Below are 72,089 nucleotides of genomic sequence, written 5' to 3'. Positions count from 1 at the left end.
ATGTACTTAAATGTAAATATTATGAACTGTTCCTTAAGGAATTATGAAGTCAAAGATAAACACACTGTGCCAAGAGAATCTTTGCTTTATGTTCACAGTGAGACTATGGTGCCTTTAACAAAATCTTCTATCACACCCTAGTCTATCCAAAGCAATCTTTAAAGATCCTACTATCAAAAAGAAAGGAGAAAGAAAATCTTCTTCATATTCATATCTAAATCATGTATTCAATTTTAAAAGGGTCAAAATTTTGATGATAGTTTAATTTTTCAATGTTGCTTTCATGGCTCCCCATCATTTTCTGTTCTTGTGCTCCATCTCTTGATAAGCTTCGTGCTTGCCTTTTCTTTTCCTTTACCCCAAAAGACATGCGGCTTTACCTTGGCAGTGCCTATTTGAAATGTTCTGATGGTCCTCCATCAGTTAGAGTCCAAATACCATAGAACAGTGTGACAACTGTCTCCTTCAAAATCTTTGTTCCTAGAAAACCAGCTGTAATCATATTTAAGAACTTCGATAATGCCTTTTCTGCTTAAGAAGTAAGCTTTTGGGTTTTTGGCCATTACTTAAATATTATCAGGGATTTGAAAGCAAGCACAGATCATTGTTTTGCCTGCAAAACCAACTCAGCTCTCCTACCAATTTATTTACATCCTTTTCCCTCCATCAAAACCTTGTGCTTCTTACAATTTCATGTTTATTTTATTTATGTTAATTACAAAAAGAGCTAACACTGGATGCAGCATAAAATATTTTTAAAAAAATCTTTAATGCATACATGAATATAATTCTTTTTCTTTTGGTAGATTTTGTGGATGAGAGTTAGGAATTAATTTGTCACTGAAGGTTTGTCAACAATATGTAGACCTTGAAAAGACTTGCCTTTAAATACAGTACATATTGGGTATATAATGCTTTGAAACACTAGGCATTTTTTAAATTATGAAATATGTCCATACCTTATCAGAGTATGTAAACCCTATATATATTTTTTCTTTATTTATAACAATAAAGACAACATCAAAGTAGCCAAAATCCTTATTAGGAAATAAGCATTACCAATAAGTTAGAAGCTTCTGATCTCTTTCATTGCATATCCTTCCCTTTCTATCCCTAGTAACTACCATCCTCCCTGACGTGAGAATGGTAGCTTTTTATGATTTTAGTATCTATGTATGTGCCCCCAACAATATATTGTATGGTTGTGCTTACTTTTGAACTTGAGTGGAATTGAGTCACATATTGCTTACTCACTATTATGTTTGGGAGATTAATCACTGGTGATACTAGTAGCTGTCATTCATTCATTTTTATTGTTGTTTTATGCCACCGAATGATTATATCCCACTTTGTGTATGTGATCTACTCTATTTAGATCTATGCTGCTGTGAATTTTCTTATACATGTCTTCTGGTCCACATGAATAAAAGTTTATCTGATTTGATTTATTAAACATAATGATAGAATTAATGGGTCATGGGGCATGTGTGTTTCATATTCAGGTAAAATCAAACTTTTTTTGAAAGAAGTTCTGTATGGAATCTAAAAAAGCCAATCTCATAGAAACAGAGTAGAATAGTGGTTACCAGAGGCTACTAGTGGGGAGAGTTGGGGAAAGGGAAGATGTCAGTCAAAGGCTACTAGTGGGGAGGGTTGGGGAAAGAGGAGATGTCAGTCAGTTAGATAGGAGAAGTAAGTGTTACGGATCTATTGCATAGCATGCAGCATGGCGACCACAGTTAATAATATGTATTGTATATTTAAAAATTGCTAAAAGAAAGATTTTAAATGTTCTCACTACAAAAAAATAAGGAGATGATATTGCCTAGGTTTACTTCTAGGGTTTTTATTGTTTTAGGTCTTACGTTTAAGTCTTGAATCTATCTTGAGTTAATTTTCGTATAAGGTGTAAGGAAGGGATCCAGTTTCAGCTTTCTGCATATGGCAAGACAGTTTTCTCAACACCAGTTATTAAATGGGGAATCCTTTCCCCATTGCTTGTTTCTGTCAGATTTGTCAAAGATCAGATGGTTGTAGATGTGTGGCGTTATTTCTGAGGCCTCTGTTCTATTCCATTGCTCTATATATCTGTTTTGGTACCAGTACCATGCTGTTTTTGTTACTGTAGTCTTACCATTCAGAACATAGGCATAGGCAATGACTTCATGACTAAAACACAAAAAGCAATGGCAGCAAAAGCCAAAATTGACAAATAGAATCTAATTAAACTAAAGAGCTTCTGCACAGCAAAAGAAACTATCATCAGAGTGAACAGACAGCCTACAGAATGGGAGAAAACTTTTGCAATCTACCCATCTGACAAAGGGCTAATATCCAGAATCTATAAAGGACTTAAACAAATTTACAAGAAAAAAACAACCCCATCAAAAAGTGGGCAAAGGATATGAACAGACACTTCTCAAAAGAAGACGTTTATGTGGCCAACAAACATGAAAAAAAGCTCATCATCACTAGTCATTAGAGAAATGCAAATCAAAACCACAGTGAGATACCATCTCATGCCAGTTAGAAAGGCAATCATTAGAAAGTCAGGAAACAACAGGTGCTGGAGAGGATATGGAGAAATAGGAACACTTTTACACTGTTGGTGGGAGTGTAAACTAGTTGTGGAAGACAGTGTGGCAATTCCTCAAGGATCTAGAACCAGAAATACCATTTCACCCAGCAATCCCAGTACTGGCTATATACCCAAAGGATTATAAATCATTCTAGTATAAAGACAAATGCACACGTATGTTTATTGCAGCACTGTTCACAATAGCAAAGACTTGGAACCAACCCAAGTGACCATCAGTGATAGACTGGATAAAGAAAATGTGGCACATATACACCTTGGAATACTATGGAGCCATAAAAAAGGATGAGTTCACATCCTTTGCAAGGACATGCATGAAGCTGGAAACCATCATTCTCAGCAAATAATCCAAGAACAAAAAACCAAATACCGCATGTTCTCACTCATAAGTGAGAGTTGAACAATGAGAACACATGGACACGGGGAGGGGAAGCTCACACACAGGGGCCTGTCGGGGGTTGGTGGGGGCTAGGGGAGGGATAGCATTAGGAGAAATACCTAATGTAGATGATGGCTTAATGGGTGCAACAAACCACCATGGCATGTGTATACTTATGTAACAAACCTGCACGTTCTGCACATGTACCCCAGAATTTAAAGTATAATTAAAAAAAAAGAATGTCAAAAAAAAGGAGATGAGGTGATGGAAATGTTAATTAGCTTGATTTAATCTTTCTACAAGTACACATATATCAAAATATCAGATTGTATGCCATAAATATATCCAATCGTTATTTGTCAAGTAAATAAAGAAAGATGTCTTTCAATTCGTGGTCCATCTACTAATATATAAAAATTTCTATTGATCCATATCGCCTCCAATATTTAGTAATACACAGACTTAAATTTTTGCTCGTCTGGTGGGTGTGATATGGTAACCCCTTTTACTTTTTATTTACATTTCCTGATTATTACTGATCTAGTTCATTTTCCAGTGTTTTTTGTTAATTTAAGTTTCCTCTTCTTTGAAGTACCTATTGCCCAGTTTTCTATTGAACTGTTTGAAATTTTCTTTCAAGTTTTAGTCCTTTCTACACTTTATGCAATATAACTGTATTCTTAGAGTTTGTAGCTCGACTTTTCACTTCCTTTAGGGTGTCTTGATGGGCAGAAAAATCATATTTGTAATACAAACAAACATCACTCTACATGTCGTTTTTCACAATTCGTTTTTTAAACTACTCAAAGTTAATGTTTTGGTTTGGTAAGAGTTTGAAATATAATTTTTCTTGTTTGTTCAGTGCATTAGCATCATTTATTGTAATGACCAGTGGACCTCCCCCACTTAATTTCCAATAGCAAATCTGTCAAGCAACAAGTGTACTTATATGCATGAGTTTGCTTCTGGGATAATTCAGTTTCATTGATCTGTTTGCCTAATATGATAATTTAACTGGAGAAGGGAGAAGTAGAACAGGAAAAGAAGGGGAAAAACATAACTAATTTTATGGTTGTGATATAAGTATTTGGACTCTTCATTTTTTAACACCAAATGCATCAGTACATAAACCAGTTGGGCGGAACCAGATAAACAGATAAACAGAACCAGATATGTAATTTGGAGGATCCAGTGTAAAATGAAAATTCAAGGTCCCTTGTTAAAAAATTATGAAGGCTGGAAACGGTGGCTCATGCCTGTAATCCCAGCACTTTGGGAGGCTGAGGCGGGCAGATCACCTGAGGTCAGGAGTTCAAAACCAACCTGGCCAACATGGTGAAACCCCATCTCTACTAAAAATACAAAAAATTAGCTGGGTGTGGTGGTGCATGCTTGTAATCTCAGCTACTAAGGAGGCTGAGGAGGAGAATTGCTTAAATCCGGGAGGCAGACATTGCAGGGAGCCAAGATCATGCAACTGCACTCCGGCCTGAGCGACAGACAGATCAAGACTCTATCTCAAAAAAAAGAAAAGAAAAGAAAAGAAAAATTATGAAGAAGTTCAAGATGGCAGCAGCAGAGCATTAAACCAAACCTGGGACCCTTCTGAGTATGGGGTCTCAAGCACCTCATGTATCACACATGCAGGAAGTCAATTCCACAGACAAAATATGATGAGATTGTTCCCTTTTTATGAGAGCTAAAAAATGATGCAAGAATAAGCCTCAGCTTCTTACAGGAAGATATTTTTAATCAGGAAAAAGAGATGATGTAAAAGAAATTAAGCACCTAGCATGGAATTTGGTAGAATTTGTAATACAAAATTACATTTAATACTAGTAAATATACGTGTAATGGCAAGGGCTCCTAGAGAAATTCATCTTTAATTGGTCTGCTTTTATTCCTCATTCTCTAATTACAAGGTTGACTTTCTCACCTTTACGGATGCTCATGCTTTTTGCTTGACTGCAGGGCCGTGTTACATGTAACAATCTTTCAAGATTCAGTGCTGTAATACGCTAAACTGAACATTCTCTTTACACAGTTTCCTGCTGCGTTTACTTTATGATGTTTTAAATAAATGTTGAAGGGAATTTACAGCTACTTAATACTAGTTCATGTGCCAGAAGTACTTAACTGAAAGACTATTTGAATAGGTGCCTGTGGATATATCCACTTATAACCTCATATTGGATGTTTCTTATATTTGCCAAAAGAAATGAACTATTTTGTCTTATTAAAGTGTGGCTCAATACTGCATAGAATATATTAAATAATGCCTCTATTATTCATCATTATCAGTGACTCTAGGATTTCATGTAATTGAATTTTAAAGGATAACAAAAATTATAATATTCAAAAGTTCAAGTTTTTACCATTCTTTTTTTCTATAATTATTTTAGCCAAAGCTTTCTCATCTTTTTGAGTCACTACTTTGCCTCACTAAACAACGTATTTTAAACATTATTGGCTTTTTCTCTGATTATTTATAACTGCTATTTTGGACATTAATTGTTGAGCTACATTCTAACCAAGACTGCTGTATTATCAACAGCTTACCCTATTGTGTATGTAGTTGTACCTTTCATTGATTTTTCTATCCCCTGACTCTTGGTTATATTGTCAGCTGCTGCTTGAGTGTATCCATGTGTTTTCCTCTACTTTTAGTTTGCTTTCTTAGTTTGCTTTCTGAATAGGCTTTACTCTACTCTTAGTTTGTTTTCTTAATCTGATGTGGGCTGGGAAACCACTAACTCGTATATAATTTATAGAATTCTGTGTCAAATAAGAGTTGGAAGCTTCAAGCAAGAAACCAATCCAGAGACACGTGTATGAGTTTTCCTGATTGCATTTTTGAATGCTCTTTGACACTAATGGACCTATACTTAAGTTTAGATTCACTGCCTTGGCTCAGACTGAGCCTAAGAAAGAGCTGTGTTGCTACATGGGGCACTGCAATGAGTAGTCAACACTCAGTATTTGACTTATTGTCAGTTTGCAGACTCCTTATTCTGCTATTGTTTTTTATATTTCCCACCTGCTGCTTGAATTCCTAGAGTTCCAATGCCCAAATGGATGCCAAATAATTCAAGTTAATTTGTTCATGTGTATATATAATTTCAAGGAAAATAAGTCATTGTATATGTATTATGTACCCAATAATAAATTAATTTTTAATACAATGAACATGTAAAAATAAAAAACTACCTTATAAATAATAAAACTGCGGCTCAGAGAAGCTATAGAAATCATGCATGCTTATTCATCAACAAAAACTCACAAAGCACATACTGTTTGTAAGTAAGAGAGGTTCAGCAAACATTTCTTAAATAAATGAATTTTGCTGATATTTTGCTGATACAGTCTGGCTTCAAAACACCAGTTATTTTCACAACATAAAGATAGTGAGCAGAGATGGCGAATTTAAGGTGAGCTTTGAGATTATCCTTGGTTTTCACTTAAAAATTATAATTTTTGTTTTACAGAGACAGTATCAAGAATTGATCTAGGAAATAATAAAATCTTAAAAGAGATCCAAAATTAGTGTCAGAGTATAACCCACAACATTCCACAGCAATCAAACAAAAAGATAGTCTAAGATTTGCACTTATGATGCTGACTGATATATACAAATAAATAATCCGCAGTTATAGGTGGGTTTCATAACAGCAGAGCCTGTTAAATTCAGAAATGTCCATTTTCCCATGCTGCAGACTGCTAAGTAAGATTGAATGGTGGTTCCTGTTAAGATCAACAGATACTTAGAAAGCTTAATTTATATAGAAATGTTTTGAAAGAAATAAATCACAATCCTTTGCTTGTTTATTGATGGTGGCTGTTATGAAGAGCTTGTTATACACTGTTCTTGTCTGTTCTAGGGGCAGAACCTCAGGAATACACTTCTGAAGAAAGTCCACTGTCATAGAAATGAAAAAGTGGCTCCTCCAGATCACCTTTCAGGTAAGCCCAGTGAATGGCACTCTCTAACTTCCATCTCATTCAGGGATGATTTATTAGCAAGGAATAGGAACACACCATCTTTCCTATAACAAAATGGTCCTCGGCCCCTGGTACCGCAGACTGGTACCGGCCCGTGGCCTGTTAGGAACCGGGCCACACAGCAGGAGGTAAGCGGCAAGGAGCATGACCTCCTGAGCTCCGCCTCCTGTCAGATCAGTGGAGGCATTAGATTCTCATAGGAGCACAAACCCTACTGTGAACTGCAGATGGAAGGAATCTAGGGTGCTCACTCCTTATGATAATCCAACTAATACCTGATAATTTGAGATGGAAGGGTTTCATCCTGAAACCAACCCCCCACCCCCAGTCCGTGGAAAAAAAGGTCTTCCACAAAACCCGTCCCTGGTGCCAAAATGGTTGGGGACCACTGCTATAAGTGATAGAAAAAGAAAAAAGAAGGGAAGGGGAGGGGAGGAGAGGGGAGGAGAGGGGAGGAAGGGGGAGGGGAGGGGCACCAAAACTAAGAGAAAATGCTCACAGAATCCATTTAAGAGAAACTTAACTAAAAGAATCATGTATCTGGGTCTGTGTGGGTATGCAGCTCTGGGTTTGTTTGACAATGGCTCTTTTCATGTATTGGCTTCTGGTTTATTATTCCGTAAACTGTCTTCTTATTTGTCTGTATATACATGTCCCATGATGGTTGCATGTTAAACCTTAAGTCTACAGAATATTTCTTTTAGATCAGTACCTTTAAATAACTTCTTCAATGTAGGCCAGTTCTAAATTTCTAGGAAGAGGATCAGATTGACTCAGCAAGAGTCAGGTGTTCATTTCAATGAATCCTCTGTGAGCTGGAAGATGTATTTCTGTGATACATAGAATTGTATGTCTAGGCTATGGGTGCTATTCGTATTGAGATCATTGGGCTGGTGGATAACTTTAGCAGGTTATTACTACTGCCTGCCAGTTTTGATAGCATTCCCCTTAAGATGTTTAGACAAACAAAAATATCATTAGCAGCATCTCTCCCATCGTCTGATTCTAATTCTTCAACTATGTTTCCTGAGCCACTAAGTGAAGGAACCAAAGCATCTTCTCACAAATTCTAAAAATAAACAAATGAAAACCAACTCCATGGTTCTACATCAAGCAAAATAATGTTTATATAGCTGAAGATTGCATATCTAGGAAGGAAATGTTGTATTGATTATCTATTACTGCATAACAAATTACTCTAAAATTTAGCAGATTGAAACAACAAACACTGATTATTTCAGTGTCTGCGGGTCAGGAATCCAGGAGGAGTTTATCTAGATATCTCACAATCAGGGTGTTTCATAAGGCTACGATCAAGATACCGGACAGGGCTGTACCACCTGAAGGCTGAAGTGGGGAAGGATCTGCTTCTAAACTCACTTGAGTGGCTGTTGGCAGGTTTCCAGTCTTTATTAGCTGCTGATTAGAGACATCATTTCTTTGCCACATGAGCCACTCCAGTATCGCTTTATCACAAAATTTAAATAAATAATCAACTATTAGGACAACAAATATTTTTTAAAGCTGAATCAACCAATATACTATGATAATTTATTTTTCTATTCTTCCCTTTTCTCTTTAGTTTTCTATAAACTTTTCACTATTTTTTTCTAGATACTCAACAAAACTCTCCAACAATTGTGAATATTATTCCATGTGAGCAAATTATAAAATAAACTATTAGTTCCTCTTTCTCTGCTTTTGGAAACATTCTTCCAGCTATGTCCTGTCATCTGATTCAGATATGTATTGTTGATCACTAACCCTGGCACTTCCCTTCACATTTCTGCAGAGTTTGATGGTCTTTTGTTTCCTGGATCTCCAGTGTTCTTTCTTGAATTGGTCCTTGTTATTTTGAAATACATTCTCCAATACTTTTCTAAGAAAAAGCAGATGATCTTCTCCAGTGTTCAGACCTTCACAGTAGATTCATATTTTTGCTGGATATAGAATTTGAGGTTGAAAATATTTTCATACAGAAAGGCCTTTTAAAGGCAATACTCCACCGACTTCTAATTTTCAGTGTTGCTGTTGAAAAGTCTGAAGCCAGTCATTCAAATTCTTGCACATGACTTATTAAATTCTTGCCTGATTCTTTTAGAATCACCTTTTTATTCCTGGTATTCTGAAATGTATGCTTTAGGGTAGGCATATGTTTATTGACGCAGGGCATTCATTGAATCTTTCCAATGAGGAAAATATAGTCTTCATTTCTTAAAACTATGAGCCATTTCTTAGATAATATCTGTACTTCTTTGTTTTTTCTGGATTTCTAGGGCTATAACACCTATTATTTAAGTAGTGGACCTTCTTGATTAATCTTTAATTTTTAATATATTTTGCCAAATTCTCTGTTAAACATTTGTTTCATCCTGAGATTTTGATATCATTAGCTAAATCTTATACTGAGTTCTGTTTTATATCTGATTTTCCAATTTCTTTTTCTTGGGAATTCTTTAATTCTTAAAGAATTAAATTCTTGGGAATTCTTTAACCTGGCTATTCATTCTTACTTAAAAATGAGTCACTAAAATCCTGATTGGTGTGAAATGACAAGGATGAGGAATGAAGGACCAGCCGATGTTTATGTTATGGAAATGTACTGATTTCTTAAGCTGGGGCAATCAATTTCTCCATGCTCTTGAATTTGACAGGGTGGGGAGAGAACAAGCAAGATAGTGATAGTTTCTTTTTTGCTGGTAACATTTTAGGTTTTAAATGGAGGAATGGTGAGGAAGGTCCCAGAGTAGACTATCTTGATTTTTACTTACTCTGCCCTTTTCTCAACCTGGATCTCAGTGCAGTTTCGCTAAGTTTGAAGACATTTCTCCAAAAGCTTCACTCTCAGTATCCCCTGGTTGGAGTGAAAGTTTGGATGTTGGAGAGTAAGGGAGAGGAGGGCTAGTCTTGACAGTGTGAGATGTGTCAGGTGAGATGTGAGATGTGTCAGGAGCCTACCCTGTATAGATCTTCCACCAGTTCTATTGTGTTCAACTGCATTCTCGTGCTTCCAAATTCTCAAGATTAGATGCTGAAGAATCAGAATTCTCAGGAATTTTTAGACACTTTCCAAATCATAAGTTAATCTGTATTTTTCATAAAGCTTTATTTACATGTTTTTAAGTAATAGTAAGTGACCTTAATAATAAGCAGTAAACCACTTTTCTGTGATAGGACCAAACTGAACTTGCAGGAATTTTTGACAAAATTTAAAAAAGAGTATTAAATGCATGATTTATGATTATTATGAATCAATATTATTATGACAAGATATTTATTTTAATAAGCTATAAAAATCATCTCTATCCAACATAATCATTTGATAATAGAAAACACCAAAAGAAACAAAATAAAATAAATACTAAATAAAAATCATTCAAAGCATTGAAAGATAATACCAAAAATATGTAAAATATTTAAAAGTACTTTTCTTAATGTAAAATTTTAAAGCACACAAAGTTTTAATAGCCCTACCTAATAGTCTTGATTTTTATAACAAACATCCCATTTTTTTTGAAAAATTGCTTTCATTTTGCACTGATGGCTTGATAAAGTCCAAAGATCTTCAAGTTGTATATCAGAGTATATGTTACTTCATAAAAGTTTATCTCATTTTTTAATGATGAAAGTATTTCATCTGCCTTCTCTGAGTTTGGTTTTGCCATTGAATTTATATTGCTTTTGCTGATTCAAATTTTACATTGGTTACTAATTCTATGTCAGAATATTCCACAACAATTTCATATATTTTTCTCCTTGCATTTCTTCTGTTAAGTTATTTACAAACAATTGTAGCCTATGAAGTATTTTAAACACTGGAAAACACCAGCTAACATTATTGGGTCATATCACAACAATATAACATTCTGATATTTCAACAGAGTTAACAATACTATGCAGAGTCACGTGTCAAAATTGTCAACTTAAGAACTTATTTTGCTTCCAGACTTATTTCTTAGAACAACATTCAAAGGATTTGTATAAAGTATACTATGTATATAAATGTATTAATATTCATTTTGTTTGCAAGAATGATTCATCCTTAGCAGCAGACAGGGCCACAGACACCTAAAACATGGCAACAACCACTGATGAGACGGTGATTGCTGCTCATCTACCTGCTCCTGTTCTGGTCCTGGAAATGTCCACCTTACGCTTCCATTCTGCATACCAGTGATTCCTGCTCTTGCTTTCAACTTGACATCAGTCTATTCTTTCAAACTAGGAACATTGCTATGGTGATTATTAAGCTTTAATTCTAGCGGAGGAATTGTAATTTGTTTTCCTGTTTTCTCAACTGATTTCTCTCTGAATTCAGAAAAACACATAAATTTCCCAAAAATGCCAGAAAAGAATCCCCACATGGAAACACTATTCTATGGTTAACCTTCATTCTCTGTGTCTGGGATGCCTCCAATCATTAAAGCTCTCAAAATTCCATGGAGTAATAGATAACATCCCCGCTATGACCACCCCCATAGACAATTAGGTTGAAACTCTTCTACCTTCCTAAATTGTATGTTTTCTTTCTGCTTCTCATCTCCTTGAATTTTAATAAATCTCTCATCTGCTATTTTCTCTTCTTTCTAGGTTATTTTATTCTTGTGAATTAATATCTTTGCACTAATATCAGTGAGATTTGGGGGGTTTGAAAAAAGATAAACAAGAGACATGAACCTAATATTTTTACTCATGCCTCTTCTTGCCCTTGGTAGTTAACTTGCCTACCTACAGTTGATAAGAGAAAATATTTAAAAAGAATAAATAATATAATAAAGGGGCTGGGAGGAAACTTTTGGAAGTGATGAAGATAGTCATGGTCTTGATAGAGGTGACCATGTATACTTATCCCCAAACTCATTGGATTATATACATTAAATATATATAGTTTTTCACATGCCAATCATACTTCAATAAAATGGTCTAAATAAAGAAAGAGAATAAAACACTTTATGTATCTCACAACTCAACTCCACCTCACATCAGTCACAGGTTAGAGGACAAATAATGAACTCTATATTTAGGCCATGTCTGTCAGTTTATCTCACCCAAATATTTAAAATTGCGTTGAAGCCTGAGAATGGTAGCTCATGCCTGTATTCCCAGCACTTTGGGAGACCAAGGCAGGAGGACCACTTGAGGCCAGAAGTTGAAGACCAGCCCAGGCGACATAGTGAGACACCATCTCTATCTACACACACACACACACAAAAGAAAGAAAGCCAGGTATGGGGGCTTGCACCTGTAGTCTCAGCTACTCAGGAGGCTAAGGCAGAAGGACCGCTTGAGCCCAGGAGTTTGAGGATGCAGTGAGCTATGATTGCACCACTGCACTCCAGCCTGGGCAACAGAGCAAGACCCTGCCTCTACAAATAAAATAAAATAAAATAAAATAAAATAAAATAAAATAAAATAAAATAAAATAAAATAAAAACCAGGTTAAAAAAATAGAAAATGAAAATCTACAGACTAGGGTTTTATTTACTATCTTCTGTTTAATTTTATTCCCCTTTTTTCATTTATGCATTCAGTAATCAATTAATTGACCGCCTCCTATGTACCTATCTTTGAGCTAAGTACCCTGGTGATAAAATGAACGATTCACAGCCTTGGTCATCCAGGAATCCAAGTCTAGTCTGGAATAGATAGATAAATCAACAAATAGCCCATCATATCTAACAAATATATATCCACCAAATGTTGTAATGAAGAGAGAAAAGTGCTTATCTGCCAGAAAGGATCTGGAAGGTTTCCCAGAGGACCAAAACACTGAGCTGCAATAGGTAAGATGGAGGTAGTCAATCCCAGGACAAAAATATCCAAATAGAGTAAAGAGTATGAGAAATGCCCTGAAGAAAAGAGCAAATGAATCCTAAATATCCTAAATGAAAGAGAAAATGTCATTTCCGAGATGAGCAAGAAGTGTCACGAAACTGGAGAATAAGGTGTTCAGATAGACAGTACACGTGGCGAGGTTAAAAGTGCAGACTGGAAAAGATTGTGAAAGGGAAGTTTGGCATTTATGCTGAAAGTAGAGATGTTTTAGGCATAAGAGTGATGTGATCATATTTGCATTTTTATAAGAGAATAGCATGATGTTGTGGGGTTTTGGTGAGGAGCCGAGAGAGGCAGCAGGTAGAATATTCTAAGGAAGCTCTCATACTAATTCAGAGGGAAAGGACACCAGCCCAAAAGTTACGGGTTTGTTTGTTGTTTCGTGGGGAAGTCAGGAAATTAAGTGGACATGTCATGTCCTCTGAGAACACTTTCCTGACCACCCTACACATCTGGGCTTTGACCCTCTATTTTGTTTCATAGCATGCTCACAACCATCACACACTTGATCAGAATTTCATATTTAGCTATTAGGCACCTTGAAGGCAATGGTGATCTAAGAGTCTTATTTACCATTTTAGGACCTAGCAGTACTGTATGGGCACCCAGTATTTGTTGAATAAATGAAACCCAACTCTCTGACACTCTTCAAGCAGATTCTTACACTCTCCTTGCTTCTAGCAAATGGAAAATTACCTTACTGACATCTGCAGCATACACACCAGAGGAGCCCAGGAGTGGTGGCCAGACCAGCAGCAGCTGTATCAACTGGGAACTGCTTAGGAAAGCTGTCTTGGTACCCACCCCAGACCTATGGAATCACAAACGCTGGGGTTGAAAGCCCAGGAATTGGTGTTTTAACAAGCTTTCCACATCATTCTGATGCAAGCTAAAGTTTGAGGCTTTACATGATATATTCTGTTCCAATAATAACTTGTCTTTGCTAAGAGATCATCCGTCCTAAGTTCTTTTACCTTGCTTTGAATCTAGTTTTGGTGTTCGATAGCCCCAAATCTGTAAGCATGTGTCTCAGTTTGGGCTGCTCTAACAAAGTACCATAGACTAGGTGGCTTACAAGCAACAGAAATTTACTTCTCACAGTTCTTGATGCTGGATGTCCAAGATCAATCAGGGTGGCATCATGGTTGAGTTTGACGAGAGCTCCTCTTCCAAGGTCCAGAGTGTTGACTTCCTGTGGTATCCTCACATGGAAAAAAGAGGGCAAGAGCACTCTCTGGGATCCCTTTTATAAGAGCATTAATCCCATTAATGAGGGATTTATCATCTCCCAAAGGCTCCACTTCGTAATACCATCCTGTTAGGGGTTAGGATTTCAACATATGAATTTGGAGGGGAACACAAACATTTCATTCATTGCAGCAAGGTTATATAGGATGAGAATGGTGTGAAATGAGGACTTCTTTAGTTGTTCTGAGTAAAAAACGCAATAATCAATACTTATCTAGTTATAAAAGATCTCCATGCTTATAACTTTATTTCATGAACAAGTACTTGTTTAATGGAACCAACCCAATGACTCTCCTGAGAAGTACAATAGACCCCTCTTTAAGGGTACGATTCTGACTTACAATGAACAGAGACGCAGCAAGTTGAACCAGATTGCCATATTGTCATTCTATGGGTTTCTTTGGTCTAATTCTCTAATAAATGACAAAGTGTCCGTTGCTTGGTTGGAATCAGTAATATTTCATCAAAATGTGTCCTTGATTGATTTTATTTCTGCCAGAATTCTTGCTCAAGTCCAGCACTGGGCCTTCAGTCGTCCAGGCCAGCAGGGTATCCTAATCTCAACCTGAGTTAAAGTCTCAATGAAAATATTACCAAGATGGACACAATTTTTTTTATTAAGTCAAATAAAAATGATAATGCCAGTAACGACATATTTGTCTCACTTAAACAAAAGTGACAGTAAGTCACGCTAGGAGGGCTTACGCATACACAAACACACTCACACACAAATCCTCTTGTTCAGTTTTTTGCATTCTTAGTATTGTAATCATTTCTTGTTCTACTATGTCGCACCTTCATAGTGAATATACATTATACAGCTCAAGCATACTGATTTTCACTTCATGAATCTATAAACCCTATAATTCTTACCCCAAACCTAGCAGTTTAACCTGTCTTTGGAGGAATGATTTAATAACAGAGACTTGTAATGAGAACTCTTATCACTAAAATGTCACTGTATTTACAAAATATACTACAGGGCACTTACTAAAATACTATAAAGTGCTATCATAAATCATTTAGCATAGGCTACCCTTTTAAAAATACATTAATAAAACAGAAATAGTTCAGTATCCCTGACTTTAAAATCATCTATTCTTTCTACTCTGAAATATTGTGAGTGCTCTCAGTTACTATTACTTTGTGGTGTCTTTCTCATGTTCAACACTCTCTTAATAGTCTTAACCAAACATTCATTTAAAAATAACCTACAGTCCATTTTTACTATATTAATAGATAATAATAGAATATGTGGGGAGTTAAGGAGGTGAAGAAAGGTAGGAAACTACTATTCACTGAATAAATAATAAGTATGTTAATAATGATAATACTTCCATTTACTATTATCTAATGTGTGATAAGAACAATCTTACATGCCTCATGTAGGCAGGATGCTAAGTAGATATTAAGTAGATGCTAAGTAGATATTAAAGAGACTTGTGAGGCAGGTGTTATGATCTCCATTTCATAGGACAGGAAACTAAGGCAAAAGAAAAATCAGAATAGGAGTGGAAATGGAAAAAGAACTGTGTTTTAATCACCTTTTAATTTGTTATTTCCCCCAACCCCAGAATATTCTATATTCTTAGTTGGAATACATAAGGTATAATAAGATAAGTGACCTGCCCAAAGCAACACAACTCATTAGTGACTAAGAGCGGATTTAAACTCTATTCTGTTTGATTCTAAAATTCATGTACATTCCGCTGTGCTGAGCAACCTCTCACTCATGTTTTGGGTACAGAGAGTGAGGAGTTTTCTTTTGCCCTTTGAATGAATGGGAAAATGATTAAATGACCTTAAGTCAGTGGCAAGAAGATACCTTTCCAATGTATTTTCTGCGTATAGTCAGGGAACTCTGAGATACATAATCTCAGAAGAACCAGAAAGAATGTTTTGAAAAAGGAACTCCTAATAAATTTTCCAAAGAGAGGGGGAAAGCATTTGTTCTTCCATGGCATCTTTGAAAGCAGAGAGACAAGCAATCACAAGCACTGGCATCGTGAACCTAGACATTCAACTCTCTACTGCTTACCAGAAACTGCCTTTTAATATCCACATTTTCAGTCTTCAGCCAAGAAGACAGAATAGTCTGGGGTAGAGGAGAACAGCAAATTCAAAGAGCTTTTTAAAACACAGTTCTTTCTCCACTTCCATGCTTATCTTGATTCTTCTCAACCATTGTGCAGACTCAGCTAACCTTAGACCTTTGATTTTCAAAATTATTGCAATCAGGCCCTAATGATATTTTGATCATTAATGTTTCCTTCTTTGAAAAACAAAGACAACCAAATGTTAACTGCTTCCTAATAAAAAGACAAAACTTCTAAAACACTCTTGCCAAAAATCAAATCTGATACTGACCAAATCTTTAGCACTACCCACCAATATTAAGACATGTAAGGGATAGAGGTACATGTTAAATGATAAAAAGGACAAACTCAGCAAAATTCAGAATATGAGACACTCTACAGAACAAAAGTCCCAGTTTCTTCAACAAATATATCACAAGAAATAAAAAAAAGGGATGAAAAAGAGACAGAGTCTCACTCTATCTCCCAGGCTGGAGTGTAGTGGCGCGATCTTGGCTCACGGTAACCTCCACCTCCTGGGTTCAAGCGATGAGGAGCTGGGACTACAGGCGTGTGCCACCACACCCAGCTAATTTTTGTATTTTTAGTAGAGACAGGGTTTCACCATGCTGGCCAGGCTGGTCTCAAACTCCTGACCTCAAGTGATCCACTCGCCTCGGCTTCCCAATGTTCTGGGATTACAGGCGTGAGCCACCACGCCTGGCCAGAAATTTTGTATTAAAAGAGACTTATCAACCAGTTGCAATGTATGGACATTACTTATTTAGACACTAGTTGAAACTTTAGAAAGAAGTTATGAGAATATTGACAGAACATTTGATGACATTATGGGATTTGTGTTAATTATTTTAGATATGACTCTGGAATACTGGAAATGTTTTTTACAAGAGTCCAAATTCTTAAAATTATATACTGCAATATTTATGCATGAAATTATATGCTTTCTGGTACTCTAAAAATAATAATAATTTTGCTGGGCTGCAGTGGCTCATGCCTGTAGTCCCAGCACTTTGGGAGTCCAAGTCAGGCAGATCATTTGAGCCCAGGATTTCAAAACCAGCCTGGGCAACATGGTGAAACCCCGTCTCTACAAAAAATACAAAAATTAGCTGGGTGTGGTGGCACGTGCCTGTAGTCCCAGCTACTCAGGAGGCTGAAGTGGGAGGATTACCTGAGCCCAGGAAGTTGAGGCTGCAGTGAGCCATGATTGTGCCACTGCACTTTACTCTGGGCACCAGAGTGAGACCCTGTCTCCAAAAATAAAAATAAATAAATAAAATTTAATAAATAGAGGTAAAAACAGTAGAGGGAAGTCTAGATGAAATATTCTGTGTGGTGATGATTATTGAAGTCAAATCATGAGTAGTATATGAGAGATCATATTATTCATTATTTCCTCCATTTGTATGTGTCTGAAATATTTAGTAATACAGTTTTTTTAAGTTTATTTTAACCTAATATAAAATCAACCAGTAACTTATTGTGTATTTCACATGAACTGGATAGTGCTCTGAAGGTTAAAAGATGTTAAAATCTCACCAGGGATAGGACATATAAATACATGCAATAATTCACAACTCAGTTTCCTGAGTGAATTCTACTATACTATTTTTACTATCTTAAGAAGACTAAGAAAATTATTCCCCTAAAGCTATACAGACCACCTGCCACTCCAAGTTACTTCTCTACTGACTGAAGTAACATCAACTCAGCGTGACTAACCTGGTTATCTCATTTTCTAAATATATTAGTTAGTATTTGATAGGGAAAACCTTCCGAAATAGATAGTGTTCTGTGTGAGATTTGGAGATTTAAAAATAGGTTCTCTTTAATTGTTATAAAACCTTAATGCTATGAACTCAATTGTGTCCCCTCATAATTCATGTTGACACCCTAACCCCTAATGTGACTATATTTGGAGTAAGGAAGTAATTATTGTTAAATGAGATCATAAGGGTGGATCCCTGATAGGACAAGTGGCTTTCCAATAAGGTATACCAGAGAGCTCCCTAGCTCTGTCTGCATCTGTAAGAACACAGTGAGAAGGAGGCCATCTGCAATATAGGAAAGGAGACCTAACCAGAAATTGAATCCATTGGCCCCTTAATCTAGACTTTCCTCCCTCCAGAAGCGGTAAGAAAATAACTTGCTATTGTTGAACCAACTAGTGTATGGTATTTGCTATGCCAGTATGAGCTGACTATGATGCTTGGTGTGTATAATAATCACCTCTTGAGATCATTAAAAAGAAACGAAGAAGAAACTATAAATTTATAATTGTACATTTAGATACTCAGATTCCACCAGGTCCCACCCAAGCATCTGTAGTTGTAAGAGGCTCATAGGTGATTATGGCACCCATAAGAGATGGTATTTATACTCATACTCTTACCAAGTAGGTGTGGGAAACTCTGCAACAGAGGGAAGAGTCCCGGTCCTTGTGCTGTTCTACCCCTGCTCCCCTGCTCCCCTTCCCCGCTTCACTCTGTATTCCCAGCAAAGCAAGTGGAATGGTATTCTTTTCTCTTTCCAAATCAGATGGCCAATTTAATAATGTTTAAAGAACTTTTCCAGCCAAAGCAGCTATGGAGCCCAAAATGTTCTCACTAAGTGCAAATGTCTGTGAAGGTTTCTGTAGTACTTTATGCACAACGCTTTGTATCTGCCATCCCCGACAGAGCACAACTGCACTCTTAGCTCATGTGCTATTGATTGATAAATGTATGTACAGAAACTTGTAGATTCCTGCACCTGAATAGAACTATCAAGCTTTGTGGGCATAGAAGAAACGGGTCTGTGTTTCATTTTAATCATTTTCACTAGTAATACTCCAGATTACTGTCCCATTGAATCAGTGGTTCATTAAAGAAGCCAGATTTACAAAGTTAGAACTAGAAATTCCCCATAATTTTAAATTACAAAATAATTCAAACATAAAAATGTAAAAGTCAGTAAAGCACTAATGCATCTACTGATAAAAAAACTCATGCTATCATAATTAAAATCTTAAGTGAACTTGTTACTGTATAATTTTTATATAATTACATTAATCAATTTTAAGTATAAATTTAGGTACATTTTGACAAATATACACTGTCATATAAAGACCACCACAATCGTTATATAGACTATTTGTGTCATTCCAAATATTCCCTCCTTTCCATTTGCAGTCAATTCCTTCTCATTTATCCTAGCTCCTGGCAACCACTAATCTGCTTTAAATAAGATGGCAAGTCATAAACTGGAAGAAAAGTTTTACAAAATATTTGTCTGTTTTATACCTAAAAAAAATTCTTATAACTCAATTAGATAACCCATGAAAAAATATTTTCAAATGATTCTAATAAACACTTTTCCAAAGAAGATATATAAACAATAAATGAAAAGATATTTAGCATCATTAGGCATTAGGCAAATACCTATTGAAATCACAAAGAGATATCACAAAATCCATTCTACTAGTGATAGAATGGCTAAATTTTAAAAATCTGACAATACCAAGTTTGCATGAATATGGAGCAACTGTAACAAGGCTGGTGGGAATGTAAAATTGTGCAATCACTTTGAAAATTTTCATTATTTTTATGAAGCAAGACTTATCATCAGACCCAGCAATCCCACTCCTGAGAACTGAAAAACTGCCTATACATAAACTTACGTTTGAAGGTTTATAGCAGTTTGTCAAATCTCTTTATTTAAAACAAAAAGGTAAAAACTACCACATTATAGATGCAAATAAAGGCAATTCCTCTATGTGGTTCTGCTTCCATTCTCTTTTCAGAGATAACCACTATCCTCAAGTTGACGTGTTTTCTTCTTACAAGGGAGTTTATTCTGTTACTACACAAGCATGCTTCTGGGAAAAAGTAGCATTGTTTTAGAAAAAATATATCTAAATCATATAATTTTGGATGTAGCCTTTTACAACTTGCTTTATTCATGTAACAGCATTATTTTTAGATTTATCTATGTTTCAGTGTAACTCTAGTTCACTCATACTTATTACTATACAGTAGTTCGTGGTATAGATACATGATATGTATGCAATTTTCTATTAATGGACATTTAGATTGTTGCAAAATTCTTTGCTATTACAAACCACGTTTCAAGGTGCAAGAATGTTCACACTTTCTTGTCTGTGTGTAAGTCTCTTGAGTGTGTTTGAACCATTTCATCCTAGAAATGGTTATAGGATATTCATATATTCACGGCTATTAAGTATTACCACATTTCTCTTCAAAGTGGTTGTGCTGGATATTTGTCATCTGTCCTTTGTGACAATGTCCATCCTTTTCCACACTGCTCTGCAACCCCGGAGACTAATCTTTATGAACTTGGTTCCCATCACTTTAGGTTTCTGTTGGGTTTGGCCAATGGGAGTAGATATTAGAGGGCAGAAGTTGGAGAGAAGTAAGCTCCCTACCTGGTGGGATATAGTTTATCAGTCTCGGAATTCTTCTATAAGGATCACAGTTTCAGCTGGATAGCTATTTCTAATAAGGACAGCTGTCTGTGTCATCATCCTTCAGGTCTAAAGGTAGTAACAGCTTCCTGCAATTACTAAACCTATGGTGCTTCAGTATCCCTTGTCAACTCTTATCCCTTACTCTCAGCTTTGTAAATAGTCTAGTCATTAAACTCTCTTCAATTACTTCTTTGAAGTGTGACATCTGTTTCCTGCTGGGACCAATATGATGGTTTTCCAATTTACATACCCACTTATGAGAATTCCTGTTTCATCCTTGCCAATACTTGATATTAACATATTTGTTCATTTTTGACAATTGGATGAGAGTGAAATGAAAAATCATGATAATCTTAATTTGAATTTCCTGATTAGTAGAAGTATAGCATTTTTCACATTTACATTGGCCACTTAGATCTCTTCCTCAGGGAATTTTCTGTTCATCTTCATTACTCATATCTTATTGAATTGTTGATCTAATTGATCTGTAGGAATTTTGTATATGTCCTGAAAACTAATACTGTATTAATGATGAATGTTGAAAATATCTCTCCATAGTTTGTGGCTTTTAAAAAATTATTATGGAAGCTTTTGTTGTGCAAAATTTTAAATGAAGTCATTTATCAATATTGATGTATTTTAGCTTGCTTAGGAAATATTTTCATTCTCCATATCATTAAATTCCTCTCCTATTTTTTCTACATTAAATTTTTTTCCTCATGTATTTTATGCATCTGGAGTTTATTTTTGTTTATGGTATGTTGATATAATGTAATTATCTTCCATATGGATAGCCAATTGTCCCCAAAGCTTTCCATGAATGGCCTATACATTTCTCATTAAATTGTATTGCCAAATTTGTCATTTCACAAGTTTCTTATGTGCATTAGTCTGTTTCTTTGCCCCACATTTTATCATATTTTTATTTGTCTGACACTAGACCAATATCAGAAAGCATGAATTATTCTAGCTGTATAGGGTTCTCCTAATAAGAATGCTTCCATTTTATTCTTCCTTAAGTTGTTTTTTATTATTTTTGGCCATTTATTTTTTTCATGTGAATTTTAGAATAAGCTGGCTAAATTTTTCAAACATAAGCATTTTTTGGATTTTTTATCATTAAAAATTTGATTTAAGTACATTAAATCCTTAGATTAAACCTGGAACTGACTTCCCTAATATTGACTCTTCCCATCCATTCATGGATGTAGTGTGTGTGCACAGATATGCATGTGTGTATATATGTATATTTATATGTATACATGCATGTGTGTGTGTATATGTATATGCGTATACCCCTCATTTACCTCTCAAGTTTGAGAACTTTTTCCATAGAGATTTTGGATGTGTTTTGTAAGATTTATTCCTGAATACCCCAGATCAAGCAGATTTATTATTAAATACCTTAGCTCAAGCTTGTCCAACCCATGGCCTGCAGGCCCATGTGGCCCAGGATGGCTTTGAATGTGGCCCAACACAAATTTGTAAAGCTTAAAACAATATGAGCTTTTTTGTGATTTTCTTTTTTAGCTCATCAGCTATCATATTTCATGTGTGGCCCAAGACAATTCTTCTTCTTCCAATGTGGCCCAGGGAAGCCAAAAGACTGGACACCCCTGCCTTAGATGTTGTTGTTACTATTGAGGATGAGACCATTATATTCTCTAATTGGTTGTTGCTGTTACATAGAAATGCTAAGTATCAAAATTTCTGTTTTGAGATTTAATTCTGCAAATTTTCAGAACACTAGTAGTGCTGATTCCAATTTTTTAAAATTAATTTTATTTATAAATAATCATATCACTTGAAACAAAATTTAATTTTATTTCATCCTTTATAATTCTTATACCCCTACCTTTAAAAAAATTTCTTTCTTTTTCTGTCATATTACATTGTCTGAACCCTTTAATAAAATGTTGAATAGTAGGAGTAAAAACAGATATCCTTGTACTAGCCCTGACTTTAGAGAATGCTTCTAACCTCTTGCCACTAAATATGATGTTCCTTTCAACGCATTGGCAGATACCATTTGTAAGGTTAAGGAAGGTTTTTGTTTCAACAGACTGCTAAAAATTAGTATCATGAATTGGGATTGAGTTTTTTTACATATTTTTCTACATTTATTTATCATTTTGGTTTGTATGAACTCAGTTAATATTGTCTCATATGAATATATCGATATATTGAAATTAAACTATTCTTTCACTCATTAAGAACATGGTTTAGTATATTTGATGTGCTAATGTTTTTTTATCTATGATCATAAATGGGATTGGTCTACAATGTTCTTTTCTTATATTGTCTGACAAATGTTTAGTAGTATATAATTTTGGATGGAAGGTGGGTGTATAGGAGTTGTTTATAAGATTTTTTTATCACTTTTTGTTATTTGAAGATTTACTGAGTCTAGATATAGACTTGGTTTAATTTATCTTTCTCAGAATTAAGAGGGCTTTATCAATATGTTGATTCATGTCTTTCACTAATTCTAAGAAATTTCTTGCCATTATGCGAGCTGAGCATACTCTTTTACCACATTTTCTCTCTGTTCTCCTTTTAGAATTCCACTTTTGGTTATTCTTATTCCATCCTGCAGGCTTTCTGACATATCATTTATCACATTTCTTTATGTACTAAATTCTAGTTAATTGTTCAGGTCTATTTTCCAATTCACAAATTTTTCATTCAGCTGTGTCATTTCAATATCATTTTTCATTAATAGAAAATCTCTTTAAAATATTCTATTTATTTTTCATGGTGATCTGTTCATTACACATGTTCTATGTTTTTTCTTCTTAAAAATTTTAAAAATATAGTTAGGTTCATGATTTTCAGATTTTTCTATTTTCTCTAGCACTCTTAGTTTGTTTTATGTGTTTTCTGACTTGATGCCATGGTCTATTCTTATTTCACATAGTTGCATTTTCCAAGAAAGTCCCACAGAAAAATATTTGCCATAGCATCCCTACAGATTTATGTTTTCTTTTATACTCCATTAGGGGAATTATCAACCAAAGATCTTTTTTGTGTGTTAATTTCACAAATCTGGAGTTCCACCTTGTATTAGTCCATTTGCACGCTGCTGATAAAGACATATCTGAGACTGGGAGGAAAAAGAGGTTTAATTGTACTTATAGTTCCACATGGCTGGGGAGGCCGCAGAATCATGGTGGGAGGCAAAAGGCACTTCTTAACATGGTGGCAGCAAGACAAAATGAGGAAAATGAAAAAGCAAAAACCCCTGATAAAACCATCAGATCTCATGAGACGTATTCACTACCACTAGAACAGTATGGGGAAAACCACCCCCATGATTCAAATTATCTCCCATCAGGTCCCTCCCACAACATGTAGAAATTATGGGAGTATAATTCAAGATGAGATTTGGATGGGAACACAGAGCCAAACCATATTACACCCCACAGGTTGTGAGTAATGTACAGGCTGGCTTTGGACACTTGTAATGAGCAGTGTTGTTTCAACATCTCACACACTCCACATGTCTTCCTTGGTCCAGAGGGAAGGATTTCTCTAATCCTCCTTTCATGGAGTAGGCAACCCTTCCTAAGTCCTGGCCTTATGCAAGAACATCATTTCTACCCCCTTTCCTTGCACAAGTTCCTTGTCATGCCTTTGACCCTGCATGGGCCATGAAATTTCAGGCCTTGGCATTGGGCTTGTGACTGAAACTTACATCACCCCAAAGCTGCCCCAGTGTAGGCTCATATGCCGACTTCTCAAGCTTTGAGTTTCCTCTTTGCATCTGAAGATTCCCATTATTCCTTTCATAGATAGATAGATAGATAGATAGATAGATAGATAGATAGATAGATAGAATATTATACAACATATCTACATGTTAGAGATTACAGAAGGTAGGGCAGTCCACTTTATCCCCTCCTGCCATAGTGCTGGAAACAGATGTCTGGTGTACTTCTGTCCTTCACTGTTGTCTGTAGCTCTTTTCACTCCTAACCTCTGCCAGGTAAACTGGGCATTTTTATCATTACATAGCCAGTATGGTGAAGGTCCTGGCTAATGATAGGAACTATTAAAAAAAAAAATCTTGCATTTTATTTCCCAAGCTTAGAACTGGACTAAATTTTAACAAGGACCAACACAACTTTGCTACTCTTATTGAATCCTTTGACACATCACAGCCTTCTCTGCCATAGTTAGACACAGACCAGCACTTTGCAAGTCAAGTAGCTTTGGCCCTCTCCTAATCCAACCAGAAGCAGGAAATCCCAGTGTGTTCCTAAGATGGTCTGTAAAATTGTCAGTGGTGTTTCAAATACTCACAAGATTAAGATTGTTTGGTTGAATTACAAAAAGTATTTCAGATTTAAAAATATGTTTTTATAAGAAAATAAACACAGTTCAGTTGTATTTAAAATCATAATGTATTTTTATCAAGTACATGCTGTTCATCCTAAGCATGCTCTGTTTTCACTGATTTGTAGTAGGAACCCAGCACAGCATAAACTGGCTTTGCTTCAGATGTCTTTGTTCATCAGTGGGAAAATAGTCATCAGGATATTCAAAAGGCATCAAAATTTTCAGAAGCACCAAAAGGGACCTTTGTAGTGATTCTAAATTTTCCATGGATTTCCTCTCAGTGGTTGTAAATATCCTTGAAAGGCCATATGAATTGTATCACAGTAGTTCAGGGGGAATGTTTGCTTATTTCTCAGCTGAGATATTTCTGTAAACAATAGGTCCCCATGAGAAAGCCAGATCCCTAATGTGGCTGATAATAGTTTGCTATATTTGCCAAATTGGAGAGTTTGGCAACATTATTTTCATTCTCTGACAGGAACTATTTCTTCCTTTGAGAGAACGAAATTATTTCAGAGTTGTATGTGAAACCAACAACAAGATGTTCACTTTGGGCCCCACAGTTTAAGAGACCTTTGGGTCATATGTTTTTATTATGCTTCCATGTCCTGTATTTAATACCTACTGAACTGAAGGTCTATGGCTAAAGTCAGAAGATGTATGGGTTCTATTTTGAACATTTTGCCTATACACTACAAAATTGATTTTCTTGGCTTCAATGAAATAGTCCTAGTTTTATGTTTCCTCTTGAGCGAGTATAAGCATATTCATTTTGAAAGCATCTAGGACAGTATTTACTAAGTAGCATTTTTTAGAGAGAGACACTAGTTTACGCACTTTCACAAGCAGTGTATTATTTAATCTGAACCTATTCCTTTTGCAGGAGTGTGAAAGAAACATCAATCCAAGCTGTTAATTTTTAATGGCCAATTCCATTATCTCTTCTCCCATAATTTGTCTGCACTTTTTCTTTGCCTCCCATTCCCTAGCGCTAAAGTTCTCATTCATACCTTGGTCGGAACACACACATCAAGTGGCTTTGACACTCAGGTGCAATTACCAGTGATGCATTTGCCTCCATGCAAATGTCAGGATGTAGCAGCAGAAAGGTTACCTCCTTGCACTGCAGGGATAATCACTCTGTGAAGTGCCAAAGCTCTATTCACTTCATGTCCTTTTCAGATCCAATTCGAGGTTTCTCGCATCCGTCACAGAAACTGAGCCCTAAATCTGTGTCTCCTGGGACAGTCACACTAATTGGCAATCCCAGGTTTTGTTTTCTCTTAAGGTTCAGGAAGAGATGTTCCCATATGGAAATAGGAGGTGGGTCTGACTTATTGGGACCCATTCTTGCAGGGTGTTTAACCTTCAGGCTTTGGAGTGGTCAGTCATCTAGTTGACGTCTCAGGGGTTGAAAGTCAGGGGAAAGTGCCATCTGGATTCATTATGACTGTCTAGAATCTCTATCTCTTTCAGCTTGTGAAGGTCTCATCTCTTTGTCCTAATCTTTAATTATCCCATTAAGAGGAACAGGTGAAGCAAGGGGAGCTTCTGGGGTCTTTGGGAGAGAACGTGGGAGATAGGAAAACAAAGAGACAGAGGGAGATGAAGGAGAGCATTTGGGCTCTCCTTGTCGCTGCTGTTTTGCTCATCTCACCAGTTTGGAAGAGGGGGTAGGGACACACATGCTGGCTTTCTCTCCAACGCAGCTGAGACCTTTATGAAATCACTGCAGAGGCAGGGGCGGCAAGGCACTATTTTTATCTCCAAATTGATTCAGCTGCAGTCGCTGCTGTGCCTCTGACTTCATTGCTTCCCGGCCCTCCCCCTCGCTGTCCCCACTCCCAGCTTAGCCCGATTTGGAGACTTATCTTCAGCTTCCTGCGCCGCACCCTCCCCCCTCCTCCACGGCCTGGGGCCGGGCCGGGGCGGGCGGGCTCCTGCTGGATACTGATAGTGACAGCAGCAGATCGTGCCGCGGGCGCTGACGTCCCGCGGAGGCGCGCGGCCAGGCATCCGCGCGCGGCCAGGCATCCGCGAGCCTCTCCGGGCCGCGCCAGCATCTAATTGTTCACTCTCCAATTTTCCCTGCCCTTGGGAACAGGGTTCCACAAAGAAATTTCATCAATTGAAATGCTGCACGCCTGAACATTTGCCAAATGTGTCCCATCTGACTAAGGTCTATGCTTTCAAATGTTGCTAGGAAGAAAGGACATTTACACGCTGGGCTTGTCATCTTCCCTTCCTGCTAGGTTGATGTGGCTCCAGACCGAAGCTCCTGGAGAGAGTGGCTCTCCTCAAAGGACTGGAAGAGATTTTCTTGTTTGGGGAGGCAGAGGGACAGGGCGGGTTATACCACCCACCCTTGTTTTGCAGGTGAGGTTCCGAGTTGCCTCTCTTCTCCCTCTCTTTGAGATGCTGGGAGCTCTTCCAAAGCCGAGTGGTTTTCTGTTTCTCTCCATCCCCTGTGCCTAGAAAACAGGGGACTGGTCTTCAGAAATATTTGTTACAAGGAGATCGCAGAGTGTAGGCTCATTTTCAGTACCAACAACCTACCATTAGGAAAACAAAAGGATGTGTCAGTGGGCTGAAGATCCGGTGTCCCAGCAACTCCTTGGTTAATTGTCTGAACTCTCTGATTTCACATGGGCCTGACAGCACCCAGTGGAAACAAGTGGCAGGGCTGATTGAGTAAATGAGTGATGGAGTGACAGTCACTTGGGACAGGCAATGATAGTCTGTCTCTCCCCAAATGTTTTGTGTGTGTCAACGTTGTAGGAATGCTAAACTAGATCAAATTCCACCAGAAGGAATCTATCACCTAATAGGGAAGATGAGATATAAGCAAATCCAAAATGCAACTTACAAAACAAATGCCAAGATAGAGTTAAACAGAAGATGATGAGAAAGATGTCCAAGGAAGGGCACAAATGGAGGCTTTTAGGATAACCTGACCTATGTACTGGATAATGATAAATGGGTATTATTTGAACATAAAATGATAGCGAAGAACAATATTCTAGGCCTGTGGTGTGCAACATGGTAGCCACTATCCATGTGGACATTTAAATTTAAATTGGTTAAAGTGGAATGAAAAATTCACCTCTTCAGTCACACTAGCCAATACTCAAGTACTTGATAGCCATGTGTGGCTAGTGGCTACTGTATTGGAGAGTGCATATCAGTTTTATCATTACAGAAAGTTCTACTGAATAGTGCTGCTTTTGAGGAAGAAAACAGCATGAACAAAGGCACTGAGGTAGGAAAACTCAGGATAAGTAGAAGGATCACTCAATAGCTTGGAGTGAGTGGAACAGCAGATGAATAAAAGGAAGCAATCGGAAATAAGGGGACCAGAGGAAGCAGGCTACCAGATATGAGGTTCAAACATTACATGTATTTTGCAGGTAATAGGAAGCCTTAAGGTCTGAAAGCAGAAAAATGATATGATCAGAGCTATGCTTCTGAAATATAAATATGAACACCAAATATAAGAGTTTTTTGTGTGTCTTTTAGTTTTCAGAATCTGTACACACCTATTATTTTGTTTAGTTCTCAAAACAAGCCTGGGAATAGGCAGAACAAATATAGGGGGAAAAAGCTTGCAAGGGCTTGAGTGACTTGGCCAATGTCACTAGGGAGACAGAAAAATACTGAAAAGAGTCACAAAAAACAAAAAATTCTTCCAGCTGTGAAAGACAACCTCCTTCCTCCACCACATTGCCCCACTGGTGAATTTTCCTTTTTATAACAGGAGCTCCTGATACACATTACATTCCCTTCCAAGAGTTGAATTACAGTATTAGATTACTGATAACCCTGAAGAGGAGGCAAAAGGCCATGTGACAAAGTGGCTTCAAATTTGACATCGGTAAGACACAATCACAACAACAAATTGGAACCGTTTAAAAGAAAAGCCTAAGGAGGATTTACTGTCCCCACCAAGGCCGCCTTAGGCTGTGTGCGCGGCGCCCCCTGGAGTTGGTCACGCACAGAAGCCCAGATCATCACCAGTGGGAGAAGAAAGCAGGTCTCATCTAAACGCAGAGGGAAAGATAGAGCTGAGAGAAGTTTCTGGTCCCTTGACAGAGCAGCTTGGGCCTGCCTGGGAACACTATTAAGAAGAAAGCACAGTGCAGGTATTCCAGAAGAGAAAAACTTGGAGATTCTCAAATCATACTTCATGGTTGACTTTGAACTCTGTGTTTGGGAAGATGAGCGTGAATCAGGCCATCAGACCAACTTACGATTGCTTTCTAGCCTCTGCATTCTAGCAGAGATAAGCTAATTAACTTCTCTGACTCTAAATGTTCTCATTTATAAAATCTATAAAATATAATAAATATCAGGATTGTTGAGAAGATTCAATGTGAGATGTATGATGTGTACAACATGTGAAGTGGTACAGTGCGTACCCAATACTCATAACTTTTAACTCTCCTGAAGTTATGTCTCCTGAAGACAAGTGTATGATTTTTAAAACATACGTAAAAAGGCAAATGGGATCTTGCGGTTCCAGACCAGAAAAGTGAAGAACATTTATCAGACTGCAATAAAGTCTGTATTTCAGGTCCCCAGGAATTATTATCCCTCTCTTGGAAAAAAACAAAATTTTTTCCACCTCCCTAGTGAAAAACAGTAAATTTACAGACAGAATATTATCTGTTTCCTTACCATCCATCCAGCTGTGGAGTTGAAATACAAACTGAGTTTGGGCTTCTGAGAGAAGGTTTATATGGATTTAGTAAAGTGCAAATCCCAGCCCAAAGGTAAAATTTGATTTCCGTCACTGATAAAAATGCATTGCTTCAGGCCTGAACTTCTGTCTCCTCCTGCTTTTAATCCTGCTTTCTTTCTAAACGCCAATCAGTAGAGCAAATTTTACCGGTCACCTCATTCCCTACATGTTATTACCTCTTTTATACAGTTTGGCGGTATATTCTGGGTATAAATAAGCTACAGATATTTATAGGGCAGGTCCCTCTTCGAGTTGCACCATGTAACAATCACAACATAGAATGTCAAGAAGTCCTAACTATTTTTCTTTCTTGGTTTCTTCTATTTGGGGAAAAGGTTTTCTTCTAATGCTCATCAGAACAGCTGCCTCTCCCAATCTCTTAAGTAGCAAAGTAAATGGAAAAAGAACATTCTCAAACAAGCCAAATCAAGACCATCGTTTTCAAAGGATTTTTAAAAAATGAAGACAACGATATTTGAAGCAAGAGAAACAAATGCCTTCTAAGGCTTAAACTAAATCCCCTAAGGAGTGGGGGTGAGCAGACGTCTTTTCTTTCCCAAAAGCACCTCCAGTGACTTTAAGGATCTTGCTGGCATAATCCCTTGCTGACCCACACTAGCAAGGAAATAAGAAAGCCTCCATTTAAAACTACATTCATCTTCTTCGAAAGGCAGCTGAGAGCTTTGAATGCATTTTGTTTCATCATCGTTTTCCTTGCAGCCCCAATTACTCTAGGTACTTCTGAGTTTCTGGCCATTGAAGATTCTGTTCAAATAGAGGTTGAGTGGTCACGGGAGCAACCTTTCCACGGAGCCCGGGTTCTTCGTGGATAAAACAAATGCCTCTTTAGCATACTGTGTTTGAAGGCGTGGGAGCACTTTTTAGGTCCAAATGCAACCTTTTATAGCATTGAGGGTGGGAAGAAAAAAAAAAAGAGAAAGACAGGGAGGTTCATTTAACCTTTCCATAATTATGCTTTCAGTATTTTCCTGCTGTTATTCGTTGCACCTCCCCGTATTCTCAGTAGTTCCTCAGTCTGAAGTGTACTGATGAAGGGAGACCACCTTGCCTGGGGCAAGAGAAACCTGGTTTCGCTGAGCTGAAAGTTAGGGTGAGGTGATTCATCACAGCCTGCATCTTTCTGCTTCTCTTAAATTTTCTGCAGAGAATGCCAGGTAGGGCTGCATTACATAGCTTTTAATACTAGAGGCCTTGAAAACCTCCAAATGAAGGTAGGGTGTGGTTGGGAAGAGGACTGCTTATTTTTGACAAGGAGAATTGTTCCTCCCGCCCGTGCCTCCTAAGTAGCTGGGACTACAGGCACACAGGAGCCTAATTTTTAAAAGTTTTTAATTTTTGTAGAGACAGGGTCTTACTAGGTTACCTAGGCAGGTCTCAAACTCCTGGTCTCAAGTGATCCTTATGCCTTGGCCTCCCAAAGCACCAGGATTATAGGCATAAGCCACTGCAACTGGCTGCCCTTTTTATAAAGTTGTAATAGGCTGATAGATGCTGTTATATAAAGGTAATTCAGAGGGCTCCTGACCTCAAAAAGTGAATGATCAAGACATTGAGCTTCGATTTTAGATTAAGTAATGAGCAGCCTTTGTCCTCTGTCACTTTACTACCAGGGCATCATTGCTTACACTCTGCCCAACATGTGACTCTTTTGTGCATAGCTCCATTTTGAGCCCACCTCAACATTTACCTAGAAGATGCAATGTGGCTATTTTCCTAAATACTAAAATAATTTTGGTATGTATCTAATCTGTTCTCTAACTGGCCAAAGGGGTGAGGGGGACAAGAATCTAGTTCTTTCTGTTCCCTTCTTCTAAACTTCCTTTCACTAATGAAATGGTTTTTAAGTGTATTTTTACTGCTTAAAATAAGGAGGAAAATGAATGATTAGTGTTTCGAAAGTACCCTTTATATTTCTGGGTTAAAAAACAAAAACAAAAGAAAACAAACAAAAAAAAGAGATTTCTAAGTTCTGAATACATAAAATGCTGACATGCTGATGCAAGGACGGAGCAACTCACAGTTTCTGGGTGGGAGATTTAACCCCTGAGTCACACATGCCCTGCTCAGCATGTGCTGGGCGAAGCACACAGTTACTACCCTTGCTCTTCTTTCTCCCCTTGGCTTAGTCCACCAGTGTCTGACATGGTTGTAGTAAGAACTTACAGTCCCATCTAACCACACCTCATGCAGTGGAATCATCCATGGAAATAATTACATGCCTAGTAGTTACAGTACTAGGCTGACCCATGCTCTTAAACATGGAGCACACACACACACACAGTGTGGATTAAGAAAAGAAGAGAGGGTATATCAGGGAAAGGGAAGAGTAAGAAGTAAGGTCTCAGTAAGTAGATCTATTAAAGTGGAAATTAACAATTAGCCATTAAAGCCATATTGCAGGTTAAAACAGCACAGGTGGCCTAACTCAGAAATCTGTTATTTTATTTTCTGGTGTTTCTCTGGAACATGCATATATCTGAATGATTAGAATACGATGGCATTAACATTACCATATTCTCATAGTAGCTGGAATGTTGAAGAAGATGCCCTGACAGGCCCTGATACGTGCATTTGCCCTGACATTGGTATTTAGTGACTTTCTGTCTCCTGGAAAGGGCCAATTGCCCTGCAGTTTTGTCCCAAGTTCTCTCTCTTGACTTTACAGAGTTAGGCTGCATATATTTGTCTCCTTCATTCTCTTCTATTTATTAATAGCAGAATGACTTTGGGCAAGGTGCAGTTCCCTCATCTGCAAAATGTAAATAATAGTAGTGCTTACTTTATAAGTTGCTTTGAGGATGAAATGACTCAATACAAGTGACATGCCAGAACAGCTCCTACCAAATAGTAACTCTTCTGCAGTCATCATCCTCATGCTTATGTTGCCTGCTCACTGGCAACACCTTGCCACCCTCCTACCTCCATGGTCTACACCTTATCATGTCCACCTCCTCCTCTCCTTTCCTTTAATCCTCACAGTACCTGTCCTCAGCGACTAAAGAAATTTGAGATTTTTTTTAAATACTCATGTATTCTTCTCTTTGTTATTTACATTCTTTCTTTGGGTAATTCTAGTCTCTCATGCTTTTAAATATCAAACTTATGTGAAAATTTCCTCATTTATGTTTCTAAATACATCTTTTACTCCAATATCAGATTCCATATATCCAACTGCTATTATTTCCAAGTTGTAACACAAAATTGTCGGCAAAATCTGCGTAAGCTGAACTAACAGTTGATGTTCTTCTACACCCTCTCAGCCTCCCAAAGCAGCTCTTCCTGCTCAGAGCCCTCATAATGACACTATAATCCTGATCTTCCACAGCCCATGTGACCCTCCAGAAAGCACTGAAGTCTCCTTCCTACCTCAGATAGTTAAGATACTTCAATTTATCTACATTTGAGACCTACGAATTTTCTCAGAATGAATGATTTCAAATGAAAATTTTCAAATTATATAATGGACATATTTAGTAGTTGTCAAAAATCAATCCTCTGTTGTAATTTATTCCAATAAGGACAAAATAAGTCATAACTGGAACATTTGTGGGTATTTTCCCTACTTAGACTTACTATCTTAGTGTTATAAGGATTTGGGCCTCTGCCATCTATTTTGTAGCTTGTAAATATCAGTCACTGAACTCAGTGTTGGGATTACAAAGAAATCCAGACATACACTTTCCTTAACCACATGATAGCTTCTTGAACAAAGAAGACATACAAGCAAATTTGATGCACTACTGCATGGCAAATTCTAAAACAACCAATTATTTAGAAGCATAAAAAGGGCAAACTCAGGGAATCTTAGCCCAACATCTCAGCAGTATACAAATATTTTCAATTTGGGCAGATTAAAAAGATTTGAGCTGATAATTCAGAGGAACCATAACTTTCTTATCTTTTCTCTCAGTCCTAAGTTTGTTCACCAGGGAAATTTCTCGTGGTTCATTCTGGCATCTAGTGCATATCCTCCTGAAGTTAAAAATCTTCTTTTCTGCTAAATAGGAGTGGTTATACAGTAGTTAAAAATCTCTCCCTCTAAGCTTGATTTTTTTTTTAGTACACAATTTTCTTCTGTTGTTATCCCCTGTCTAATTAACTAATCAGGATTGGCCTCCTTCACCACATACTTTTAAGAATGGCTCTGGGTCAGATATAGTTTAAATCACCCCATGACAAAAACAGCCTTCGTGTTTTTCAGATTGAAATCACTCATACATTTGAATATTTAATTTTTTTCTTCATCCAAATGGTACATTTTTATAAATATATCTAAGCAACTATGTTTGTCCTGCAAGCCAACTCTACTGCATAGAACCCAAGGTAATTTAGTGGGTGGGTAGTTCTTCATAAGAACCAGGTGGTTCATTTTGCATGAACATTATTCTAGCTTTCTTACTGCTTTCATAACGTTCTTTCTGTTGATATGTTTCTTTTGCATAATGGAAAACAGAGTTAGACATATCATCCCATCCCACCTTATAGACATATTATAGTGCCTACCCCTTATGTTTTGATCCTTTAGTGTGGAGTTAAACCATACTGTAAATTCCTTTACTGTACAGCACAGGTCTGGCTCCAGTGTGCATAGGGCCACTGTCACCAGAAGTCTTCTGTCCTATTACTTTAAAAATTCCACTCCAAGATCTCCCCTGGCACTGAAGCTTGATGTTATCATTTTATTCCATTTTGTAAGTCAGGGATATTCATTGAAACTTCCAAACAATCTTCTAATCCCAAAAACATTTGTAAGTTCTTACTATGTCAAGGCACTAAACCATATGCCATAATTGCCATCGCAAAAGCACCGAGTGCTAAACTTCCATAAAATAACAGGTGTGTTTCAGCATTACTCCTGCCCCACCTTCACCATCATAGCACTATGATCACAGGGGAATTCTACCTTTAGCAAGAAAGGAGAAATGGTCTCTTCTTTTCTACACCTTTGAATCAAATCAAATTTATGAATTCACTAATGCCCAGCAGATAGAGAAGATGGTACCACAGTTTACATGGGATCTGAGGTATGCAGCAAGAGTGGCATTTACTACCAACTGTGCCAGCTGTCCCAGAAGGAGCAGTGTGACTTGGGCAGTTACCCCATGCCAAGAACTATACCAACAGCACCTCTCTTATGTTTAACTAGTGAGAGGGAGTTTACAGAAAGCGCTTACACCTCCAATCACAGGAAAAGGCCTATCTGTACCATTGGAAGTAGAATTATACTTAAAGACAATTTCAAAGCTCACATTTTTCCTAATCAATTGCATAATGCTCACCCTCAAATTGCAAGTTTTGCTCCAATATGTTGCTGCTTCTAAACATTTATAGTCATCAGGAACTGAGTTTCAGTATAATTCCCCGCAAGACCTTTTGTAATGGAGTGTTAATATTTTTCAAAAGAATAATTCTTGGACATTTCCCAGATCAGCATCTGGCTTTTTCATAGTTCCCTGAGGAGAAGACATACAAGGGGAAACAGTGGAATAATTACATTTATTAACAGTTTATTTTATGCATGATTTTTTTTTGCACATCTGCACATAACCCACACTTTCTCAGGTACCAACTGGTTCTGCTTTCTTTTATTTGTCGCTCAGTACCTGACATGAATGACAATATCTAGCAGTACACCACTCAAACATACACATACACACACTTCAGTGAGGATTCAATAAGATTCAGTTCTATAATGCATATCTGTAGTTTGTTGGGTGGAACACATTTTTCCAATACATAAACTCTCCTTTTGTAATGGAATTATCTTTAGGAACTGTCACTAGTCACACTAATTACAAATGGAGGAACAATTAAATAGACAGAACATGGGGACGAGTTAAACATCCCAGACATGGAAATAGAAATATCACGGGGAACAGTAGTTCTCTAGCTCCACCGAGGCACCAAAAAGAAACAAGTGCAACCATGCAATTGATTGTAAACTGTGGGAAATATGCTGTTTTTCTAGAAAGAGGATCTATAAAATATCTATAAAATGCATTGGGTTCTCAGAAATGTTCCCTCTCCTTTTATATTATCCTTTTTTATAGGTCATTATTGAATTTCAGAAGACATAATGGGAGTATAGATGATATTTTGGTTGTCTAAATGTGGGTAACAGTAAGTTGCATTCTTTATTTCAACATATAATTTACTAAGTTGCTAGATAACCCTAATGTGAATAAAATTAAGTCTTCCCCAGGGCCAAATGTACCCTCATAATGGAGACGTGTGGACATAGACAAATATAATTCCAGACACAATAACGTAAATGACCTAAGTGGGGCATAGATAAACTCTTCTGGAATTCTCAGAGGACAATGCTCGGTTGAAATCAGAACAGGAAAAAAAATTCATGAAGAGGATGGCATATAAGCAGAAATTTGAATCATTGGGATTTCAGTTGGTGGAAATAATGGGAAAATGCAATCCAATTAGGTAAGTTTTAATATCATAGAAGTAAAAAGAAAAAAGTAAATGAGTTTGCCTCACTGGAATGTGGGATAATGTTAGAATAAAACACAGGCAAGGCAGTTTGGGATAAACCTTGTGTTAAAAAAAAAAAAAGAGAACACTTTCATTTCTGAGCAACTAGCTACATAAAATATAAAGAAGTCATAGAAGGGTGAGTGAAAAGCAAAAAGATGTATTTAAGTCATAAAATATGTCTGCTAAACTGCAAGGATAATAAGTCCTATTATTGGGAAATATCATTGTTTTACTACATGTATTAATAGATTTGCAGATATAAGTATGTCAAGGTGTGAACTGAGAAAGAATTAATTATTCTGTATAAGGGAGGAGGTAAAAATGCATTTCCATTTTTAAAAAATTCAAGAAAAAATTCAGAGGAGTCAGTGAGATTAAGTATGTTTGGAAAGAGGGTCAAAGGAGGGAAAAAAATCAAGAAAAGTCAAAAAGAGACTTAAGGATTTAAAAAAGACAGCTACATCTAACAAGATATTTTTAAGTTATTTTCTCAAGGCCTTGTGATATTGGTGCCTTTTACTGTCTCTCCTATATATAGGACATTCTATGGTGGATGCACAGGAGTGCTGAGTTCTGTGTCCACAGGGGCAGAAGTCTTAAGAGGAGTTCTGAAAGCTGGAGTCTATGACGATTTCACATGACCCTGCAGAGGAGAACCTTAACCTGCAGGGAAAGAAGTCTGGAGTTCATTGAGCAGATAATGAGATGCCTTTGAAGTTTGGTTTGTTTTTGCTTGTTTGTTTTAATCCAATATGTGCTTTAGAAATATACCTCTGGCAGAAATGTAGAAAATATCTTGGAAGGGGAGGTTGGGATGGAGAGAGATAGATTATGAGACTATTGAAATAATCTGGTCCAGAAGAATTGATAACACATTAAGTCAAAAGAAATTGATATACCACCCATGTGAGTAATTTGAAAAATGGGATATCAAAGATGGCTCCTGACAATGAAAATGCAAGCTACTTTCAGTAGTCTTATTGTTAGTAGGGATATTATATTAATACCTATTTCAAAACTATTTTATGAATAAGTACATTAATTAAATTAAAAACTACAATTTTTCATTACAAGAGATAATACATTCAATCAACAAAATTAAGTAAAACAATGCTATCTTAAATTTGATTGTAAGTATCACTAGAAACTCATTTTTTTCTTGTACACACATGTATATTTAGCTCTGTTTTCTTAAAAATGCCTAGAAATATTGAAAACCAATAACAATGAGCACTCCAGATCCTTGATCGTCTCTCAATACCACTTGCACGTCAGTAGGAAACAAGATCCAATGTGAAGATGGTTTCCACTGGCCCAAGATGGAATCCTCCAGCAGCAAGCAGCCACACTCAGAATGTGGAGGATTCAGCAAGGTGGATGACACATTTTCTCCAACAAATCAATGGCATACACAAAATAAGATCAGGATGCTATTTGTGGGATTAAAAAAAAAAACTTTAGGAAATATAATGACTAAATACAATATATGGTCCTCATTTAGATCTAACTAGAACAACCTGACTGTTCAGATTTATCTTTGATACAATCAGGAAAACATTGAATGGTATTAAAATAGGCCCATATTTCTCTTAGGTGTACTGTATCATAATGGGAAGAAGAAGAAGGAGAAAGAAAAATGTCCTTCTAAGTTTAATATGTATTCTCAAGTTTTGTTTGTTTGTTTCTGATGAAATGATAGGATGTCTAGAGTTTGCCTTAAAGTACTCCAGGGAATAAAGTGAAGCAAAATGTGTGTGGAGGTGAGTTGGGGGTGGGGTAGAGGAGTGGGAGGGAATCAGCTTAGGAACATGTTAAAAATTATTTGAAGCTGAGTGATATGTACATGCAATTTATTAAACTGTTTTCTCTAACTTCATATATGTCTGGAAATTTGCACAAAAACATATTCAAAGAAAAGATAACCCTGAGTTTTAAGCTACCAGGTAGACTATTTTAATAACCATGTAGCTGATCTCTCCACCTCATATATCTCCCTATGCAATTTGTCCCCTAAACTGTTACCATTTTCTTTGTTTTTTTGATCATGTGAATTCTCAGTTTTCATAGACTTCAGAGGGCCCACACTGCTTGTCAGATTAAGCAGAAAAACATATAGGACTTGCCTTTGAAGTCTTTCTTGCTTTTTTTTTTCTTTTCTTTTCTTTTTATTTTTGAAGTACGATTCACAAAACATAAAAGTAATTATTTTAAAATGAATAACTCAATGGCATTCAGTATATTCACAGTGGTATACAAACAGCACCTCTACTCTAGTTCCAAAACATTTTCATCATTCCAAAAGAAAACCCATTAAATAGTTACTTTAAAGTCCTTTTTAATGTGGCCCAAAGTAGAGAGCTGGATATGTCTTGGAATATGGCCCGTACCTTTCTCATTTCATTTTTGCTCACGTTGGTTCTTCTTCAATAATGCCTTCCTTCATTACTGTCCTTAAATAGAAAACCCATTTAAAACCCAAACCAACTCCACCTCATTCATGAAGTCTCTGAAATGTCATTGGTTTGATCTATTTCACTCAATTCTAATGCTGACAAATCTAACGATGAAAGACTATGTTTTTATGGAATACAATGAACATATAATTTTATTTCATAATTATTTTTAATGATAATAGAGTCAAAGAACCTTAGAAGAAAGACTATTCAAATCCCAACCAGTTCTTTGGGCCATTGCATCTAAGGAGAGAAAAACTGATTTTGGAATCAGAGAAAAACAGAGCTCACACATCTGCACTAGGTAAATGCTCTGGAAAGAGGTTAACTCCACATTAAATCAGTGTGGGAGAGAATGCTACCATGATTGCCAATACTGTCAAAGTTTCTAGTAATAGAACATGTTCCAAAACAATTTTTAAAACAAATTGAAACAAAACGTGCAGTGAGGCTGAAAATAATAATGAGAAAAATCTATGAGTGTAAATGTTCAGCATTTGAACACTCTCCACAAGGTCATTACTGGCAAATGCATTTATGTTGGTTGGGCCTGGCATGTGAATTATGCAGGAGAGCCAGAGATTTCCATCCCCACCTGGTTTTACTCCATGGCTTCATCAGTTTCATGGTCCCCAGTCCTGCCAGGAGCAAAGCCTGGCACAGGTGAGAATGAATCACAGAAATCAGAGGAATACTGGAGCTGTAAAAAGCCTATGTGCTTTAGAGGTAACCAAGCCCTATTTCATCATTGTGTAGATGAAGAAATGAGTCTCTTAGGAAAGGAGATTGACTTTTGAAATTTACTTAACTGGTAGAGCAAAGTAAGTCTTAGAATCCAAATATTCTGGTGCCAATTCCAAGGCTTTTTTTCTGCTGCAGAACCTAAATTATGTATTTATATTCATTAAGTTTTAATTAACTTACTTATTTCATTTTTGTGTGTAAAGGATTTTCTTTAGAAGTTCAGTTTGCGATTATCTCTCCTTGAAGGTCAAGGAAATCCGACTCGAGGTGAGCATCAAATGTATGTCTATGTTTTTTAAGAAAGTAAAAGATTTACTTAAAGGAATTTGCTGTAATTCCTAAGTCCTGTTATTTCCATATACTATATTGCTAAGGGAGTAATGAGGAAAACAATAAGGAATAAGATAAAAGCCCCACATATGAAAAGAGGGGACAGGGGTAATGTTATAAGAAAACCCACAGCCAAAGTCTAGGCTACAACAGACATACATCCTGTCCTCAGGAATAGGTTTCAGATCTGACTCCAGTTTCTGGCTTTCCTGTAGATACGCACTCAAACACAGGCCCAGGTGGGCTGAAGGCCACAGAGAATGTCTAAGGTCTGTCCACCACCATGACCTTTCAGTTATGTGTTATATTAATTTAGTAGGGCTGCTCTTATAAAGTTCCACAAACCTGGTGGCTTAAACAACAGAAACTTATTGTCTCACATTTCTGAGGCTAGAAGTCCAAGATCAAGGTGTCAGCAAGGTTGGTTCCTTCTGAGGGCCATGAGCAACCTCTATACTATGCCTGTCTCCTAGCTTTTGGTGGTTTTCTGGCAATCTTTGGCATTTCTTGGCTTGTAGACTCATCACCCTTGCATTAATCAGCTCAAGCTGCCAGAACAAAATACTACAGACTGGGTGGCTTAAACCCCAGAAATAAATTTCTCACAGATCTGGAGACTGAAAAGTCTCAAGATCAAGGTATGGGTTGATTCCAGTTCTGGTGTGGGCTGTATTCTTTGTTTGTAGATGGCTGCCATCTCATTGTGTCCTCACATGGTAGTGAAATGGTTGTGGGGCAGGGAATGAGAGAGAGAGAGGGAGAAAGAGAGAGAGAGCCCTTTTTATAGTGTCTCTTCTTTTCAGGACACAGATCCTTAAAAGAACTAAGGAGGCATGAATACTGAGACATCACCTAAACTGTCAGATGTCCTGGTCCCAGGATCTCCTGGTCCCAGGAGAGGGTCCCAGGAGAAATTCAATTGGGTCAAAATTCAAATGTTAAAATTCTACCTTGCGGTAGAATTGCAGATGTAATTAATTGGGGATTAGAAATGCAGTTGTTTGCAGATGTAATTAGTTAGGGATTAGGGCCCCACCCTTATGAACTCTTATAACTTTCATTACTTCCATGTAGGACCTATCTCCAAATACAGTCACCTCAAAGGTTAGGGCTTTAGCGTAAAAATTGTAGGGGTATACAATGCAACACATAGCAACTCTGATCTCTGCCTTTGCGTTCACATGGCATTCTTCCAGTGTGCATGTCTATCTCTGTGTCTAAATAGCCTCCTTTTTGTAAGGACTCCAGTCCTATTGAATTATTGGTCCACTTTAATCTTAACTAATTACATCTGCAAACAACCCCATTTCCAAATAAGGTCACATTCTGAAGTACTGCAAGGTAGAATTTTAACATTTGAATTTTGACCCATAGCATGTATATACCCTCTCCTGGTACCAGGACATTCATCAGCTTAGGTGGGGTCTCAGTATTCAGTCCTCCATAACAGACCCTGAAACAAAACTTTGCGTGCATGAAGTTATTTGGGAAACACAGGAACTTGAGCGGGGAGTGGGGAAGAGGGCATGATTAAGTCTGCCTCCAATGGTCACATGGAGAATCCCATTAGTCCCATGGGGAAAGTACAGGGAACATTATCCCTCCAGGGAGGAAAAGGAGCAGGGATATTTAAACACCAATTTATTTGTCTGTTGGTGGCCAGTGCCTGTTGTGTCCTCTCTCCCCCTCTTTTTCTTTCTTCATTGTTTGCTTTAGCCTTCTCCAACTCTCCCTGGGGAGAATCCATATTCATAAGCAAAGACACAAATCACCTTCATGCAGCTCTACTCCTGCTCCCTCTGAGTACTAATCTGGATTCCTACCAGTCTTCAGTTGTCATATTCAGGACAATACTTAGAAACATTCATGTTAAACCAGATTCTCTTCTAAGTCTCACATCTGGCATCATAAAATCACCCGCAGGTGAGCCCTACTCTGGATACTAAGCTATGTGTTCCCAACTTAGAATCTTACTCTGGGAACTTGCATGGAATCTCTCATTCTTTATCTGCCACTAAAACAGAAAAACAAGCATAACAGATATGAAAAGTATAGATAGTTTCCTTATTTACAGTATTTAGCAATCTTAATTTATGTTTATGTCTCATCAGTGAACCCCTGCTAATAAAGATTCAATTTTTGCTTAAATTATTTTGGTCCTAGACTGTGGCTTTCCAGGCCATGTCTAATGTCCTTTTGTTCCTAGAACATTTGGTCCATGAACATGACTGTAATAAAAGCAAAACAATCAATCCCAAACCCTCTATCAAGCTTTAAATAGACACAACAAAAAGCACAAAGACAAAAGTGAGAATTACTAGCCCCTCAAAAAAGTGTCATTCCCCAATTATTTCAACTTGTCATGGCAATAATAACAGGTCAGATTTACAAATGCCTGAAGCAGGAAGTGACAGGAGCAAGTGGAGAACTACATCAACTGCTGCAAGTTTGAGTAAAATGAAAACAGAGAATTAGCCATTGGGTTTAGCAAAATGCGAGACATTAGAGATCATTATAGGAGGTCTTTCAGTGAAGTGGTAGAAAGAAAAACTTGATCAAAATAAATTGGGCAGAAAAGGGGAAGTGAGAAAGTAGAAATAATAAATATGAACAGTTCTTTTAAGGAGTGGAACTGTCAGGGGAGCGCAGAAAATAGTATTTGGAGAGGGGTATGAAGTCAAGGTCAAAAGTATGTGCTATACAAACACGCACACACACATACACTTTTAAGACAGACAATATCAAGGCATGTTTTTAAGCCAATAGAAATGATTTAGTAGACAACTGGTGATAGTACAGGGCAGAGGAGGGGGTAACTGGGCATATATTATTAGGTTGGTGCCAAAGTAATTGTAGTTTTGCCATTACTTTCAATGGCAAAAACTGCAATTACCCTTGCACCCAATAATAGTTGAATAAAAAAAATTAGTGGACAGGGGTCCTTTGACAGAAGAGGAACCCCAAAGCAAGAAAAGGCAGATGGTGTCTACAAATGTAGGTGGGTATATGGGGTTGGTGGGAACAAGAGATTGTTTTCATCTGATTGCATCTATTTTATTAATAAATGCAACTCATCCAGGGAGTGGGGGCAAAGGTGGGGAGTTAGAGAAAAGGAAGGGATTGGAGTTTTGAGATGAAAGGTTGTATTTGTTTCCTACCACCATAGCAAATTCCACAAACTGAGAGGCTAAAAGCAACTAAAATTTATTCTGTGACAATTCTGGAAGCCAGACGTCCAAAATCAAGGTGTTGGAATGGCCACGCCCCCCTCTGAAGACTCTGTGGAAGAATCGTCTCTTGTCTATCCCAGTCTTTGATAGCTCCTGGCATCCCTTGGTTTGTGGCAACGTAACTCTAATTTGTTTTTGTTTTCACATAGCAGTCTTCCCTAGGCCTCTGTGTTTCCAATTTTCCTTTCCTATCTCTTATAAGGCCACCTGTCATTGTATATAGTGCACACCCTAAATCCAGGATCATTTCATTCTGAGATCTTTAATTATACCTGCAAGAAGACCCTATTTTCCCAAAAGGTCAAATTCACAGGTACTGGGAGTTAGGACTTGGACGTATTTTGGAGGATACCATTCAACCCACTATACAGGTGGTATATCATAATCATCTAGAAGAATCAGGAAAGTTATATAACTAGGAAAGTGTAGAGAGACATCTTGCAATGTCAAGGGTCCATATGAACTTTTGATAATAATTTGAAATAAGACCATTCTACATACTTGTGTGATTTTCCTTGGCAATATTCTGCTGCTTGAATGCCAACATGAACTAAGTGGGTAGTTAATTTAACCAAAGTTGAAATTTTATGAGGCATGCATAATAAATAGAATGACCAGGATATTATGAACCCTGAATAGAAGTGGCTATGTAGTGTCGAACTATAGTGTAGTACATAAAAGGTGAGGACAAGAGAAGAGAGATGAATTGTCAAAGTGTCAGTGGATTAGAGGTCATTATAAGGTTAAAAAATAATTGAAATGGGGCTGAGGGTGTTTGAATGAGAATGAGTAGAAAGTAATGGCTGGGGGATAGGATGCTTAAAATCGAGATTTCGGAGATTAGGGTTTCTCAATTCTAGCTGCCCGTTAGAATAATCAGAGAGTCTGAATTAATTGTCTGGGGTAGGGCCCTGGACTTGGTATTATCCCAAGAATTACTCATGTACAATATATATGACCATGGCCCTATGGAAATGTGTGAAGGTACTGCAGAGGAAATAAAAATCAGTGGAGGTGAAATAAGAGATCAGAATATTACAAAGATCTCCACAGGAGTAGGAGGAAATGTGAAAACCTCAGGGGATAGGGGATGATTCTTGGGAGGAAGACATGATGTAGGGACCTCAGGACAGCGGATAACTCTCTAGGATAGTTTTTCATGGCAAGCATGAGTACCACAAAGCCTGAAAGAGATGATCAGGCCTAAGAAAATCATCCTTCGTATCATTATTTGCTATTTTAAAATGGTACATGTATTTAATACAATGATCATTTTCCAGGGAATAACTTGACAAAACAGCAGCTGGCTTATACCTTAGAATTATGCCAGGAATTACCAAACAATTCAAGAGACTCTGACCTGCCACCCCATCTCCCAAGTTGCTTCTGTCAATCTGAAATAATCAAAAGGATTAGAATCCGGTTTTAAACTTTATTTGAGTGAAAACCTGGGAATTGCCATCTAGGAGACACAGACTTCAGATAAATGAGGTCAGTGCCCCAAAGACAAAAGTTAAGTTCTTGCTTATACAGGCAGAAAACAAAGAAGTTTAGTAAGATTATAACATTTTATATACAAGGCTGGTTTATGAGTTACAACAATTTAATTAGGTTGTTTTCTTTTCCGTAGGGTTGGCTTTCATGTTCTTTCCACTGTAAAAGTGTATTTAACATTTCATCTTAAGACAATGTGATAGCCATGAGTTCTTTGTGTGAGAAAGGTAAGAGGGAAGTTAATCTATAATGAAGATCAAGGGTGAAGAGGGAAGGAGGCTTCCCTGGTGCCCTTTAGTCATTTACAGCATTTTACAAAACAATGTAGGTAAGGAAGAAGGCTAATCTATAATCAGAGGAACACAGATTACAGTTGCTTAGGTTGCAGCTGCCTGCCATGTAACTCAGGCCTTGTAATCACATTCCTTTAAGGCTCAAAATAATTTATAATTCCAACAGCTTAGATTTTGAATTACTTATTTTCACACTTAAAACCTAAGACCACTGCCAACACCTCTCTCTGTCCTCCAGGAAGAGAGGACATGGCTTATGCTGGATTGTTCATTATTATTGCCACTGCCTCTCTCTGTGGCTGCCATTATCTAATGATCCCAAGAACCAACTCTTGGGCCTCTCCATTTATGTTGTCTTCTCTTCCTTAAACACTCCTTTACCTCTAAGAGATAGCCTGTGATGGCTTCAAAGATAGCCCCCAAATTCTCTCTTAATCCCTTTCTTCTTGAAGTGGACCGGACTTAGTGATTTACTTCAATTAATTATCTAAAGATGGATATAATGGAATAATACTTTCAAGATAGAATTACAAAAAGATTTCAAGTGGGGCTCACACCGCCAATCTTATTTTGCCTGTCAGCTCTGTTTGTTTTTAGGTATTCTTTTACAGAATACAAGAGTTTTTTGGCAATATTTATACTTAGAGCAGATATGCCTATATTTTTTAATCCTAATTAGCAAAGTGTCTATCTTCAACAGGCTAAGTCACCAACTCTTCTCTGTCTCAGTACTGCTTACTTTAATTATCTGTTTGTCATATATTAGTTTGTTTCCCGTAACGAGATCTCTTTACAGGTATGAATGTCTATCATAAGCTACTCAAGGTCAAACACCACACTATACATTTTTCTTTTACGATTTGTTGTCCATATAGTCAAGATATCGGTTGAGAATGCATCTTCAGGGGAGGACAAGGTATAGAAGCTATACCTTGAAATATCGTTGCTTTGAATATTTTATGTAGCATAAAATTGCATTTTATTAATTTTAAATACCTTTAGACAATAACCAGGCCAATTGTCTGTACAGAAGAAATACCCCCAAATACAATATTTCTTTCCTTCTAAAGATGGCTAATTTTTCATATCTCATCACAAGCATGCCTGAGTAGATGAAACAGAAGCATATGCATATATAATAATCATGTATTTCAGTTACTCATTCTTGGTTGAATGAAGTGAGTATTTAGTTCAGTTTTGACCAGGTGGTCTTGAGAGCCCCCATTTATTATGAAGTTTTTCATTTGTAAGGACAGAAGCCATTGCCTAGTTTTTCTTAAGTAAAACTGTCTCTGTTGAAAAGATATCACATTTTATCATTCACTGAACGGTAATTGATCTGGAGCATTAATAAAACAATGTCTTATATTTACATGGTTCTTTATATTTACAAACAACTTTTCATATTCTTTCTTCTTTGACCTCCCAACAGATGTGGATCTAAATATACAGCAGGCTCTTCTATTTCTATTTTTCAAATGAGGGAAACAGAATTGCAGTGAAGTTAAATGACTTGTCCAAATCCCACATCGAGTAAGTTATGGCATCAGAAATTGAACAAGGACTTCTGAGGCCATGATGTGACTGATTGATGTCCTCATGCATTAAATCACCAGAAGGAAAGACTATCATTTACACATGAGCAAACTCAGGTCTGGTAGTTTTTGTTACATGTGCTTAAACCTTCTTGGGAACAGTCCTCATGCTCTATATTATGTGAAAAGCACAGAAAGCCTCTCCTGCAGTATAACAATCTGTCTTTCATCACACTCATTTGTGTTTCACATGACTGAGTTTGCTGTTTAGGGAATCATCGGAGTACAATTCCAAATGGAGAAAAATCAGATAAAACCCAGTGTTCCTGGCTTCAGTCTGTGTGATTATGAACACAATACTGTACTTACAGTAGGATGCCAGAGTGAATAGATGCTGTTGCCTTTGAAAGGATGAGCATTCGTTCGACCTAATAACTACCTGACGATGGGTACAATTATCTTTCTCCGAGTGGCACATTATTATTTGACACATTAATTGTTGTGTCATTTCTTTCTGAAAGGCATGTTGGGTGTCTAATACAAACCAGAGGCTTCATGAATTAGCTGTGTCCGAGTGGTGCAGCACTAATTCACTTTTCCAAAATAAAATCAACCCAATCTCGTCACCTGTTTTCAATTACCACAGGCGGACCTGAGCTGCCCTGTGACCTCAATGCTTTCTTCCTGTGCCTTGGCATATCTGATGAACATCAGCAAGGGCCCCCTGACTCACTACAGCTATGAAAGGCCCCTCCTCTAAAGCAAACCACAGAGAGAGACATAGCTTTGCAGAATGGAACATCCTTTATGACATAATTTCTGCCCAGGAAGCATTGCACAAGAATATTAGCATGGTCTCCTTTCTCTTGTATCCATTCCACCTTGGTTTCTTTCCACTCTTTCCCAGGAAGGGGTCTTTGTATGGAGGACTGTTTCCAAAGCACAAAGACTCTGTGGTCTTAGCAAGGCCCAAACATTTAAGTCTGGATGATCTTCTTCCTTTGCTGCAGCTGCTCTTTGACATCCTGCACAGGGTGATGGGCTGGCGGCCCTGGGTGTGCCTCTGGGCCTGTCATCTGTCGTGTTGTTAGACTGCTGATGAGCTGTCGCTGCTTGTCTTTAAAGTCTGCACTTCTCTCTTTTCCAATTTTGGCTGCCACTAGACAATGAAAATCAAGCAGCCACACAGCCCTTTATCCCCTTCCAGATCCAACTGGTTGAATCAGTCTTGGAGCAGAAAACAGAACCTTCCCATTGTCTTCCCAAACACATGGGGTGTGCCTGTCCCATGGCAAATTACTGTTAAAAAAATCAGAATTAGAATGTGTTTGATATTGCACACTTTGCTGCTAGTGAATGCCATGCCACCCTGAAGACTCATCTCCCATTTTGGTTTTCACTGGGTCCTTTTCTGTTGCTTTCTTTTCAGCTTGCACCTGTCCCTGACATATACTGCTGCTGACTACCAAGTGAGTTGTTCAGTGAGCTAGAGGTATGATAAATTAAATATGATATGTATCACTGAGTCCGTCTTTGACTCCTTCATTGTACATTATAATTTGGGAAGGGACTATTAAAATAAAATACCAAGGAATAAGCAGAAACAGCCCACTGTTAACATGTCCAATGGCAAGAGAAAATTACAGGTTTCATTGTATATGTGGCACCATCTGCCTCTTTGCCTAGGCTGAGCCTTCGGCTTTCCCAGGGGAAATAGCTGTGGATAAGTTATTCAATTAGAACAGCATTATTGGCCAGCTACCTTGGAGAATTGGGTTGATGATGTTGCGATTATCCTCCCGTACATTCCTTCATGTCTCCGGCAGGCTGCAGTGCACGGCAACTTCCTTAAGTGTTTACTGAGCCCTACAGTAGAGGTGAACAATTGGAATGAAGAATATCAAGGATTCCTGAAAGAAAATCAATTTTGAATGAACTTTTCTTGATTAGCCACAGCTCCAATATTCTGAGTCATACTGTATTTTTGTGGACTTTCATTGAATTAAGTGACAGAAATGGCAATCGGGAGGAAAGTGAATTTCATGATATGCATTTAACCTATGGCACTGCACAAAATCATTATTTATGTACAATTGTAAGGTAAAAAAAAATACTCAGGTCTCCTCAACTGTGATATTAATCTTAGGCATGGGGAAATCTCATAGGAGCATAATGCTTTTTTAATGAAGACTTTAGCTGTTCTTCAAAAATATTTGTATCATAAAAAGGAGTAATTATTTATGAGTCACTCTCTCAGGAAGTCAGATCCCTTCAAGGGTCATGCCATCAACCAAAAACTTCCGAAATGGGAGCTTTTGGGAATGTTCATTGTTATCTCTAAGATCCTATGGTTTGTAACTAGAAGACCCAACAATATTCCTCTTGCCTCACACAAATACTTATAATATTTTTATATTTTTAAAAATTATTGGTGCTTAAAGAAAGTTAGACATAAGGAAAAATATTAAAATCTAAAACAATTTATTTTCACATTTCTCACAATTATGTATATACACATCCAAGTATGCTCTGGTATGCCATATATTTTCAGGGTGCATATCCACACCCCAGGGGCAGTTCAGGTGATCTTCTATGACTGTTAATTGGGCAGGAAAGCAAATGTGCTCCTCATCACTGGTTCAAATTCTGATAGCTTTGGAAGATATCTGTCTGTATTTCTGTTTTTATAAATTGGAAGAATTATGTTTATATTCTTTGTCTTTGTGTGTGTGTGTGTGTGTGTGTGTGTGTGTGTGATGCTGATATTTTAAGATACTCATTTTTAAGAGCCTCTTATATATTAGGACATAAACCCTCTATTGCAAAAATGTTTTCCCCCAGCATGTCATTAATTTTCATTTAGTTGTTGATATTTCTGATATTCAAAAGTGTTATTTGCAAGTAGTCAGATCTACTTTTTCACTTGTGTTGTTTTCACGACATTATGTGTAAAGTCTTCACTTGAGATAAGTTAAATATTTACTTACATTTTCTTGGTTTAAAAGTTGAAATGTATTTTCTTTTAACTAACCATTAGATATGTATGCACATATGTTTGTCTGTGTGAATGTATGTATTTAGCATAGAATGGTCTAAGATAAATGTATCTATGAGATCAGGCTATATTATCAAAAACACTAACATCTCAGTATCTAAACACACATTTTTTTCCTTGCTCGTGTAAAGTCCATGTGTGTCCTGAAAGCTTTTGGATAGATGCCCTCCACAACAAAAACAACAACAAAAACAAATTAAGAATTTGGACTGCACTTTTACCGTTAAAAGCCTTTAAGCTCTGTTTTTCAGAGTACTTCAATCTTATGGCACCCCCATCTCAACTCAAAGCTCCGGGTTCACTGTGGAAGAGGAGGAGAATGTGGGAAATGGGTCCATCATCTCTCATGTACTTTGGGCTGGGAAATCATGCATTGCCTCCTGATAGACACAGCTGGGCTACGGGACCAGTCATCTAGCTCCGGCCTACTGACTAGAGGAGTGAAAAAGGAGAACTGGAAATATTGCTAAGGACTGGTAGTATCTGCCACAATTTACCCTTTTGTTTCTCCAAATATTCAGTGCAGTCTCCCTCTGGTATAGATATGTATGACAATTATACTCACCTCCCCTCTTAAGAGAGAAAACCCCGTGGTCTTCCTTAGTCATGGCATTGAGCTCAAAGTCCAGAATTCAGAATCTCTGAGTGATACAATTGTCCTTCCGTATCCATGGGGGCTTGGTTCCAGGACCCCCATAGATATCAAATCCACAGATGCTCAAATCGCTGATATAAAATGGTGCAGTATTTGCACATAACTTATACATATCCTTCCATATACTTTAAATCCTCTTTATATTACTTACAACACCTAATACAATGTAAATACTATGTAAATAGTTAATACTATATTGTTTTATTTACATTAGTTTTTATTGTTATATTGTTTTTATTGGGTTTTAAAAAAATATTTTCCATCCACAGTTGGTTGAATCCTTGGACACAAAGGGCCTACTGCATACTGTACTCTCTATGTCAAGTCTATAGGTAGCTCCCATAGCTTTGGAAACCTAGCAACTAAAATGACAAGTTATCTGGCACTTACACATCTCGTAACTGAAAAAGGAAACAGGAGTCCCTGTTGTTGAAAAATTTTGAATTCCTTCCAGGCAGACGTTTTTTGAGCCCCCTACCTTCACGAGGCCCGGACTCTGCTCTCCTGGAGGATTCAACTTGGTTCTTGTTCTCTGTGTCTTCTGTCTCCACCCTCAGGGAGATATTTGTCCTTTCCTTTCTCCCTTCTTGGGCTCATATAAAATAGATCCTAGAGAATATGAAGTTTTCTTAGCCTACTTCCTACCCAGGGCCCGAGAGGTGTTCTAGCAAGCCGCCCAGGGCAGCTTTGAATGCAGCCTAACACAAATTTGTAAACTTTCTTAAACATTATGAGGTTTTTTTTTTTTTTTTTGGTTTTTGTTTGTTTTTTGTTTTTTGGTTTTGCTTATCAGCTATCACTAGTGTTAGTTAGTTAGACAATTCTTCTTCCAATTTGGCCCAGGGAAGCCAAAAGATTGGACACCTTGTTTTAGAGTCTCAAACACTTTTAGTGCAGGCTCACAGTTTCTTAAGCAATACAACTCTCTTAAAACTTTGTTGGTTTTTCTAAGCTATTGGATTCCAATTAATTCCATGTGCCAATAATTACAGCTATGATTCTTTACCTAACACACTTCTTACTTCATCCGTATTTCTTTACACTCTTGTGCCTGTACCTCTCCCTGCTTGAAGACCTGGTAGTTTTCTTGAGTCTATCTGGATTTGATGAGAGAATGGAACCCTTAAGCTCTTTTACCTGAGCTATTTTTCCAACTGAAAAGATTACTGGGCCTCAGGCCCTTAGTTTGATCTTTACCGTAAGGCATTTTTATCTCATTAATTCCTTTTTATAAGTAAAAGTTCAGTTTAAATCTATTATTTATTTTTGTTGTAGTTGTTTGTTTGTTTGTTTTTGAACCAGCTCAATTTTAAAGTCTTTTAACATTTTCTCTTTTACCATTTAGGATTGAAAGCAATTACTGGTTTAACTCATTCAAGACCCCAAATATCTGAACTATTTCCTTTCCTTCTTGCTGGCAAACAGATAATACTTTTCAGAACTGTTTTTCTTATAATTCCTTATCAAATACAGCCCATAGCGACCAGCACAGATAAATACCTGCTTTGCGAGCTCTCACACTAGAGACACACATTCATTGGGTACACATTCTGCCTCACACGTTATCAGAGGGGACAGTCTTACCAAATGAGTTCTCGCTGCAAAACTTGGAGTTCCATCTTTCTAGACACAGGTGTCTGCAACAGAGGAAAGAGCATGGACAATCATTCACTGGCTCCTAATTAATTTATCAGAGCCCATTGATCAGAAAGATAAATGTAGCTCTGCAAAACATAGTATGTCCACAGAAAGGAGGAATATTGGAAATATTGGTAATATCTAGAAATCTCTATGCAAAGAAAACTCTAATTTGTGTTTTCTTCCAAAAGACAAATTTTCCCAATTTGTTAAATATCCCCCTTTACCCATTGGTCCTTTTAAAAATAAAACATTTCATAATCTGTCACAGAAGTAGAAAAATAACAATAAAATAAATACTTCAGACATAGTTAGGGTTACAAGGAATAAATAAACAAGTATTTGTGGATACCTACTGTCCAGTGCAAGAAATTAAATTCCCCACCCAGTAGCCTATCCAATTACATTTACTTTCCTACCCAGTTATCTTTTTAGTTATCTTTTTTTTTTTTTTTTTTAGACAGGTTCTCACTCTGTCCCCCAGGCTGGAGTACAATGAAAAGGAAAGATCATAGCTCACTGCAGCCTCCAACTCCTGAGCTCACATGATCCTCCTGCCTTAGCCACCCAAAGCACTGGGATTACAGGCGTGGGCCACTGTGCCTGGTCTTATTATTATTTTTAATTACGCATAAATTGAACATATTTATGGGGTAAGGTGTGAGATTTTGGTACCTGTTTACAAGGTGTAATGATTACATCAGGGTGATTATCACATCCATCATTTCAAACATTTATCGTTTCTTTGTGTTGGGAACATTTATAATCCACTCGTCTAGCTATTTGAGAATATACAATAAGTTGTTAACTGTAGTCAGCCTATTGTGTGATAGAACACTTAACCTATTCTTCCTGTCTAGCTGTACTTTTGTATTGGTTAACCAACCTCTTACTACATAGTTCCCACATCCTTCCCTTCGTCTAGTAACCACTACTACACTCTCTACTGGTATGAGATCACATTTTTTAGCTTCCACATGTGAATGAGAATACATGGTATTTGTCTTTATGTGCCTAAGTTATTTTGCTTAACAATGTCCTCCAAGCTCATCCACATTCTGAGTTCTCAAGTATTAGTGTTAGTCCATGTCATGTGTGTCTATTGATTTTTATTGTCAAGTAATTCTTACATTAATATCATACTATTATTTATTCAGGTTATATAATATGCATTTCTTAGTTCATTTTCTGTTGCTTATAACAGAATACCTGCAACTTTGAAATTCATAAAGAAAAGAAGTTTCTTTCTTACAGTTATAGAGGCTGAGGAGTAAAGCAGGAGGGGCTGCATTTGGTGATGGCCTTCTTGCTGGGGGAGATGCTGCAGATTCCCAAGGCAGAAGAAGTTATCCATGGTAAGGGGGCTGAGTGTGCTAGCTCAGGTCTCACTTCCTTTCATTAAGCCACCAGTCCCCTTACCACGATAACTTATTAATCCGTTAGCCCACTGGTTTATTAATCTACCTAGGAATAGATTAATTCATTCATGAGAACAAAGCCCTCATAACCCAATCCCCTCTTAAAGTCCCTACCTCTCAACACTGCCACATTCATGATTAAGTTTTGGAGGGGACAAACTTTCAAACCATGACAATATTCTAATATCTGATAGGACAAGCACCCTTCCTCTCCCTTTATGGAATTATTTTTTTTTAATTTTACTTATTTTTTTATTCTTCCTCCAGGAAATGTAAGATTTCAGTCAAGTTAAAGAAGTTCTACTGGAACTTTTATTTGGTTGTCTTTAAAAGTATGCATTAAATTAAAATAATAAAAATATTTCAGATATTCCATCTTTATATCTACTAGTCTGGCATGTTTACATTTTAAAATTATCATAATTCTCTAGAAAATATTATCTTTCCTTCATGTAATTATCATGTACTTTTTGTTATAGAAATGCCTAAGAATTTTATTTCTGTTGTGATTTGATCTTTTATTTTTTCATCAGTTTATAGATCAAAATTTATAAGACATAGGAAAACAAAGCATTTTTTTCACTTGTTCAGTGCATATATTAAATGCTTAATAACTTTAAGTGATTTTTTCCATCATTTTTCTGGGTTTAATAATTATATAATCTGTTAACAACAATTTGTCTATTTCCTATCACTACATAACTAATTTCTACTTCATATTTCATTGTATTTTTCAGAATTTTAAGAATGTAAAAATAATAAGTCTATTAATAAGGATCATTGCTTTATTAATTATTTTAATGAAATACTTCTAAAACTTTCAATTATGATAAAAATTTAAGATTGCAATGTTTATCATATTGAGTTATCTTGCCATATCTAGTTTTACCAAAAAAACAGTCAGCAAGAGACGTTAAATTTTATTAAAGGCCTGTGGCCTTTAATTCATATTCACATGTGTTTTGGTTTGCTTTGGTTGAATTTTACCCATGAGCAATGGTGTATCAAGGGCAGGCAGCGGGAGCTCTCTGGCCTGGGTACAGGCCATTGTTTAGAATTTAGAGCAACAAACATGTTTTGTCTAGGAGGAGTGTTTTATCTCTGACATTATATAGAACTGAAAGTATATGATTATAATAAAAAGCAGAAGGACTTTTATTAATTTTATTATTGTTTTAAAATGCTCTACAACAGTGTATCCTTTTGTAATTATAGCCAGGGCTGATGGCTCCCACTATCCTGTCTCTGGTAAGACATTGCCTATCACCCCTTGTAACATAATAGATTTTCCAAAATAAGCCATCCTTACACTCCTATGAATAGATTAATTCCTTTATGAGAACAGAGCCGTCATAAGCCAAACACCTCTTAGAGTCCCTACCTCTCAATACTGCCACATTGGTGATTAAATTTTAGAGGGGACAAATATTTAAACCATGGCAATATTCTAGTATCTGATAAGGGTAAGCGCCTTTCCACTGCCTATTTGGAGAATTCTTTTGTATACACACTGTGTAGAATTTAGTTTGTAGGTTTTCTGCAGAAAACTTACATTATATTTATATTATAGTTATAATATAACTATATACAAACTATAAATATACTGATATATTAAACATAACTATATATAAACTTTAAATATAACTATATATTTAATAAATATAAATATGTTTATATTATATTTATATTATAGTCATAGCTATTAACTATTACTTCATTATATATATTTTATTTACATATATTTTAGATATATAATATATAATATCTTCTATTATATATTATATATAAAATGAAGTAATACTTTTGAATAGAAAACCTATAAATATATAATGAAGTAATCATTTTTAATAGAAAACCTACATCTCTATATATATTTTTTTTTTTTTTTAAATTTTTGTGACAGGGTCTCATTCTGTTGCCCAGGCTGGAGTGTCTTTGCCCAGTCATAGCTCACTGCAGCCTTGGACACTTGGGCTCAAGTTATCCTCCTATCTCAGCCTCCAATGTAGCAGAGACTGTAGGCACATGCTGCTGTGACTGGTTAGTTCTTTTCTTCAGAAACGTTTTTTGTAGAGATGTGAGGGTGTCCCACTATGTGGCCCAGGCTAGTCTTGAACTTCTGGCTTCAAGTCATCCTCCTGCCTTGGCCTCCCAAAGCTCTGGGATTACAGGCATGAGCTACTGTGCCTGACATTAATTCTATATTTATATTAAGAATTGGTGTATAATTTTGTGGGGTGGGGGGTGATCAGACATATCATACTTTGGTGTCAGAATTGTATTTACTACATAAAATAAATTAGCTAATTATCCTTTATTGATTTTTAATATTTATTTAATTTTAAAGTGTACATTTACTTATTCTACATCCATTAACTTGAGAACAGAATACATGGAAGAAAGGTATTCCTTGAGAGTTTGAAATAACTATCCATTAAAGTGTCTGAGTATTTACTTAGTAAATTTTAAATTGTCTTTCAAGTTTTTTTAATTAGAATTTTTACTTTTCAATAAAGAAAATAAACATTTCACTGATATTTTAAAATAGTGACAAAGCTTTTTTACAAATTTTGTCTTGTTATTTTACCCTATTATTCCTTATTTTGTGTATCTGGGTGAGTTCTAGTATTCCTGAATTATAGTTTTCAGAATTCTGTCTGCAGTTCTTTCATGCTACTGGAATTTAATTTATTATTTTTTCTACTACTCTGTATTTTGATTTATTGACTCATACTATTATCTTTACTAATTTCTATTTCTTTAAACTTCCCTAATTTTTGGCTCAATTAATATGTCTTTCTCTTGATACTTGTTTAAGGAGTATTAAGGAATAAAATGGACAGTTAATGGATAGTGGTATTATTTTCTTTATAGTCTATAAAATCTAACATTATTTTAGATTTTTCTTTGATACAGTATTATTTAGGAGCGCTTAAATTTCTATATATTTTTTCTTTCGTCAATTTCTTATTAATAATTATACTATAATTATTGAATACGATCTGTTTAATTTGTGTTTTGGGGCAAATGAATTTTTGTGGCCTAGTTAATGGTCTTGAAACTTTGTTGAAATATTGTTTTATTAAAAATTATAATATTTATCAAAAGGTCGCCAGATTAAACAAAAACTCAATTTGCAAGTGAAAATGATCATTTGGCATCCTGGCATGGTTCAGACAAAATGTACTTCTTTCCAAGAACGTTCAATAGTAATTGAATTGGTGTCACATCACTTTTTATATTTGTACCCAATATAGAAAGACCTGGGTTCAAATACTAGCTCTGCTACAAGTGCTGTCATTTGAATGTGTCCTCCAAAAAGCATGTGTTGGAAACTTAATCCCCGATGTATCAGTGTTGGGAGGTGGAGCTTAACAGAAGGTGTTTAGGTCATGAGGGCTCTACCTTCGTGAATGGATTAAAGCCAATTTTAAAAGAGCCTGGGGCTGCAAATTCAATCTCTTAGTGCTTTCTCACCCTCTCTTTGCTCTTCCACCATGGGATGACACAGCAAGACACCCCTCACCAGATGCAGCCCCTCAGTTTTAGACTTCCCAGCCTCCAGACCGTGAGCCAAATAAATTTGTGTTCATTACAAACCAGGTACAGGTATTCTGTTATAGCAAAATAAACAAATTAAGAAAACAAGTCACTAAATTCTGACCTCTTAGTTTTCTTGTCAGTAAATGACAAGAATAATACCAACTTTGAGGTGTCTTGTGTGAGAATTAAATGAATTAATGAATGTCAAGTGCAGTGTCTGCCAATAATCGACACTATAAACCATTGGTTCTTCCTAATTTCATTACTTCTGGGAAGAGGTTCTTTTAATTATTTCTGAGACTCTGCTGATTCCTTGCTCACTCTGTCTTGAGTACACTTTTTCATTCTGTTCTCTTGGCTCTCAGTATAGTTAGTCATCTCTACAGTCTGTCTTGAGCATTAGCAGTGAGGGGATTTTATATCTTCCCAGCTTTTGACAGAAAGAATAACTGCTGTTCTTATAGCAGTTATAAGCTGAAATTATATCTCCCAATTCCCTAAAACATGGATTCTTTGACTTTTCCTGAGCAAAAGTATGGGGAGAATGACCAGAGAATTTTACTGTTTGGCCATTTCACAAATTCTGTCAAGAGCATAACAGGTCTCCTCAGTGTATATATATCTAATCTATTATGCTTGTAGCTTACTATAGAGATGATTTGTTTGTTCTAGCAATTTTTCACGTTAAAAATGTACACAAAACATTGAATTATTGCTAAAGCTTCTGATTAACTTACATTTTGAGCTATGATACAGAAATATGACTTGCTGGTCAATAAATAACTAACAACATATTTCAAAAACAACTAAATGATTGTGGAATATTTTAATTGGTTGTTTGGAAAATGTATATTTTAGCCCAAATCTGAGTACGTATTAATTACTTAGCATTAATTCTTGATTTTTTAATTTCAGTTTGAAGAAGAAACAGAAAAGCTTCTCTATGAGTTTTAGAAAAAGTACAGTCATCATTTTCTTTATTTTTGCATAACCCCACATAACTAAATATCATTTTGCCAAAATGCTTATGTTTCATTTGCCTTCGAAAACCCCTAAATTTTTCTGTATTCAGAAAGCATTCACCTGGCCATTAACATCAGATCATTGCCATTTGTTTGCAGAGATATTCCCGTTAATAATATTACTATGTAAACATGTCAGTTAGCAGAAAAGGTCAATATATGACAATAGTTCTTTTGGCAAAGAACATAGCCCGAGTCTGAAGAGCAAATAATATGAGAGCATTTAAGTAATCTTTGTGAGATTACAAAATATGGATGAAGTTTGTAAGTTAGTGAATAAACAGATCATCAGAGATAGCATACTTAAAATTAATTAACTATTGAATAGCCCTCATAAAATACTCCTAACAACACAGTCTGAATCTTCAGATGTCATATGTCACATAGTAATTATTATCATTTGTATTAATTGTGTGTTTCATGGAATAATGTAAGACTTCATACTAATGACTTTATATATGTTAGATAATATGCTTGTCATATTAGATAATATACTTGTCATAGTTGTATAATATAACAACTATGAGTTGTTATATTATCTTTATTGTTAATCACAGGGCTTGTTAATGTTGGAACTAGTTTTCAAATATAGTTGATCTTCCTCTCATATATGGATGGATCTCAAAATTTCCTACACACTTTCCCTAATGCTGCAACATTGAAACTTCTTTTTAACAAAAACTGACTTAATACCAAGAATGGGATTGCATCTAGGAGGAGCCACAGTATGGGACTTCAGGCCAGTAACCTGGTAACAGGCAGAAAGGACACAGATATTACAGGCTGGAAAGCTGGTGGACTAGAGTTATTACATGGAAAAATATTTGTAAACATGTTTCTAGTGAGTTATTTTAAACAGATTACATACTAATCAAGGATGTAGCATTAAGGAAAATGGGTAGGACATTTAAAAATGTTAATATAATTGGCTCACATGAGAGAGATGTATGTGGGTTTCATCCATCAAGTTTGCTCTGATTAAGGAAGTTCTTTCTGCTTGAGACAAGAAATTTATGTTGACTGGAATTCTGAAAATGTGACAACACATGGGGCTGAAAAAGTTACCTGGGGAATTCTGAGAATACAGTGATATCATGGTTTTTAATATCTGCAACTCCCTACCCCTTATAAAAAGACAGAATTTTAAAAAATAATTTTAATAAAAGAACCTCACACTCACCAACTACATCAAAACTAGGTAATATAACATCACTATGACTCCCCCAAATAAAAGTGCATGGTGACAAGTCAGCTAAAAGACCTGTCTTGTATATGCATATATGCAGGAAGAAGTGAAGAGAAGCAACAGAACCTCTGATAGACCCTGATAGGAAACTCAAAATTGCCAACAGCTACTCTGCAAAGTGTGACAAGCTAATTTAAGAATAGCAGCGGAAACTTGTAGGAGGTTTTGAAGGATCCAATTTGTGATTGAGTACAGTGTTTACCAGACTTTCTGAAATTTGGAGTATTCTGCTCTATGAACTCTCAAAATAATCAGCCAAATCTCCTTCCAGGAAAATTCCCCAATCAGATGATTCTTTTGGGAGTAGAATCCAAATTGATCAAAACAGGGATCATAGGGGCAATTAAATTGAAATGGTGAGAATAAACATATGGGAAAGGAACATAGCCAGGAAATCTCAAAAAGTAAGAGGCCATGCTTTTGAACACTTCATGAAATTCACTAAAGAGTATTATAAAACTTTTTTTTTCTTTTTTTTTAAAGGAGCAATGTATTTATTTGGAGTAAAGTTGATTCAGGCCCTTCATTTATTCATTCAACAAATACATCTTGAATGTCTCTTAGGGGTAAGATATTGTGCATGATACAAACAAATCTGGATCACACACAGTATCAACCCTCAGGGAATGTATAACCTAGAATCACAGAAAAACTATACTACATAATAGTAGCTCAAATATTCATTCAAGGGTAAGACCAATATTATACTTCAAAGATATTGCCAAAGAAACACTTACTAAGTTTGTTGGAATGTTATTTTAATTATTGTATAAGAGAGTTCTAAAAGTATTTAAAAATGTAAATATCTTCCCTTGTCAAAAATTAAGTATATATAAAAAATTTAATAATATCAAAGTTATTTCAATATTATTACTCAGCAAAGACCACCGCATATACTAATCTTTGTACGTTAGGATATAAAACTAATCATAAAACTGATCATAAAACTATTATCAGAAGACTAATCATAATCACAAAACTAATCATAAAACTGATCATATTGGCAGTTCCAAAAAAACCTAGCCTTAGGTTCTCAAGGTTTATTTATAAATCTCATGTCTAATAAAGTCAGGATAACTGCAAAAGATAAATGATTTAAGTAAAAAATAATATATTACTTTAAAAATTCATTTTTATTTCTATTGACCTGTTGTTTGCAAATTATTAGAAACATTCACTATAATGTTTAGGAAATTCAATTTTTTTATTTTATTTATTTTATTATTATTATGATTATTATTATTATTATTATTATTATTATACTTTAAGTTTTAGGGTACATGTGCACAATGTGCAGGTTAGTTACATATGTACACACGTGCCATGCTGGTGCGCTGCACCCACTAACTCGTCATCTAGCATTAGGTATATCTCCCAATGCTATCCCTCCCCCCTCCCCCCAACCCCACAACAGTCCCCAGAGTGTGATGTTCCCCTTCCTGTGTCCATGTGTTCTCATTGTTCAATTCCCACCTATGAGTGAGAATATGCGGTGTTTGGTTTTTTGTTCTTGCGATAGTTTACTGAGAATGATGTTGTCCAATTTCATCCATGTCCCTACAAAGGACATGAACTCATCATTTTTTATGGCTGCATAGTGTTCCATGGTGTATATGTGCCACATTTTCTTAATCCAGCCTATCATTGTTGGACATTTGGGTTGGTTCCAAGTCTTTGCTTGGAATAGTGCTGCAATAAACATACGTGTGCATGTGTCTTTATAGCAGCATGATTTATAGTCCTTTGGGTATATACCCAGTAATGGGATGGCTGGGTCAAATGGTATTTCTAGTTCTAGATCCCTGAGGAATCGCCACACTGACTTCCACAGTGGTTGAACTAGTTTACATTCCCACCAATAGTGTAAAAGTGTTCCTATTTCTCCACATCCTCTCCAGCACCTGTTGTTTCCTGACTTTTTAATGATTGCCATTCTAACTGGTGTGAGATGGTATCTCACTGTGGTTTTGATTTGAATTTCTCTGATGGCCAGTGATGGTGAGCATTTTTTCATGTATTTTTTGGCTGCATAAATGTCTTCTTTTGAGAAGTGTCTGTTCATGTCCTTCGCCCACTTTTTCATGGGGTTGTTTGTTTTTTTCTTGTAAATTTGTTTGAGTTCATTGTAGATTCTGGATATTAGCCCTTTGTCAGATGAGTAGGTTGCGAAAATTTTCTCCCATTTTGTAGGTTGCCTGTTCACTCTGATGGTAGTTTCTTTTGCTGTGCAGAAGCTCTTTAGTTTAATTAGATCCCATTTGTCAATTTCGGCTTTTGTTGCCATTGCTTTTGGTGTTTTAGACATGAAGTCCTTGCCCATGCCTATGTCCTGAATGGTAATGCCTAGGTTTTCTTCTAGGATTTTTATGGTTTTAGGTCTAACGTTTAAGTCTTTAATCCATCTTGAATTGATTTTTGTATAAGGTGTAAGGAAGGGATCCAATTTCAGCTTTCTACATATGGCTAGCCAGTTTTCCCAGCACCATTTATTAAATAGGGAATCCTTTCCCCATTGCTTGTTTTTCTCAGGTTTGTCAAAGATCAGATAGTTGTAGATACGCTGCGTTATTTCTGAGGGCTCTGTTCTGTTCCATTGATCTCTATCTCTGTTTTGGTACAAGTACCATGCTGTTTTGGTTACTGTAGCCTTGTAGTATAGTTTGAAGTCAGGTAGCGTGATGCCTCCAGCTTTGTTCTTTTGGCTCAGGATTGATTTGGCGATGCGGGCTCTTTTTTGGTGCCATATGAACTTTAAAGTAGTTTTTTCCAATTCTGTGAAGAAAGTCATTGGTAGCTTGATGGGGATGGCATTGAATCTGTAAATTACCTTGGGCAGTATGGCCATTTTCACGATATTGATTCTTCCTACCCATGAGCATGGAATGTTCTTCCATTTGTTTGTATCCTCTTTTATTTCCTTGAGCAGTGGTTTGTAGTTCTCCTTGAAGAGGTCCTTCACATCCCTTGTAAGTTGGATTCCTAGGTATTTTCTTCTCTTTGAAGCAATTGTGAATGGGAGTTCACTCATGATTTGGCTCTCTGTTTGTCTGTTGTTGGTGTATAAGAATGCTTGTGATTTTTGTACATTGATTTTGTATGCTGAGACTTTGCTGAAGTTGCTTATCAGCTTAAGGAGATTTTGGGCTGAGACAATGGGGTTTTCTAGATATACAATCATGTCATCTGCAAACAGGGACAATTTGACTTCCTCTTTTCCTAATTGAATACCCTTTATTTCCTTCTCCTGCCTAATTGCCCTGGCCAGAACTTCCAACACTATGTTGAATAGGAGTGGTGAGAGAGGGCATCCCTGTCTTGTGCCAGTTTTCAAAGGGAATGCTTCCAGTTTTTGCCCATTCAGTATGATATTGGCTGTGGGTTTGTCATAGATAGCTCTTATTATTTTGAAATATGTCCCATCAATACCTAATTTATTGAGAGTTTTTAGCATGAAGCATTGTTGAATTTTGTCAAAGGCCTTTTCTGCATCTATTGAGATAATCATGTGGTTTTTGTCTTTGGTTCTGTTTATATGCTGGATTACATTTATTGATTTGCATATATTGAACCAGCCTTGCATCCCAGGGATGAAGCCCACTTGATCATGGTGGATAAGCTTTTTGATGTGCTGCTGGATTCGGTTTGCCAGTATTTTATTGAGGATTTTTGCATCAATGTTCATCAAGGATATTGGTCTAAAATTCTCTTTTTTGGTTGTGTCTCTGCCCGGCTTTGGTATCAGGATGATGCTGGCCTCATAAAATGAGTTAGGGAGGATTCCCTCTTTTTCTATTGATTGGAATAGTTTCAGAAGGAATGGTACCAGTTCCTCCTTGTACCTCTGGTAGAATTCGGCTGTGAATCCATCTGGTCCTGGACTCTTTTTGGTTGGTAAGCTATTGATTATTGCCACAATTTCAGCTCCTGTTATTGATCTATTCAGAGATTCAACTTCTTCCTGGTTTAGTCTTGGAAGAGTGTATGTGTCGATGAATTTATCCATTTCTTCTAGATTTTCTCGTTTATTTGCGTAGAGATGTTTGTAGTATTCTCTGATGGTAGTTTGTATTTCTGTGGGATCAGTGGTGATATCCCCTTTATCATTTTTTATTGCATCTATTTGATTCTTCTCTCTTTTTTTCTTTATTAGTCTTGCTAGCGGTCTATTAATTTTGTTGATCCTTTCAAAAAACCAGCTCCTGGATTCATTAATTTTTTGAAGGGTTTTCTGTGTCTCTATTTCCTTCAGTTCTGCTCTGATTTTAGTCATTTCTTGCCTTCTGTTAGCTTTTGAATGTGTTTGCTCTTGCTTTTCTAGTTCTTTTAATTGTGATTTAGGGTGTCAATTTTGGATCTTTCCTGCTTTCTCTTGTGGGCATTTAGTGCTATAAATTTCCCTCTACACACTGCTTTGAATGCGTCCCAGAGATTCTGGTATGTTGTGTCTTTGTTCTCATTGGTTTCAAAGAACATCTTTATTTCTACCTTCATTTCGTTATGTACCCAGTAGTCATTCAGGAGCAGGTTGTTCAGTTTCCATGTAGTTGAGCGGTTTTGAGTGAGATTCTTAATCCTGAGTTCTAGTTTGATTGCACTGTGGTCAGAGAGATAGTTTGTTATAATTTCTATTCTTTTACATTTGCTGAGGAGAGCATTACTTCCAAGTATGTGGTCAATTTTGGAATTGGTGTGGTGCTGAAAAAAATGTATATTCTGTTGATTTGGGGTGGAGAGATCTGTAGATGTCTATTAGGTCTGCTTGGTGCAGAGCTGAGTTCAATACCTGGGTATCCTTGTTGACTTTCTGTCTCGTTGATCTGTCTAATGTTTACAGTGGGTGTTAAAGTCTCCCATTATTAATGTGTGGGAGTCTAAGTCTCTTTGTATGTCACTCAGGACTTGCTTTATGAATCTGGGTGCTCCTGTATTGGATGCATATATATTTAGGATAGTTAGCTCTTCTGGTTGAATTGATCCCTTTACCATTATGTAATGGCCTTCTTTGTCTCTTTTGATCTTTGTTGGTTTAAAGTCTGTTTTATCAGAGACTAGGATTGCAACCCCTGCCTTTTTTTGTTTTCCATTTGCTTGGTAGATCTTCCTCCATCCCTTTATTTTGAGCCTATGTGTGTCTCTGCATGTGAGATGGGTTTCCTGAATACAGCACACTGATGGGTCTTGACTCTTTATCCAATTTGCCAGTCTATGTCTTTTAATTGGAGCATTTAGTCCATTTACATTTAAAGTTAATATTGTTATGTGTGAATTTGATCCTGTCATTATGATGTTAGCTGGTTATTTTGCTCATTAGTTGATGCAGTTTCTACCTAGTCTCGATGGTCTTTACATTTTGGCATGATTTTGCAGTGGCTGGTACTGGTTGTTCCTTTCCATGTTTAGCGCTTCCTTCAGGAGCTCTTTTAGGGCAGGCCTGGTGGTGACAAAATCTCTCAGCATTTGCTTGTCTGTAAAGTATTTTATTCCTCCTTCACTTATGAAGCTTAGTTTGGCTGAATATGAAATTCTGGGTTGAAAATTCTTTTCTTTGAGAATGTTGAATATTGGCCCCCACTCTCTTCTGGCTTGTAGAGTTTCTGCCGAGAGATCTGCTGTTAGTCTGATGGGCTTCCCTTTGAGGGTAACCCGACCTTTCTCTCTGGCTGCCCTTAACACTTTTTCCTTCATTTCAACTTTGGTGAATCTGACAATTATGTGTCTTGGAGTTGCTCTTCTCGAGGAGTATCTTTGTGGCATTCTCTGTATTTCCTGAATCTGAATGTTGGCCTGCCTTGCTAGATTGGGGAAGTTCTCCTGGATAATATCCTGCAGAGTGTTTTCCAACTTGGTTCCATTCTCCCCATCACTTTCAGATACACCAATCAGACGTATATTTGGTCTTTTCACATAGTCCCATATTTCTTGGAGGCTTTGCTCGTTTCTTTTTATTCTTTTTTCTCTAAACTTCCCTTCTCGCTTCATTTCATTCATTTCATCTTCCATCGCTGATACCCTTTCTTCCAGGTGATCGCATCGGCTCCTGAGGCTTCTGCATTCTTCACATAGTTCTCAAGCCTTGGTTTTCAGCTCCATCAGCTCCTTTAAGCACTTCTCTGTATTGGTTATTCTAGTTATACATTCTTCTAAATTTTTTTTCAAAGTTTTCAACTTCTTTGCCTTTGGTTTGAATGTCCTCCTGTAGCTTGGAGTAATTTGATCATCTGAAGCCTTCTTCTCTCAGCTCGACAAAGTCATTCTCTGTCCAGCTTTGTTCTGTTGCTGGTGAGGAACTGCATTCCTTTGGAGGAGGAGAGGCACTCTGCTTTTTAGAGTTTCCAGTGTTTCTGCTAGTTTTTTCACCATCTTTGTGGTTTTATCTACTTTTGGTTTTGATGATGGTGATGTACAGATGGGTTTTTGGTGTGGATGTCCTTTCTGTTTGTTAGTTTTCCTTCTAACAGAGAGGACCCTCAGCTGCAGGTCTGGTGGAGTACCCGGCCGGCCATGTGAGGTGTCAGTCTGCCCCTGCTAGGGGGTGCCTCCCAGTTAGGCTGCCCGGGGGTCAGGGGTCAGGGACCCACTTGAGGAGGCAGTCTGCCCGTTCTCAGATCTCCAGCTGTGTGCTGGGAGAACCACTGCTCTCTTCAAAGATGTCAGACAGACACTTAAGTCTGCAGAGGTTACTGCTGTCTTTTTGTTTGTCTGTGCCCTGCCCCCAGAGGTGGAGCCTACAGAGGCAGGCAGGCCTCCTTGAGCTGTGGTGGGCTCCACCCAGTTCCAGCTTCCGGGCTGCTTTGTTTACCTAAGAAAGCCTGGGCAATGGCGGGTGCCCCTCCCCCAGCCTCGCTGCCGCCTTGCAGTTTGATCTCTTGATCTCAGATTGCTGTGCCAGCAATCAGCAAGACTCCGTGGGCGTAGGACCCTCTGAGCCATGTGCGAGACACAATCTCCTGGTGCGCCATTTTTTAAGCCCTTCGGAAAAGCGTGGTATTCGGGTTGGAGTGACCCTTTCTTCCAGGTGCCATCTGTCACCCCTTTCTTTGACTAGGAAAGGGAACTCTCTGACCCCTTGCACTTCCCGAGTGAGGCAATGCCTCGCCCTGCTTCGCTCGCGCACGGTGCGCGCATCCACTGACCTGCGCCCACTGTCTGGCACTCCCTAGTGAGATGAACCCAGTACCTCAGATGGAAATGCAGAAATCACCCGTCTTCTGCCTCGCTCACGCTGGGAGCTGTAGACTGGAGCTGTTCCTATTCGGCCATCTTGGCTCCTCCCTCCTATAAAACTTTTTTTTTTAAGCAATGCTGACATGTCTCTTACCTCTAGAAGTATTAGAAAAGTAATTTCCTGGAAATTTAGTGAAAGAATTATAATCAAATCCCATATAAAGTTACTATAAAAAATAAGACAATGAAAAGATAAATTATATTCCTACAGACTATAGGCGTTTCCTTACCAATATATTCAATCAGTTAGGTCTTGCAGATTTATTCAAACTCTGATTACTGTTAATAAAACACACTTGCATTTTGAGGTCATGGATAAAAGATAAAATGTCACAAAGAGCAAAATAACTTTGAATTAGAGAAAGTCAGAAATGGGAAGGGTGTGGTGGCTCACGCCTGTAATCCTAGCACTTTCGGAGGCTGAGGCGGGCAGATCACAAGGTCAGGAGATCAAGACCATCTTGGCTAACAAGGTGAAACTCTGTCTCTACTAAAAATACAAAAAAAAAAAAAAAAAAAAATTAGCTGGGCGTGGTGGCGTGGTGGCGGGCCCCTGTAGTCCCTGCTACTCGGGAGGCTGAGGCAGGAGAATGGCGTGAACCCGGAAGGTGGAGCTTGCAGTGAGCCGAGATTGCGCCACTGCACTGCAGCCTGGACGACAGAGCGAGACTCCGTCTCAAAAAAAAAAAAAAAAAAAAAGTCAGAAATGAGATCATAGAACTCAGCAAAATATTAGAAAACAAATATTAAGAAATGAAGTCTAAACTAGAAGGAACATAGAACAAAGAAACACAATAGATACAATAGATAGAGAAATAGAAAGAAAAAAGAAGAAATATTTAAAAATAAAAAAGAAAGAGAAAGATTAAAGGAGTCCAGAAAAAGAATGTTAAAATACGTGCACAATAGGAGTCCCCAAAGAGGAAAATCAAAACAATGAAATGAAAACAAGATTAAAAATGAAAATTCAAAATCTTCCTTGAAATAAAATACAGTTGAAACTATATGCTAAAATGACACTACTTAGCTAGGAAAAGTCAACTCAAAAATGACAAATTCTAGGCATATTCTAAGAAAATTACTGATCCTACAGAATAAAATAAAATAAAATAAAGGAAGAAAAAGAAATAAAAAAAGGGAGATTTCCAAAACATATCAAGCCACTTATGAAGGAAACAGAAACAGATTTTGAGCATGTTTCTCAATAGTAATACTTTATGCCAAATCACCATAGTATAAAATACATTTAGCTACATTGGAAAAGAAATTAAAATTGGGGGTATATTTTACATCCAGCCAAACTAACTGTTAGATATAGAGGCCACAGAAATATGGTTGTAAATATCATTCATGTTCCGATAAACCTCTAGGAGAAATCTACTAGGAAATTATCTTCCAACAACCAAAACTGCAAGAGAATCATCTACTTAAGGACTTTTGATAAGCATTAAAAATGTTTACATGTAAAACTTAGATTAATAATGGTCTCAAAGGAGATAGTATAATATATAGTAGCTGTATGTCTGACAATGTAGGTATAGGACAATTATCAAAAATGATGGGAGAAAGCAAATAAAAAGTATAAAAAGATTACTAGACATAAGTGGGTATTACTTTAAATCATATGTCTTAAGACAAGGAAAGGAAAAGATAAAATTAATAGCTAATGTCAATATTGCTTATCATAGGAAGCCAATATGCAATAACCAAAGAAGCAAAAGGGCATCGAAAAGAGAAATAGGGCTCTAATATAATAATACTGATATAAAATTACTCATTAGAATAAAAATATAGACTTTCTTAAATACTAAAATATCTATTTAAAAGAGAGAATGAGAAAAAAGACCATTTAATGACAAACTATTCACATAAAAATTTGTACAAATATTAAAGTAGCATTAAAAATATTAAGTAGATGAACTATATAAACACACATTTACATAATCTGAAATTTTCCTTTTATTTGTAAGATATATATACATATATTTATTATATATATTTATATATATAGTTTAAGTAAAAGCAAATTTGTAGAGTAGCTGACAAAAAATATCACACAACTTAAAGAAAGTGATTCAGAATAATGTTTTTATTTTTATTTTAAGGATTGATGAAAACTTACTGGACAAATGAGGATAAAAGACAGCAGGGTTACAATCTTGATATCTGAGAAAATAGAATTTAGAACAAAACAAATGCACTGAAAGAAACAAAGGTTACTATTGGATGTCAAAGACTACAATTCAAATAATTTTTTTAATACATATACATCCAGTGCCACAATAAGCTTTAATAAAGCAGAAATTATAGAAGATGCAAGGAAAAATAGAAATACAGCAAAAAAGAAGTGTGAGGGGTGGTACTAAATCCTACAATATAGTAAAACATACTACTAAGTCTGTAGTTTTAAAAGTATGGTATTAGCGAAGATAGCCAGAGGAACAGAAGAGAAAATTTAGAATTAGGCCCATTTATATATGGATTTAGTATACAATAAAGGCAACATCTCAAATTACTAGAAAAACATATATTTTTAAAAACGTGGTGGAAAAATATATACTTGGGTGAATTTCAAGTGAACAAGGGATTCTATTAAAGAAATGAAGCCGTACAAATAATAGAAGGAAACTTGGGTGAATTTTTCTCTATGCCTAGTCTGAACAAATATTCCATAGTTAGACCAAATCCAGAAATAATAAGGAAAAGTACATTTGCTTACATAAAATTTGTAAAACTATACATGACAAAGGAAAAATAAGGAAACAACAATAATGTATTTAGGAAAATATTTGCAACTTATATCACATACAAAGTCTCAGTATCATACTACATAACAAGCTTCTAAACATATAAAGAAAAGCACCAACCATCCTACAGAAAAATGAGCTAGGGAAATGAACAAACAGTTCATACTGAAAGAAATACAACTGGCTCTAAATCATATAAAAATATTCTCGAGCTTGCTCAAAAAAGAAAAAAATGTCAATTAAAACTACATTGATAACATTTTTCATATATTATACTGGCAAATATCCACAGCTTTGACAACACATTCTCTTGGAAAGGCTGTGAAGAAACTGGCACTCTCATATATTGCTGATGGGAATGCAAAAAGATACATAACACATGGAGGAAAATTTGGCAATTGCTATGAAAATTGCATGAGCACTTTGACCCAGAAATTTTCCTTCTGGGAATTTATCTCAAAAATACACTGGTAATTTTCAAAAAGAGATCTGTACAAAAAATATGCACCATATAGACATATAGTTATCATGAGACTATTTGTAAAAGCTAAAAACTTGAAACACATTAAATGTCCATCAACAGAGAATGATTGAATAAACTCATGTACAATCACACAGTGGAGAATCATGTAGCTGTGAAAAAGAATTAGGAATATTTATATACTTTTATGAAGTAATGTCTACAATATATTGTTAAGTGAAAAAGAAGGTAGTACATAAGCACTTATCTAACAAAGGAAGATATATGTATGTTTAGATAAGGAAGATATGTATATTTCTTTGTTAGGTAAGGAAGATATATATGTATCTTCCTTTGTTAGGAAGGAAGATGTGTGTGTGTGTGTGTGTATATATATATGAAGGAAAGAAGATATATATACACATATACATAGTGTGTGTATATTTATATATACACACACACTTTCACATACCACTGTATGTGTGTGTGCATGCTTATAGTTATATTTAATAAAAGCAAAGAATTAAAAAATAAACAATAAAATTCAGAAAACACTTGTTATATTTATGGTGAAGTGATGACACAGGATGAAGATAGAAGAGCCAGATTTCTGGGAATATGTTTTGTTTATAATCTTTGCTAGACTACTCATATGTATACTCAATTTAAATCTATTTAGAGTTGTTGCTTTAATGCCTTGGGAGCAGAGACTCTTTACATCCTTCGAACTACAACATTCTGGTTGATCAATTCTCTTTAGGTGGTAACTTGAATAGTATGGCTGTTCCTTTATGGAACAGAATCTGAAGCCCATAAAACAGTTTGACAACTATTGAATTAGAAAAGAGAATTATCTCTCATATACTAAATCTACACAAGATTATATATTTTCATTATTACTTACATGTTGATTACAACAAAACACACATATAACTCAAATTTTTAAAAAGGAAAAATTGAAGAATTTTAAGATGAAGAATAAAAGAATATATGTTTATATCAAATGTCAACATAGTTGTTGCTGGACATAAAATTGGCTCTAATCTTTCTAGAAGTCAAAATAAAACAAGTTTCATATCTCTTATTTTCAGACAGAACACAAATAATTCAGCAAGGGATACAAAGTAATTTCTGGTCCAATATTCAGAAAAAAATTACCAGAAAATTATGTAGAAAAGAGGTGACTTTATCAGTTAGAATTCCTTCACTTGCAAGTCAATTTCCATGACTTGCAAGTCATGGAAAATATATTCATGGAAAATCTATTCAAACCAGCTTAAACAATAAGGCTAACCTTGAAAAAAGAGGAAGACCATTTCCAGAAGCCTAGAAAACCTAAAAGCTAAAGGAAGTCATGTGGACTTTTCATGTCTTCCCCCAACTTGGAATACTTGGGTCAATAAGTCTCTAGAAAAGGAGGTGGAGTCAGCTACCTCAATATTTGTGTACTCCATGGAGTAGAGATGAATACGGTAACAAAATTGACTTCTGTTAAAAAAATAAAAAATAAATTGGCCGGGCATGGTGGCTCAGGCCTGTAATCCCAGCACTTTGGAAGGCTGAGGCAGGGGGATCACCTGAAGACAGGAGTTCGAGACTACCTTGGCCAACAAGGTGAAACTCCCATCTCTACTAAAAATACAAAATTAGCCAGGCAGGGTCACGCACTTCTGTAATCCTAGCTACTCAGGAGGCTGAGGCATGAGAATCACTTGAACCCGGGAGGCAGTGGTTGCAGTGAGCCGAGATTGCACCACTGCACTCCAGCCTGGGTGACAAGAGAGAAACTCTGTCTCAAAAAAAAAAAAAATTTAATTAATTTTAAAAAAGAGGACAGAGGGATGGCAAACTCCAATGACCATTACTATGAGTTAATGGGAAATGTCTTTATCATCAACTTTACTACAGTTACCAAGTGGATTTTATGCAACCATTTCTCACTCATCTTTGTTAGAAATCAGGCCTCATAAGAAAGACATCTCAGCCAAGTTTACAAATATGTAGCCTTTATCCAAGTGAGATTGAACTGAGAATGCCTACAGGAATATTGAAAGCACTTCCCTTTGACTAATTCTAACCCAAATTAAATGGCAGATGAGTAAACTGTAGGAATTCTATAAGATAGATTCAGGAAGTTAGGAAGCAAAATACGGGAAAGGCAGAGGGAGCCACTGCACTGCAATATCCATCAAAAAAGAAAATGAAAAAGAGGACAGGCTTTTACGCACTGTTGTAAACAATCCTGCCTGAGTAGCACTTACTAACTGCATTGATAAACACTTGCTCTAGGTACTAGATAGCAAATTGTTTTAGGTTACCTTTACGATAACGAATGTGGTTGCTAGTATTCTGTAAGGGTAGAGCCATTAGTATAAAAAACAGTCAAAAACAGGTAGGGCTGTCAATCAATTATTAAGTTTTCTCACCAAGGAGAAGACCATCTAACCTGATTATAGAAATAGGCTATTGTGGTTCTTAAAAGGAAACCCAGTTTTTAAGAATGTCTTTTAAATAGGCAAAATGCTTACCAAAGACCATAAACTTCTACACTAGGGAACAAGACAGTATGTCTTTTCCTGGATCATTTTCAGAGCATGTGTTACCACATGAGCGCCACAGACATAAGGTAATCTCAATAACATCTTTGTGGAGAATTGAAGCTAAACATCATAACCACCAAAGTAAAGGCCAGGATAGCTTATTGGCTCAATGTATCTACCATCTAGGTAGCCAAATAAGTTTTCTAAATATGTGGAGTTATTAAAAGTGACCCATGCAACATTAGAAAATGACCCATG

The 72,089-nt window shown here is 36.6% G+C and overlaps 1 long non-coding RNA gene across 1 annotated transcript; it reads right to left on the bottom strand.

Moving 5' to 3' along the window:
- Positions 1-44,546: 44,546 nt before the first annotated feature.
- Positions 44,547-49,965, bottom strand: LOC101134192 (uncharacterized). The gene is made up of 3 exons (XR_176128.3): positions 49,904-49,965; positions 48,046-48,193; positions 44,547-47,582 (listed from the first exon to the last, which is right to left on the bottom strand). It is a non-coding gene; the product is annotated as an uncharacterized lncRNA (long non-coding RNA).
- Positions 49,966-72,089: the final 22,124 nt, after the last annotated feature.

Source organism: Gorilla gorilla, chromosome 14 (genome assembly GCF_029281585.2).
Source record: "Gorilla gorilla gorilla isolate KB3781 chromosome 14, NHGRI_mGorGor1-v2.1_pri, whole genome shotgun sequence".
Classification (NCBI taxonomy): domain Eukaryota; kingdom Metazoa; phylum Chordata; class Mammalia; order Primates; family Hominidae; genus Gorilla; species Gorilla gorilla.
Note: the sequence above shows the minus strand (reverse complement) of the source record. Positions and strands in the feature narration are given on the sequence as shown.